Here is a 72,089-nt window from a genome sequence, read left to right as displayed (position 1 = left end):
TTTAAAAGCAATAAATAACTTAAAACATGCATAAGATAAATGTGATCTAGTATGGCCCGACTTCATCTTGAAGCTTTGACTTCAAAGTCCGTCTTGAAAATCTCCGTGGGAGGCACCATTTTCTTCAAATAGGATAAGCTATAACTAATTACAACTATTTGATGGTACGCAGACCATATTTGAATTGAAAAATAACTTTGGGACTTTAGACCAATTACATTCAAATTAATGGTACGCAGACCATATTTTCTATCCTATTTGGGCCATACTAGTCACTTCATAACCTGCAAAACAGTACATATACAATATATACCATTCACCCATTCATTATCATGAATGGCCCACATAGCTGGTTAGTAAAACACATTATGCATCACGTAAACATTTGCAGCAATTAATCAAGGGCACCAATAATCTACCAATTATTCAGTCCTTATTAATTCTAATCAAGTTGTTTTAACCTTAATGATTTGTAGACCTAATCAAGAGTTTATGACTAAAAAGCGCTCCCACTTAAACCAATAAATTCATATGCTTTACTAATTTTAAACATAAAAATGTATTTCTAGTCTAACCGGAAACATACAAATTTAATTAAAATTTAAAGCTCATATAAATTTATAATTGAATTCAAAAAGTTTAATTTAATTTCAGTCGTTATTTAAATTAATTCATGATTTTAATTTTAGTAAAATAATTAGAATAAATAAAATTTATTATAATTACAATATTCAAAATTAAAATCCAAGAAAATAATTTAAATTATTAATTTTAAAATTAATTAAAATTACGTGAACTGAAATTTTCAAATTAAACATTCAAAACGATCTAATCGTAACGCAAACACCCTACGCATTGCACGCCCATGGGCCGCACGCACACAGCCATTGCTGGCCATGTGTGCGCAGCCCATGCGCTCGTCGCATAGCTGCTGCATCTTCCATCGCAAGCCATCTCACGCTGTGGTGCTCGCTGCGCGCGCGCCATCGCTCGCAGTGCGCGCTCGCCAGCGCTCGCTGCGCGCGCTCCATAGCTCGCTGTGCGCGCGAGCCATTGCTCGCTGTGCGCGCGACATCGCTCGCTGTGCGCGCGACATCGCTCGCTGTGCGCGCGACATCGCTCGCTGTGCGCGCGAGCAACGCTGGGCGCAGCGCTCGTGGCACGCGAGCTTGCGCTCGCTGCGCGCGAGGCTGCGCGCTCTTGCGCGAGGCAGTGCGCGTTGTGGCGCAGCTCGCTTGCTGCCCACACGCGACTGCCTTGGCTTGCCTTTCGCCCATGCCCATTTGTTCATAGCTCGTGGCCCACGACACAAGGCAGGGCTGCTGCCTTGTGCTCGTGCACCATGCCTTGCTCATTGCATTGGTGCCGCACGGGCGACGAGCTCCCTTGCTCGTCGTCGCATGCCCGCACTATACAACACCCCTTAAGGGTAACACGAAGCGTCCATTGCTTTGTGCGTGCAAAAATTTAAAATTTATATTTAAAATTAATGACAAATTAATAAATTAATATTAATTTCATAATTTTAGGGCGAAAAATCGAAAATTTATTATTCAATTAATTTCCGATTGTCTTGGATTCAAGTCTAGGTCACAAAAATTTAAAATTTATCATAAATTTAAAATTTTTATGGTGGTTTTTAATCATAGGTTTCTAATTAAATTATAATTAATTATGAAAATCAAATTAATTCTAAATTATTCTAATTTTCAACAAATTAATCATAATTACAAATTAGATTGCATAATTAACAAGGCTAGGCATTCAAACTTGTTAAACATATACAGTAGGTCAATCAAAAATTCAAGATTTATCAACAAGAATCGCAAATATTTAATTTAACATCTTAAATTTACGAAATTTTGCATTCGAAAAACTAAAACCTTCGAAAAGTCATAGTTAGGCTTCGAATTTGAGAATTCTGGGTTCGGCAGAAAAAAAACTATTTTTGTCAAAATTTTAGAATGCCTTTTACATGCGGAATTGACACAAAAATCACTCGATTTGGATGAGTAACGAAGAAACTGCCGAAAAACTGCGTACGTATAATTAAATAAACGCAATTTGCAATTAATTAACAATTACGAAAATTAATCACCCCTTTTAATTCTTGCAAATTTGTAATATTTAACCATGTTCATGCAAATTAGATTATGAAAATAATAAGGGGCTCGTGATACCACTGTTAGGTTATGATACATATGATATTACATAAATCATGCGGAAACAACCATTAACCCAGGAATACATATTATTTACACATAATCATATAGCATAATTTAGATGCATACTCTTTGTTGCGTGCCCTCCCTAGCTGCGCCCGAACCGAGCAAGAACAAGTCTTTAGGACTCCAAGTGTCGTCCCTCCGTAGATAGTCCACAGCACGTCCGGATCCGCCTTAAGATTGACCAACTAGAATCGCCCTTAAGGTACTAGAATTTTCGGCACTTTTGAGCAAGATGTGTGACTGAATTTTTCTCTCAAAAACTCACTTTGAATACTTGAAAACTCGTTATAAATTGTGAACCCAGGCCACATATTTATAGGGGTATGGAAAGAGAATTGGAATCCTATTAGGATACGAATTAATTAAACTTAGAATCCTACAAGAACTCTAATTAATTAATTTATCAAATAGAATTAGGAATTTAATCATTAACCGAACTCTGCACGTTTTAGGAATCGTGCATGAACACAAACTCACACACACACACACGGCAGCCACGATGGGCCGCCCATGCGCGTGCGGGCGAGCAGCAGCCCACGCAGCGAGGCCCACGCAGCCGCGGCCTTGGCGCGCGCTGGGCCTGCCTTGCGGTAGGCCTGGGCGCTGTCTTGGCTGGGCTTGTGGCGCGCGTTTGGCTTGCTGGGCGATGGCCTGGCTTCGAGCTGGGCCCTCGTCCGGCAGGCCTCGTCCGATGCTTATTCGTACGATACGCTTCCGATTAAATTTCCGATTCCGGAATTCATTTCCGATACGAACAATATTTAACATTTCCAATTCCGGAATTAATTTCCGTTTCGAACAAATATTTAATATTTCCGTTTCCGGAATTATTTTCCGATTCCGATAATATTTCCGATTCTGACAATATTTCCGTTTCCGGCAATATTTCCGATTCTGGCAATATTTCCATTTCCGATAATATTTTCCGATACGTACCATGTTTCCGTTTCCGGCAACATCTACGACTTGGATAATATTTATATTTCCGATACGATCCATATTTCCGTTTCCGGCAATATCATCGTTTCCGGAGTATTCATTTCTTGCCTGTGACGATCTCAGCTCCCACTGAAACCAAGATCCGTCGATTCCGAATATCCATAGATGGAGTATTTAATGCCATTAAATACTTGATCCGTTTACGTACTATTTGTGTGACCCTACGGGTTCAGTCAAGAGTAAGCTGTGGATTAATATCATTAATTCCACTTGAACTGAAGCGGCCTCTAGCTAGGCATTCAGCTCACTTGATCTCACTGAATTATTAACTTGTTAATTAATACTGAACCGCATTTATTAGACTTATCATAGAATGCATACTTGGACCAAGGGCATTATTTCCTTCATTACAACCATGGGCCTCAAACCCATCTTTAAAACAGTTCATGGAATTCAAAGCTATGCTTGATTTCCAGTGCGACAATGTGAGTGTTGCTTCTCACTTGTTGCATAGGTTTAGTTATCATGCTTTGCCAATCTTAACATCCTTTTCATCGAATGTTCTTTGAGATATGATGATAAGATCTTTTCGAGTTTGTTTATTATGTGATCTAGTCTTTCTTACTTCGATGGTGGTTTTACTCATTTTGCAATGAAGAACCATCAAGTCAGCAGACGTTTTTCTTGCTTCAAGAGTGGTTCTACGCATTTTTCAATGAAGAACCATCAAGCCAGCAGATAGGTGATCTACCCAAGTTCAGTGAAGAACTTTAAACAACCATGTTTTATTGCTTCTTAGGCAATAATTACTTTTACTTCAACTGTATAGGTTGCTAGTGATGCTTTGTTTGGATTTACCTATCCAAGCAGTTCATAGATATGTGGAAGACTCTCCAACTATATCTTAGAACATAGAAATTATTATTTTAATTTCCCACGCAACAACTCATGGTCTCCAATCCATGTTGCCATTTCAAAGACCATGCTCTATAGCTCGTCCTTATCAATGGTTAACTCCAAAGGGTTTTGCTTGATCCTTTGCCAGTGTTTATGCGTGTAGCATCAATATTTAGCATATCTTTATTTCCTTGAATCAAGAACTATTCCTATGTACCTTTTCAAGTACCATAAGCATTCTTGATCTCAATCTAGTTGATCTTCACTTAGATCAATAGAGATTGGTATATGTTCGTCATGCCTAAAGTCATACGATACGTTTTTGGCGATCCTCATATTATATCATATATGATAAATTCTTTTGCAGAATAATTCCCAATTGAATTCTATTCATGTAACTTTAGCTTATCTAGTTTCAGTAGATACTAAATTCAGCTAAATTCTTTGACATATAATATAGGTTAAGAATCTCATTTAGACTCTTTGATGTTTAACTTAGTAAATGCTTATACATAGTTCAAACATCCTTTACTTAGATTTATTCACATGGGTCGAATATCTCCAATGGAGACTTTCGTGTTTGATTTAGTAAATGCCATTACTTAATCCAAAACAATATCATAAGATCTTTGTAAATAGATCTTAATACCCAGTATGTACTAAGTTTCGCCTTGGTCCATCATTGATGAATAATTTCAAACCTAAGTCATTAGCATTTGAATGTTATTTCACAATAGAGAGATATGTGTGATACACATAGGACCAAATAAGTTTTACGTACTCCCACTAAACTTCTTATATATCTATAAGAATCATGTATATTTTATGAAACTAAAATACTTATTAGCTTCACTAAAATCCAATTCCCAATTGCTTGCTTAAATCTGTACTTAGATTTCCTAAGCTGGCATTCATTTCAAGCATTATTTGGATCCAAAAATCCTATGACATGCCATGTACATAGTTTTCTTCCAACATTTGATTGAGGAATATGTTTTGTCATCCAATTGCCATATGTACCAATATGCAATCATTGCTTTAATTATAGACTTAAGCATTACGATTTTGCATGAGGTCTCAACACAATCCATGCCATGAATTTGCTTGTAACCTTTAGCAACTAATCTAGCTTTGTGTGTGAACACAATTCCATGTTTGATGGTTTTTATCCTTAAAACAAACTTGCAACCAATAGGTGTGAAACTATTCTTGCAAATCAACAAAATTTCAATTTTTTCATCAAAACATTGAGTATGTTTTATGGCCTTTAACCAATTAAACATATAGTCTATATATGGCCTCTAACCATTTTAGGGAATCTGGGTTTCGTCATAGCTTTCTTACAAGTCACTTCTTTTAGTTTGACTGCAAGTTGTAGGTTTCTTTACTATCTAATAGAAGAATTGCATAGTTTCAGTGACTTTAATTCTATGCCTACTTGGGTATAGAACATCAAACAATAGAATATCAATAGCCACTTGAAAGTCCTTTGAATATTCTGTTCTCCTTGAAGCACTTGTAAAGTTTTCTAAGAGATGTCTATTCTTTAAAGCTACTTCTAAAGTCCTTAAAGAATAAGTTCGGTTTTTCTGAAGCACTTCGAAAAGCCTCCGGAATGTCCGTTTATGTTTGTTGTTCGCCTCGAAGACTTTCGAGGTCTATTTTCTCCCACTTGTCATTTTGGAAACGAATCTCCAAAAGGACATCATTTCGAGCAAACAAACATTATGTTCTCAAAAATTCGTGGTAGAAACAATACCCTTGTGTCTCATTTGAATAAATCACAATGAAACATATATCTAGACTTGGGCCTTAGTTTGTTGAATAACAAACACTAAGCTCCCACTGAGTTTAGCAACTCTTTAGATATATATAATTGAAAAGATATCCTGAAATTACTTTTCAATAGCTTTGACGAATTTGGTTTAGTTTGGTGGTAGTTGAGCATTTTGTTTTAGAAATTATAGGAAAAGTCTTTATGATTCATCATTGATCGAAGCAAGTACTAATTGACTTTGATCATTCCAACGTAGATATGCCATATCTTATGGAGCTAGATTGTGAAATTACAACACACAATCATTGATGATCATATTTGGTCTCAAGTAATCATCAACATGATCTAACCTAGATCTTTATGATTTCTTGCCAAGTGGATTTTATACTTCTGAATCTTTGAACTAGCCAAACAGATTCAACTTATATCACATTTGAGTAAATAAACTCAAATATGTGTGAAATAATAAAGTCATAAAACCTTTCTTTTAGCTTTGAACTCTATCGTCTAGGCGTTCTAACAATAGTTCATATCTTTTGTTACTTTCAACAAGTAAGACTAGCTTGTCTTAAGTTGATCTAGAAATCAACCAACTTTCAAAAGTCCATTAAAATAGAGCTTTTGAATGTTAACTTGTTGATATGGTCTAAGCAACAATGCCAAAGATTAGTGGAACTCAAATCAAGGGGTTGATTTGAACCTAGTAAAGTTCTTTAAAGAGTTGTTTGTTTTAATCAAGCATATTGACTCATTCCGTAAATGACCATTTCATTCAAATAAACAAACAAACAAGCATTGTTTTTGTTCTTCTGAATGTGAGTCTTTCTGTGTTTGAAGCAGAAATTTAGGTATGCTGATTATGGAACAAAATAGCCATTTAGTTCCAGCCTTTGAAAGGACTTAGAACAAACTAGATGACCCTACAACTAATGTAGCATTGCCATGCTTCATTTCCCACTTGTAGGTCATTAGTGTATCCTAGCTTCCATTGTTTGAGTTATTACCGAAGTAAGAACCTCAAGCGGTATATGATACCAAGGAAGTTTGATTGCTAGGTCACTTCTCTTTAAACATAAATTTATAGGTAGAAACGGAATCGTAAATTCCTTTCATTTGTTCCTCGTTTTCCTATTTCTTGTACCCTTTCTTATAGTCTTAAGAATTGAATTCTTTAGTGTTGACTTTTATACTTTGTTAGACATGTCCAATGTCACCAACAAGGTTCTTTACCATTTTAATTTATGTTGAATATTTTGTTTCAACTAGATGAGCTTACCAGAAGCTTCTAAAGTTCTCTAAGCATCGATCTATTCGAATGTCTAGGGACTAGACTCATTCGAGAATTAAATGGACAAAGATATTAGGTTGTTAACCATTGGTAAAGCTGAGCGTATTAAACTCAATGCTTTATGATCTCAAAACTCTATGTATTTTGAATTCACAGGCACCAATTGGTTTGCCATTCGATTTTGATATTCGAAAACAACCATAAAAGTCGCTAAAAGAAACGTACATTTTAAATTGCTCACTTTCTCTCATTTCCGTGAATCGTTCTTGGATTCACTACCAATCGAGGAAATTTACTGTTACCTTTCTAAAAGGATTTACTGCAGTGCAAGATATTTAATTATAAACAATAATTAAAACATACATTGAAGCATGCAAAGTCTAAACATTTATCATGAATAATAACTTGAAAATAAAAGCAATCATGCAATTTAAACAAGTTATTAGCATTTTATTCGAATTTATTGTTCCGGCAGGTGTGAATAAAATGATTCCAAGACCCTAAAATCATTGAAGAACTAAGCACAGTTTGTCGACTTAATCCTAAAACATCTTAGGTAAGCAAAAGCCTTTTGCTAATAGTCTAGAAACTATTCTTGGTTGATAGGTACGTCTAAGAACTTATTAGGTAAACCTATCGATTTTGCCACGACATAAAAGGACTCCTTACTTATATCGTTGAGTTTCACCAAAACTAACATGTACTCACAATTATTTGTGTACCTTGCCCCTTTAGGACCAATAAGTAACACCTCGCTGAGCGAAAACTATTACTAGATTGATGTAAAGGATATCCAAGCAAGTGTATATTTTGGCATGGCACCTTTTAACTCAATTTTTAAGTTTGGAACTTAAGGCTCTTACTATGTTGGTTAGATTTTAAGTGAACTAAAATCCTTAATCATGCAACATAATCAAGCCGCAATCTTATGCATAATTAAGACATATTTAAAGCAATAAATAACTTAAAGCATGCACAAGATAAATGTGATCTAGTATGGCCCGACTTCATCTTGAAGCTTTGACTTCAAAGTCCGTCTCGAAAATCTCCGTGGGAGGCACCATTTTCTTCAAATAGGATAAGCTATAATTAAAACTAATTACAACTATTTGATGGTACGCAGACCATATTTGAATTGAAAAACAACTTTGGTTCTTTAGACCAATTACATTCAAATTAATGGTACGCAGACCATATTTTCTATCCTATTTGGGCCATACTAGTCACTTCATAACCTGCAAAACAGTACATATACAATATATACCATTCACCCATTCATTATCATGAATGGCCCACATAGCTGGTTAGTAAAACACATTATGCATCACGTAAACATTTGCAGCAATTAATCAAGGGCACCAATAATCTACCAATTATTCAGTCCTTATTAATTCTAATCAAGTTGTTTTAACCTTAAGGATTTGTAGACCTAATCAAGAGTTTATGACTAAAAGGGCTCCCACTTAAACCAATAAATTCATATGCTTTACTAATTTTAAACATAAAAATGTATTTCTAGTCTAACCGGAAACATACAAATTTAATTAAAATTTAAAGCTCGTATGAATTTATAATTGAATCCAAAAAGTTTAATTTAATTTCAGTCGTATTTAAATTAATTCATGATTTTAATTTTAGTAAAATAATTAGAATAAATAAAATTTATTATAATTACAATATTCAAAATTAAAATCCAAGAAAATAATTTAAATTATTAATTAAAATTACGTAAACTGAAAATTTCAAATTAAACATTCAAAACGATCTAATCGCAACGCAAACACCCTACGCATTGCACGCCCATGGGCCACACGCACACAGCCATCGCTGGCCATGTGCGCGCAGCCCATGCGCTCGTCGCATAGCTGCTGCATCTTCCCATCGCAAGCCATCGCACAAGTGGTGCTCGCTGCGCGCGCGCCAGCGCTCGACGCACGCGAGCCATCGCTCGCTGTGCGCGCTCGCCAGCGCTTGCTGCGCGCGCTCCAGCGCTTGATGCACGCGAGCCATCGCTCGCTGTGCGCGAGCAATTGCGCGCGATCAACGCTGGGCGCAGCGCTCGTGGCACGCGAGCTTGCGCTCGTGGCACGCGAGCTTGCGCTCGCTGCGCGCGAGGATGCGCGCTCTTGCGCGAGGCAGTGCGCGTTGTGGCGCAGCTCGCTTGCTGCCCACACGCGACTGCCTTGGCTTGCCTTTCGCCCATGCCCATTTGTTCATAGCTCGTGGCCCACGACACAAGGCAGGGCTGCTGCCTTGTGCTCGTGCACCATGCCTTGCTCATTGCATTGGTGCCGCACGGGCGACGAGCTCCCTTGCTCGTCGTCGCATGCCCGCACTATACAACACCCCTTAAGGGTAACACGAAGCGTCCATTGCTTTGTGCGTGCAAGTTATATGAACGAATCGCATAAAAATTTAAAATTTATATTTAAAATTAATGACAAATTAATAAATTAATATTAATTTCATAATTTTAGGGCGAAAAATCGAAAATTTATTATTCAATTAATTTCCGATTGTCTTGGATTCAAGTCTAGGTCACAAAAATTTAAAATTTATCATAAATTTAAAATTTTTATGGTGGTTTTTAATCATAGGTTTCTAATTAAATTATAATTAATTATGAAAATCAAATTAATTCTAAATTATTCTAATTTTCAACAAATTAATCATAATTACAAATTAGATTGCATAATTAACAAGGCTAGGCATTCAAACTTGTTAAACATATACAGTAGGTCAATCAAAAATTCAAGATTTATCAACAAGAATCGCAAATATTTAATTTAACATCTTAAATTTACGAAATTTTGCATTCGAAAAACTAAAACCTTCGAAAAGTCATAGTTAGGCTTCGAATTTGAGAATTCTGGGTTCGGCAGAAAAAAAACTATTTTTGTCAAAATTTTAGAATGCCTTTTACATGCGGAATTGACACAAAAATCACTCGATTTGGATGAGTAACGAAGAAACTGCCGAAAAACTGCGTACGTATAATTAAATAAACGCAAGTTGCAATTAATTAACAATTACGAAAATTAATCACCCCTTTTAATTCTTGCAAATTTGTAATATTTAACCATGTTCATGCAATTTAGATTATGAAAATAATAAGAGGCTCTGATACCACTGTTAGGTTATGATACATATGACAATTCATAAATCATGCGGAAAAACCATTTAGCCAGGAATACATATTATTTACACATAATCATATAGCATAGTTTAGATGCATACTCTTTGTTGCGTGCCTTCCCTAGCTGCGCCCGAACCGAACAAGAACAAGTCTTTAGGACTCCAAGTGTCGTCCCTCCGTAGATAGTCCACAGCACGTCCGGATCCGCCTTAAGATTGACCAACTAGAATCGCCCTTAAGGTACTAAAGATTTTCGGCACTTATAGTCAAGAAATGTGTCTGAATTTTCTCTCAAAAACTCACTTTGAATACTTGAATAATCTATGAAAATATGTGACCCTAGGCACTTATTTATAGAGTTATGGAAAGGGTTTTGGAATCCTATTAGGATACTAATTTATTTAATTATAACCCTACTAGGACTCTAATTAAATAATCATTATCTAATAGTTTTAGGATTTAATCACACTTTGAATCCTGATTGCTTCAGGATTCCCGCACAAGCAATGCACGAGCACCGTACACCCGCGCAAGCCTTGCGGCCCACGCTAGGCGCACATCGCTCGGCCCACTGCTGTGCTCCGCGCGCGCGCCCAAGGCCTTGGCTGGGCCTGGCCTTGCGCTGGGCCTGGTCGAGGCTTGGCGTGCGCTGGTGTGCGTTGGCTCGCTGGGCGACGGCCTGGCTTCGTGCTGGGCCTTCGTCTAGCGGGCCTCGTCCGATGCTAATTCGTACGATACGCTTCCGATTAAATTCCCGATTCCGGAATTCATTTCCGATACGAACAATATTTAATATTTCCGATTCCGGAATTAATTTCCGTTTCGAACAAATATTTAATATTTCCTTTTCCGGAATTATTTTCCGATTCCGATAATATTTCCGATTCTGACAATATTTCCGTTTCCGGCAATATTTCCGATTCTGGCAATATTTCCATTTCCGATAATATTTTCCGATACGTACCATGTTTCCGTTTCCGGCAACATCTACGACTTGGATAATATTTATATTTCCGATACGATCCATATTTCCGTTTCCGGCAATATCATCGTTTCCGGAGTATTCATTTCTTGCCTGTGACGATCTCAGCTCCCACTGAAACCAAGATCCGTCGATTCCGAATATCCATAGTTGGAGTATTTAATGCCATTAAATACTTGATCCGTTTACGTACTATTTGTGTGACCCTACGGGTTCAGTCAAGAGTAAGCTGTGGATTAATATCATTAATTCCACTTGAACTGAAGCGGCCTCTAGCCAGGCATTCAGCTCACTTGATCTCACTGAATTATTAACTTGTTAATTAATACTGAACCGTATTTATTAGACTTAACATAGAATGCATACTTGGACCAAGGGCATTATTTCCTTCACGCATACCATATTTGAATTGAAAAACAAATTTGGTGCATTAGACCATATTTTCGATCCTATTTGGGCCATACTAGTCACTTCATAACCTGCAAAACAGTACATATACAATATATACCATTCACCCATTCATTATCATGAATGACCCACATAGTTGGTTAGTAAAAACACATTGTATGCATCACATAAATATTTGCAGCAATTAATCAAGGGCACCAATAATCTACCAATTATTCAGTCCTTATTAATTCTAATCAAGTTGTTTAACCTAAAAGGATTTGTAGACCTAATCAAGAGTTTATAACTAAAATTGCTCCCACTTAAACCAATAACTTTATATGCTTTACTAATTTTAAACATAAAAATGTATTTCTAGTCTAACCGGAAACATACAAGTTTAATTAAAATTTAAAGCTCATATAAAATTATAATTGAATCCATTTATTTAATTTATTTTTCAGTTGAATTAAATGAATTTAAATTAATTCAAGGTTTAATTTTAGTATAATTATTAGTATAAATAAAAATTAATAATAATTATAATATTCAAAATTAAAATCCGAGAAAACAATTTAAATTATTAATTTTAAAATTAATTAAAATTATTTCCGAACTGAAAACTCAAATTAAAATTCAAAACGATTCAATCGTAACACGACGAGCACTTGGGCTTGCACCCAAGTCCCATCGTGTGAACGACTGGTCGCTGCACAAGGCATACATAGCTCCACACAACACGCAGCCACAGGCCACACGCACACGCAGCCATCGCTGGCCACGCTGCGCGCAGCCTCTATGCTGTGTCGCGTCTGCTGCTGCTTTCCCTCGCGAGGCACTGCTCGCTGCACGCGAGCCATCGCTCGCTGCACGAGCCAGCGCTCGCTCGCGCGAGGCAGTGCGCACTGTGGCGCAGTTCGCTTGCTGCCGACACGCGACTGCTCGCTTTGCCCTGCCCCTCGCCCACGCCCATCGCATAGCACACACGGCCAGCACCTTTGCTTCGCGCGCGCGCCATGCTATGCTGCTCGCTGCATTCGTACCGCACGGGCTACGAGCTCCCTTGCTCGTCGTCGCGTGCCCGCACTATACAACACCCCTTAAGGGTAACACGTAGCGTCCTTTGCTTTGTGCGTGCAACATTTATGAGCGTTTTCATAAAAATTTAAAATTTTTAATTTAAAATTAACGACAAATTAATAAATCATATTAATTTCATTATTTTAGGGCGGAAAATCGAAAATTTATTAATTAATTATTTCCGATTAACATGGATTCAAATCTAGGTCATAAAATTTTAAAATTTAACATAAATTAACAATTTTTATGGTGGATTTTAATCATGGATACCTAACCAAATTATTAATTAATTATGAAAAACAAATCAATTCTAAATTATTCGAATTTCAACAAATTAATCATAATTACAAATTAGGTTGTATAATTAACAAGTCTAGACATTCATAATTGTTAAACATATACTGTAGGTCAATAAAAAACTCAAGATTTATCAACAAGAATCGCAAATATTCAATTTAACATCTTAAATTTACAAACTTTTGCGTTCGAAAAACTTAAACCTCTGAAAAGTCATAGTTAGGCTTCGAATTTGGGAATTCTGGGTTCGGCCGAAAAATTCTAATTTTGTCAAAATTTTAGAATGCCTTTTACATGCGAAATTGACACATAAATCACTCGATTTGGTTGAGTAACGAATATTCTGCCGAAAAACTGCGTACATATAATTAAATAAACGCAATTTGCAATTAATTACGAAAACTAATCACCCCTTTTAATTCCTTGCAAATTTGTAAAATTTAACCATGTCATGCAATTTAGATTATGAAAATAATAAGAGGCTCGTGATACCATTGTTAGGTTATGATACATATGACAAAACATAAATCATGCGAAAAACCTTAATGCCATGAAACATATTATTTATACATAATTATTTAGCATAATTCAGATGCATACACTTTGTAGCGTGCCCTCCCTAGCTGCGCCCGAACCGAACAAGAACAAGTCTTTAGGACTCCAAGTGTCGTCCCTCCGTAGATAGTCCACAGCACGTCCGGATCGTCCTTAAGCTTGACCAACTAGAATCGCCCTTAAGGTTCCTAGGATTTTCGGCTAAATGGGTTGCAAGTGTTTGGCTGATTTTGTTCCAAAATTTTACCTTTTGAATACTTCAATTGTCTTTGTAAATATGTGACCCTAGGCACCTATTTATAGAGTTTATGGAAAGGAATTATAATCCTATTAGAATACAAATCTATTTAATTATAATCCTACTAGGACTCTAATTAAATGAACTTTATCTATTAGGATTAGATTTAATCACATGACGAATCCCGGTAGCCTTAGGATTCCGAGTAACACACACGAGTGGCACAATGCACCGCACGCAGGCCTTACGGCCCACGCACAGCGCAAGGCCCAGCTCGTCGCTGCCTTTGATCCGCGCGCGCCCAAGGCCTTGGCTGGGCCTGGCCTTTGCGCTGGGCCTGGTCGAGGCTTGGCGTGTGTTTGCGCTTTGGCTTGCTGGGCGATGGCCCGGCTTCGTGCTGGGCCTTCGTCTGGCAGGCAGCGTCCGATGCTAATTCGTACCATACGCTTCCGATTAAATTCTCGATTCCGGAATTCATTTCCGATACGAACAATATTTAATATTTCCGATTCCGGAATTAATTTCCGTTTCGAACAAATATTTCATATTTCCGTTTCCGGAATTATTTTCCGATTTAGATAATATTTCCGATTCTGACAATATTTCCGTTTCCGGCAATATTTCTGATTCCGGCAATATTTCCATTTCCAATAATATTTTCCGATACGCACCAAGTTTCCGTTTCCGGCAACATCTACGACTTGGATAATATTTATATTTCCGATACGATCCATATTTCCGTTTCCGGTAATATCATCGTTTCCGGAGTATTCACTTGCTTGCTTTTGACGATCTCAGCTCCCACTGAAACCAAGATCCGTCGATTCCGAATATCCATAGATGGGGTATTTAATGCCATTAAATACTTGATCTGTTTATGTACTATTTGTGACACCCTACGGGTTCAGTCAAGAGTAAGCTGTGGATTAATATCATTAATTCCACTTGAACTGAAGCGGCCTCTAGCTAGGCATTCAGCTCACTTGATCTCACTGAATTATTAACTTGTTTAATTAATACTGAACCGCATTTATTAGACTTATCATTATATGCATACTTGGAACAAGGGCATTATTTCCTTGAGGGCGGTGGTGCGGTGGGATTCAAAGTAGAAAGAAGATGGAGGGTTGTAGAATGATTGAGAGAATGGGTCAACAAAAGTAAAGGTGTTGTTCGGATAATTTATAGGGGAGATAGTAAAGTCCTAGTCCATTTATTATGAATTTTTAGTTGTTATATAAGAAAGGGTAGAATTGCAATAATTGTACCATACTTTATTTAAAGGGTTTTGGGTTGATGAAAGTGTGTTGCACACGCTTCATTATAGTTATTTGCTATTGTTAATGAAATAATTAATTTAGGGAACAATTGGTACTACTCGTTTTGCCACACACGAGTGTTAACGCGACTTAACGAAAAAAGCAAATTTTCTATTCAATCTGGAAAAAACGACTTATGTACATTTGGGATAAAAAATGTTTTACCAAATTATTTATAGTGTTGTGGCCTTGTGGGTAAGGGTTCAAAAGTAATTAATCGTTTACCAAAAAAAGTTATTATAGTCTTGTGGGTACGGTTCAAAATTAAATAATCGGTTACCATAAAATAGTGCTCTATCGATCTGACGTAGTGCTTGAGATGGAGAGTTTGTTATAAAATATTTCGTTATTGTTAGAGAGTGCAAAACAAGTGCATAGGCGTAACCCGTAGAATAGTAGAAATAAACATATTTACAAACTATGATAAATTATCCGCTTCACTTATGTCATTATTGTATATATTATTGTAATAATATTTTTTTTATTGTAATAATATTATTGTCATAAGCTAAATATTTATCATTGTCATAATATATTGTTTATTCCTCCAACATTAAGTACAATATAATATATATAAATAGTATACAAACACACATTAATATTAAATGAGTAAAGTATACATACATTATCATCCAAACACATAGTTCTTAGATCCTTGTAGCTTGTTAACAACTTCTACTTAGAACGTTTAACATGTATCCGGGTCATGCACCCCCTCACATCCAAATCTCTTTATGTTTGTGGATAATATTTGATATGACCACTAGACTAGCACATATACTAGTGATTTATTAACTATACTATAGATTCATTAAATATACTATTGATTTATTAACTATACTATAGATTCATTAAATATACTATTGATTATATTTTTATATAACAAGGATATATTTACTTTTTAAAAAGTATATGACTATTACTCTAAAGTATTTAATTCTATACATACATTATTGGATCATCTTCAATATATATCTGATAGCAATATAAATTACTAAAAGATGGTGATGACAACTATTAAATGTTATATTCTAATTTGTAAAAAACTTGTGAACTTATGATATAAAAGAATTATGAATTAATTTTTGATGAAGTGAATTTGTGTATGTAATTTAAAAAATACTAGCTAGGTATATATTACCTCATTTCCTAAATGATCTTTACGCTTACTATTTGCATGGTAATTAAGGATTTATGGTGTGAAAGGATGGTCGGGCAACAAATGGTAAAAGAGTGGCTATAAATTGTCCAACAATGACAAGGAATGAAAATTAATATTACATTATTGTGAGTGAGTAAGCCCCGTTTAGTTCACCTTATTTAACCCCGTATAATGTGATCTGATATGGTCTGGTCTGTTATGATTTGCTCTATTATGATGTGATCTGATAATGTTATGATCTGGTCTGATCTTATCTGATCTGAACTTATTTTATAAGTTATGATCTGATTAGAACTTATGTTTTATGATCTGGTCTGATTTGTTCTTATCTGATCTGATTAAATCTGAAATAAGGTCCTGAATTAAGGTGAACTAAACAAGGCCTAAGTTATGTTGGGCCAAATTGTAGGGAAAATGGAATAATATATAGTGTAAGGAACTTTAACGAGAGGGCTAATACGGAAAGCGTAAAGAAGTTTGAGGAACATAGGTAGTTGTTATTTTTTTCACGCCGTGCAACCTAAATGTACTCTCATAACATAAGTCATCCCAAAATGGATTTAATTTTTAACTTATAATAAAAAATTTATTTAATCTTAGTACTACTAATAACATCTGACTATAGTAATAGTGTTTGATGACCAATACAAATTTCGTGTTTGCCGGAGGATTCCGATCCTTTGACATTACAAGCTAGTATCTAGTTATAATTTCGTTACTTCAGTACAAATGAGTTTATTTTGTGTCCCCCATAAAAACTGGTTTTGCATGAGGTATATAGGACCAATTACATAATTATTGGTTTTATAACAGGAAGAACAAATTAACAATTTGGGGGAATGAAATTTCCCATGGGAAGGCAAGGATTTGGAGGGTTTTGATCTGATTGATGGTCAATCATTGACCAATTATCTCAATTTCCTTTTTCAACTTACAACAGAAAGATTATAGAACACATAAGAAAGTGACGTAGTACTATTGATACCCCCAAAAAATAGCCATACTTCATTAAGCTCAATCAAGTAGTTACATTATCCCAATAAATGGGCATCCTACTTAATTAGGCTCAATCAAGTTGTTCAATTACAACCCTTATACATGGGCAGACCGCATTAGGCTCAGTCATTAATTTCAATTACAACCCCTAAAGTAGCAAAGATAAAGCTATTAATTTAAGTGTTCATCAAAAAATATTACATCTTCCCAAATTACTTGTTACCACTAATAACCACAACTAGTCCAAAATAATGGGTTCGCACATAATCATCACCATCCATCACTTGCGTACCCATTCAAACATTAGTACCACCTCGATCAAGGGTTTTTTACGCGTCCAAACAATGTACTACCATTCTTTATATTTGCACCCTTGATTGGCATGAATCCCTTTAGCTTATCGTTCTCCCGGTATAATTTAACCCGGCCTGCATCTACCTGCAATATTTTAGCCTAGTCTTGGACTACAGTCGATAGGGGTGTTTGAAAATGAGCTTTCACTGCCCACCCCAACGGCCGGTCAACCATAGCCCGAATGAAGAACCAACAAACATATGTATTAACATTCATATCCTGCACCTGTAAAAGATAATTAAAAAATTTACATGATTATAATGGGAAATATCTCGCATATTTAGGATGTGGTAATTTATTTTAATATAAATAAATCACTTCCACGTAAGTGTATATTTATTAAATAATAACAACACCAAAACTTGTTTAAAAAATTGTACAACAGTCCAATTGCCTTCCTTCACCCAATTTAAAGGGGCAACTTAATTAATTAACAAATCCAATAATTTAACATATTCACCCCAAAGGCTCATTATAATCAACGAACTACTTCAAGATACCGCACAATTAATGAGCTTTATAATCTGAACTCACACATGCAAAGTCTAATTGATTTTTACAACTAAATCGTGCATGTAACATATTCAAGATAATTTGTATACCGACTAATTGTGCATGAAATTTACTCGAGCAAATATTCAACACCACCACTTAATTGAGAACATTTTAAAAATGAATCTAACCATCCAATTATCATTCGCACATTTAAATAAGTATATTGTAACACCCTAATAATTCCTTGCTTTAATAAAATCATTTCCCAACTTAAAATAAAGGAATTACTAAAGGATTACCGCCACCGTGATAACGGTTAAAGCTATTACCAGAATTACGCAGCGGAATTTAATGTCAACTTACTTTTCAAAAACATAAATGATAAATTATCGAGGCCTTCTACAAGTTGGAACCATGACGGCCCAAAAACCAAAGTATAAAAGTTCAAAGAATTCAAACATAATTAAAGTATAATTAAAAAGTCCAAAGTACGAAAGCATGCAACTCTCTCAATCATCCCAAGCCATATGATTTCGATCTACCAACCTGCTATATTATTCTACTCCCCATCGATGCAAGTGAAAATGATAGATCATCATAGGGTCATTAAGGCAAAGGCCATGACCAAAAGACATAAAGCACGTAGTCAGCAAAAGCTGAGTACTTACAAGAATAGAGTGAAACAAAACTACAAGCATGCATCACTCACTAAGTACTAATCAACATGCAAAATCCATTTAATAATTAACAAACAAATCGTGAATACAAGACTCGACTCTTGACTCGACTCTTGACTCACAATTTAATTAGAATAAGCTTCGAACGGGCCAAAAGAATATTCCATAAAGGAAGGGTGATGGGAGCCAACCATACACCAAATAATAAATAATAAAATCGGGCCATACCGAGTGTCGGGCCATACCGACGGAATTCCTGCGCATAATATAAATGAAACAACGTCTTGTATCATTAGTATGAGATCAAGCTTTCTGGAAAGTCTCCCCCCATTGTTCATACTCAAGGTATATACATTCCAAGAGTTTTGAAGCTTGTTCTGGTTGCACTTTACGTTTATTAATACTTTATTAAAGGCGAACTCAAGACTCAACAACATACACACATACAATTAATAAACAACAACCAAAACAATCTTATTTTAATGCCTTAGGACTTGTGATCAACAAGGTAAGACACTTGTGAAATTACTACCAAGTTCCTTCTCACAAAAGTGAGATTCCACATCATGCCCATTAACATGAGGGTTGTGCCCTTGCACGACAAATTCTAATTCATTTCATATAATATTCCCAAATGAACCCTACATGTGCGGTGGCTTACGTGAGCTAACCCTTCACATGTGGTAAAATAAATAGTACAACGAGGTACGAATAATTGGCTCAAAAGTATGCTAGACATCTCGTACAATTGCATAACAATAAATAATCCATCCCTTGCATGTGAAACAACCATACATGCATAAATATTGAACAACATGATTGACAATGAAATTCATACCCACAATAGTCCCAACATGCTTGTTCAATCAACAAATCAATAATTCCAATAATAATAATTCACATGACTGTCCACCAAAATCAAATATGAATTCACCAAGTTCACGTAATATGATTCACATCAATAAATAATCACGTAATGTCCCTTGACAAATAATGTGGTCGCCCTAGACTTGTACATACCTGGAATACCTAAGTACGGGGGCCACTGTGCGAATCACAACTTACTAGAAATCAACTCCTATAAACACAATGGAAGAACTTAATTATTATCCATGTTTACTAAATTTCCAGCAACTTTGTTTAGTTTTAAAACACTTGAATTAATTAGAACTTAATCGTTCATTAATAAAATAATAGTCTCAATCAATCGTTTAAAACCCTAGCATGAAATTAATTTATTTTCATGTATAAAACCATTAAAAGTCGACGTTTTAAGTCTTTACAATGTTCTGAAAAATATAATTGATTATCATAATTAAATTCATCATCTAATTATGATAATCAATCGCCCATAAGGCCTAGATTAAAACTCCAATCATAGTTTGTAATTAAAACCATTAAACTAATAAAAATTGAAGCTTTAATATATACTTCAAATCTGAAAATTATAATATTTCAATTCAAAACATTCTTCAATAATTCAAACATACAAATCCTCAAAATTCGGTGTTCATAACCGATCCCAGCATTTTAATTAATCAAAACCAATAATAATAATATAATTTAAATACGGAATTGAAATAGAATAGGCAAGGAAGAAGAGAATTATACCAATCCGGCCTATAGCACGGAACAACCACGAATTAATTGTGATTGGGCGAAAGAATTGAGTGAACGAACGAGGACACACACACACTTTGTGTGTGCGCGCGCGGGGGCGAAGAAACAAAGGCAGCAGCAGGGGCGCGCACAGCCGCGCGGCACGTGGGCGAGTGCGCGGGCTGGGCGAGGAAGATAGAGGGAGTGTGCGTGCGGATGGGCAAGAGGGACAGCAACAACGCACCACAGCAACAACAGCAACAGCGAGCGACAAAGGGGAAAGGGGCAGCGCTGGCTGCGAGCGAGGGAGAAAGGGAGAGCAAGAGAGTGGCACAAGGCAGTGAGCATCGAGGGCAAGGGGCGTGGGTGCTCGAGGCACAAGGCACGAGCGCACAATTGATGTGCGTGCTCGGCAAGGAGACGGACCAAAGAGAGGAGAAGAGAAATTACTGCACTAGAATTTTAGAACGCTCATAACATTTAATCTACAACTCGAAATTGATCAATTCTTGAGGCAAAGTTCAAGAACTTTACGAGATCTACAACTTTGAATAATAAACCTTTTTCTGAAAACGAACGGAAGTAGGAGAAAAACGGCCAAACATAAATTCGACGAAAGAAAGAAGAATGTAGGGTTAGGGTTTTACTTTTAGGTTTAGTGAATAATAGGGAGCGATTTTGAGGGTGAGCACCTATATTTATAGGCTTAGGAAACTCAAAGATGGGCTAGGCTTTAGGATTCCCTTTCGGACTTCATTAAACATAGGATGGGCTTGTTTAATTTTTTTGGGCTTGAACTTGGAATTGAATTGACTAGATTCATTTAAAATCGTTTTACTTTTGAAACCCAATTAAATTCCCAACATTAAATAATAAATTTGTTTAATATTCTAATTAAATAAAATACATTTAAATAACATTTAAATGCGTTTTAAATTCTAAAAATCATAAAAATACTTTATAAATATAATAAAATATATTTATAAAATACAGAAAAATAGGTATTACATATATAATTAAGTTTAAACAATTAACCAAGAAGAAAAAAAATATCGACTATGAGGCACTTACGAGCCCACGAACTAGGAACGTCTCACCATCCTGGAGGTTTACTTGGCCCGCGGTCTGGTGAATTGGTATGAGCATATCATTTGGTCGAAAAATAGCAATCTGGGTTGGGGAACACCCTAGACGACTAGTGTAGTCACTGTATACGAGACTAAATGGGTCAGACGGATACATCAGGTAAAGGACCCCTTCGTTTTCTGCGTCTTCACTCCTTGCTTTGAATCTTCGGGGTAGCGGCGGGAGCAATGAAGGTGGAAGGGGTGGCAGTTGATAGATTGGTATGCCAGGCAGACAATATGGTGGTAGTGGCGGGAGCAACGAAGGTGGCAGTGGGGGCAGCATAGACGGCGGAAGCGAAGACAAATCACTAATGTTGCCATGATTCAGTGCTGGGAGTGAAGGAGACAATTGTCCGGTGACTTGCATGTTTGGTTGAGGTACCTGTTGCATAAACGGCAGTGACACAAACATTGTGGGTGGTCCGTTAAGATCGAACGCTAATCCTGGGCCCAAGTTTTGGTTAGATATTTTTAGATGTTGGGGCTGGTTGTTGGGCGGGGCTATTACACCAACCGTGGAGGAAATCATGACGGAGTTTCGACCATGATAGGCCATTTTGTTTACATAGGAGTGAAGTTAGAAAGGGGAGCTAACTGGAAGTGGAGTGCAACGTGTGAAAGGAGTTAGGAATTATATAAAGTTGAAGGTCACGTGGGGTGCACGTGGAAACCTATTATAACTCAATTATTTTGCATCCAAATAATTATAATTTATTTTAAGATAGTGTGATTAGTTGCAATGAGTTCCGTTAATGAGTAGGTAGACTATGGTGACTACTTTGTTTAAAGAGACAACACTAAAAAACCTTTAATTGTATACAGATTAATGGCCAAGGAATGGTTGTATTCCTATAATTTGGTGCATTTCACCCGATTCCATTAATTGTTAATTCCTAATTGGATTCATTTCACCTAAATCCCTAATTGAATTTCTCAAACAAGGAAAGGTCTATAGTTTACCGTCCTATTTCCATAATTGATTTCCTCAAACAAGGACAAGTTTATAGTTTACCTATTAATTTTCGTAAGTGAATTTTTCAAACCAGAACATGGTCTAAACTTTACACATTTATTTCCGTAAGTGAATTTCTCAAACAATGACATGTCTATAGTTTAACCAACCAATTTTCGCAAATTGAATTTCTCAAACAAGGACAGGTATATAGTTTAACGACGAATTTCCCTAATCTAATTTCTCATATAATGTAATGTCTATAGTTTACTGAGCTATTTCCCTAAATGAATTTCTCAAAATAGGACAGGTCTATAGTTTACTGACCTATTTCCCTAATTGAATTTCTCAAACAAGGACAAGTCTATAGATAAACGACCGAGTTCTCTAATTGGATTTTTCAAACAAGCACATGTCTATAGTTTACCAACCGATTTCCCTAAATGAATTCCTCACAATCTGACAAGCTTATAGTTGACCGTCCAATTTTCGTAATTGAATTTCTCAAACATGGAAAGGTCTTTAGTTTATCGACCAATTTCCGTAACTGAATTTCTCAAACACGGATAGGTCTTTAGATTACCGACCAATTTCCGTAAGTGAATTTCTCAAACAAGGACAGGTCTATATTACACCGACCAAAATCCCAAATTGAATTTCTCAAACAAGGGCATGTCTATAGTAAACTGAGTTATTTCCCTGAGTGGATATATCATACAAGGTCATGTCTATAGCTAAATGACCTATTTCCTTAAGTAACTCGTTGAAACGGATATAGACGGGTTTATTACATTGATTCAAGTTTACCATATACATTGAACATGAATTCATAAGTGGGTAACACTTCAATAAATAACCCGATTACTTATTTAAAATTCTCAAATAAGGACACTTGTATATATAGTATCCCGACCAATTTGCCTAGTTCATGTTGAACAATGTAAACTAATTAGGCCTGCACCCAATTCGACAACCGACTCGATGACAACCAGAAACGGAGATTAACCCGAATAAAATAAATTAGAAAGCTTAAACCATATTCAGTTTAAAGTAGACAACGAACGTGAATTCCTAATTTGGTACTTATCACTGGATTAAACATAATATAATTTCAGGTCTATGGTAATGTGTGAACATTTAATCTAATTACGGCACAAACTGGTTAAATATGCGTTATGATTAATTTATAAATATGTGTGCTTGGGTAATAACAATTTTTTAAAAAATAAAATCAATATTTTGGGCAATAAATGCTATACGGCTGTCAGGTTTTTCGTGAAGTCTTGCCCCCCTTCCCAAATACAACACTCATTATAATTTGTTACTGTTGATGATTTGATGGCCATTACCAATACACTGTATAGCACTATCTATTTTTTTAAAACTTAATTTTTTTTTACATTTGCAAAGTATAAAATGGAATTGTAACGCTTCTATTGCATTATAATACCAAAAAAGATTAAATAAAACCCGATAATGAGGCAACTAAATGTAAATACTTATAAATTAGTTATAAATCCTAATAAATTTATATGGTATTTTAATCGATGATACGTTAGTGTAGAACAACCCGAAGAGGAAAGCGGTGCGACTATTAAAAGACGGATGATGTATCTGCTAAAATTTTTGAACTGATAAATGGGCCGGTTCTGGAATGGATTTTGTTCTGCCGAAAATGTATAAACATTTTTAACTACTTGGATCCAGCTATAAGCTCGGCCCATTATGTGTGAGTTTTTCTTGTGAGATTACCAACACTTCATGACCCATGCTACTTATTTTTGGGTTAAACATAAATATATATTATTTAGGTTTCTTATATTATAATTCTATCTAAATCACTGAGATAAATCTTCTTGGTTTTTGTGCATTGAGATGTCACGTCAACTGCTATAATGTAGACTATCTTTACAATATCTTTTTTACCAAAATGGGTGTTGCACTCATTGCTCATTGCTTATTCTATAAGTTTTAGTTTTCCTTTTTCATGTTTCTTAGTATTGCTTATGAAATATTTTGTAACACTAGTTATATGTAAGAAATGATTTATGTAATTCTAGTTACGTAGTGTCGTGTTGTTTGAATTAGGCTCCTGTATAATGTTATACTTCCTCCGTTTCTGAAAGTTTTTTACGCTTTGGAATACGTGTCCAAAATATGAAAACCTTGACCGTAAATTCTCACTATTATATACATCAAAATGTTACATGTGAGATCTTGTTAGATTGGTCTCGGTATTTTTTTTCCAAAATATAAATTTTTTTTAATTTTTCCATATACGAAAATTGATATATTATTAGTTAAATATTGCATTGCAGACCGTGCAAATAGTAACTGTAAAGAACTTTCTGAAACAGAGGTAGTAGTAAGGTACTAAGGTGGCTAGGGGTGTCAAATCGGATCAACGAATCAGATTAGAGTCGGAAACATCGGAATCGGGCTGAAATGGTTCGGTATGGATCGGGTTATTTATGGACAGGTTCCTATTGTATCTGATTGTACAACGGTAGCATTGTAATCGGGTTGGGGCAAATCAACCCGATTGGAACATGGCGGATTGTTCACGGGTTTAGCCGGACTATAACGGGTTCGGATTCATATCGGATATGATAAATATCGACTACAACTCATATAACATCGGATTAATCGGGTTACGGACTCACACAGGTCGAATTGAAACGGATATAGCCGGGTTACATCAAATTCAGTTTCATTTCGGTTCGAGAATCTTATTCGATCTGACTGGGTTATACAGTAGCGGGTTGGAATCCAAGTCAATTTCTAATTGTTTTTATAATATCCATTACTTAATACGAGACGAAAACGATAACTATTTATAAAAGTAATCAAAATTATAGATCACAAGTATAAATTATGGTCTCTATAAATTATATAGTATATTACTCAGTTTAAAACTACATATGTTCCTGAAAGTTCTGTACGCCATAAATTTAAATCAAGTACAATTCCTCTACAATAGGGACTTTATAACCCTTACCGTTCCGCCATCCCCAAAATCATCACCCCCTCTATAACCCTTACCGTTCCGCCATCCCCAAAATCATCACCCCCTCTATACGCAGCTCTTGCGGGCCAACTAAACGTCTCGTCAATAAGGGGGCAAATCACAAAACTACATACACGTGTATTGACATTCATTCCAGGTACCTAAGTGTACAATTGAATCTTTAATTTTAAGTAGACATAAATCAACACTAACCCTTATATTTATCAGAACTATGTTGTAAATCCAAATTTTTTGGTTAATACATAGTTTTGACCAAAGTTAGGACAAGTGTAGGAAAATACTATAATGACATGCAAGGATAATTTGACAATTACCCATATTTCCAATTCAAAGAGATTTCACAAAATTAGTTAACAAAATATTAAATTTACAAGTTGTGATTTTCTATACCTATGTAACATAATTCGACCATTTTTATTATTTTCATGTGATCATCATTACAAGTTAACATAATTGTGGCATACATATTAAAAAACAAAATCTAAAATTCATTTCAAATCATATACGGTTGTTGCATGTGTTAAATATCATCATTGTTAGATGATATGAAAATAAATAAATAAAAAACATATAAGATCATCAATATTAGATAACATTAGTCGATCATATATTTATTTAAAAAAAACAAATTCATTTATGAAATCTGCATGAGTGAAAGTTCCCTCATTAATATCAAAATCAACCCAATGTGATCTCCCCTTTAATGAATCATGAATTTCTACTATATTACCCACTAATAAAAAATATGAAAACTTGTTTTAAACGAAATAAGTAGTATATAAACACGTTATTAAGCATTATTACTTAACAAATTGTGAGCCAAAAAATTTATTAAACATATTCACTTAAATCAACCCCAAAAATATGAAGGAAACGAAAAATAAATGAAGAAAAAAAACGCACCAGCCCACGGACTAGGAGAGTCTCCCCATGAAGGAGGTCAACTTGGCCGGCGGTAGCACTAGGTGGGATCACCATTCCACCTGGTCGGAAAATCACAAATTGTTCCGGATTTGTACCCAACCTCCTAGCCTAGTCCCCATAAACCCGACTAAAAGTATCACCTGTGTACATCAGATAGGGGACTCCATCGTCCCCTACTTCCTCACTCCTCAACCTCATCTGAGTCGCAACCGAACTCACTAGCGGAGGAGGAGTCAGATGCAGCAGTAGTGACGGTGGAAGCGGCGGGAGACCAATAGGGAAGACTTGCATGTGAAGATCTCGGTGGTGATCAAAAGGACCCCAAGATGGGAGTGATGGTTGAGTTATTTCCTCAAAGTTGACACCTAAACCAAGCCCCAAGTTCAAGTTCACCAATTGTTGTTGATGGTGCAATTGGGAGGACCCTATTTGATGTTCTTGATGGTTAATTTGGGAGGAAAATTGTGTTGCGTTTGAGGAGTTAAACTCCATTTTTAGGCGGTGGAGGGGCGGTGGTGCGGTGGGATTCAAAGTGGAAAGAAGATGGAGGGTTGTGGAATGATTGAGAAAATGGATCAACAAAAGTAAAGGTGCTTTTCGGATAATTTATAGGGGAGATAGTAAAGTCCTAGTCCATTTATTATGAATTTTTAGTTGTTATAGGGGAGATATTATACGAAAATGGATATATTATTAGTTAAATATTGCATTGGAGACCGTGCAAATATTAACTGTAAAGAACTTTCTGAAACAGAGGTAGTAGTAAGGTACTAAGGTGGCTAGGGGTGTTAAATCGGATCAACGGATCAGATTAGAGTCGGAAAAATCGGAATCAGGCTGAAACGGTTCGGTATGGATCGGGTTATTTATGGACAGGTTCCTATTGTATCTGATTGTACAACGGTAGCATTGTAATCGGGTTGGGGCAAATCAACCTGATTGAAACATGGCGGATTGTTCACGGGTTTAGTCGGACTATAATGGGTTCGGATTCATATCGGGTAGGATAAATATTAACTACAACTCATATAACATCGGATTAATCGGGTTACGGACTCACACATGTCGAATTGAAACGGATATAGCCGGGTTACATCAAATTCAGTTTCATTTCGGTTCGGGAATCTTATTCGATCTGACTGGGTTATACAGTAGCGGGTTGGAATCCAAGTCAATTTCTAATTGTTTTTATAATATCCATTACTTAATACGAGACGAAAACGATAACTATTTTTAAAAGTAATCAAAATTATAGATCACAAGTATAAATTATGGTCTCTATAAATTATATAGTATATTACTCAGTTTAAAACTACATATGTTCCTGAAAGTTCTGTACGCCATAAATTTACATCAATTATAATTTTCCTCTACAATAGGGACTTTATACATATTTACATAGTTAGCCCCTGTTTATATCACCTGATCTGATCTTATATAGTCTAGATAGATAGACCAAGACATGATCTAGATATAGACATATAAGTTCTGATATGGATATGATTTGTACATACCGGTTCCGATCTGGACAAGATTTGTGCAGCTCTGTTTTGTTGGGACATGATCATATATGATCGGGACATGATCTGTAAATACCTGTTTTAATCTGGACATGATTTGTACAGTTCTGTTCTGTTTGGACATGATTAGTTCTGATTTGGACATGATCTGTATAGTTCTGGTATGATCTGGACATGATTTGTATAGTTCTGATCTCATATGACAATGAATTGTACAAATCTGTTCTGTTTGGACATGATAAGTTATGCTCTGGACATGATCTGTATATATCATTTCTGATTTGGTCATCATCTATACATATCATATCTGATCTGGTCATGATCTGTACAGACGAGTTCTTATCTTGGCATGGTCACTAAAAATCAATTCTGAAATTGACATCATCTTTGTAGATCAATTCTAATCTCAACATAAAGTATATAGAGTTGATAGCTAGACTAGTTATAATATGGACATATCGATTTACATAGAATTAAGTAATTTAGAGATACCTTAATCCTTTCAAACTACCGCTACCAGACAGTAAACCACCGTTGTGATTGACAAACTCTATCAGGTTATAGCTGAATTTTTTCATTTCCGTTGTAAACAACCCACTAACTCTTTCAGATAAGGCAACCCTCTTCTTCCTCCCACGACGCGGACGTGTCCTCTGGAAAAGTATGGCGCTTGAAGCAATGATTCCATCCTTCCTCTGTTCACATGGATTGATATGTGTAGATGGAGGGGATGACAACGCACAAACGATAGCTGTGCCTTTATCCCTAACCAAACCATGAGGTTGTGGGGATGGAGGGGGAGATGAAGGAGGAGGTGTAACCTTCGGTGGGGGTGGTGGAGGAGAATGTGGTGGTGTAACCTTTGGTTGTGGTGGAGGGGGAGGACCACGTGTAACCTTTGGTGGGGGTGGAGGCGGAGGCGGAGGAGGAGGAGGAGGCAATATAACCTTCGGTGGGGGTGGCGGAGGAGAAGGAGGAGGAGGTCGTGTAACCTTTGGTGGGGGTGGTGGAGGAGAGGGGGGAGGAGGTGTAACCTTTGGTGGGGTAGCGGAGGAGAAGGAGGAGAAGGTGGTGTAACCTTTGGTGAGGGTGGCGGAGGAGAAGGAGGAGGAGATGGTGTAACCTTTGGTGGGGGTGGTGGAGGAGAGGGGGGGAGGAGGTGTAACCTTTGTTGGGGGTGGCGGAGGAGGAGGAGGTGGTGTAACCTTTGGTGGGGGTGGGGGAGGAGAAGGGGGGCGAGGAGGTGTAACCTTTGGTGGGGGTGGCGGAGGAGAAGGAGGAGGAGGTGGTGTAACTTTTGGTGGGGGTGGTGGAGGAGAAGGGGGGGGGGGAGGAGGTGTAACCTTTGGTGGGGGTGGCGGAGGAGAAGGAGGAGGAGGTGGTGTAACCTTTGGTGGGGGTGGCGGAGGAGAGGGAGGAGGAGGTGGTGTAACCTTTGGTGGGGGTGGTGGAGGAGAAGGGGGGAGGAGGTGTAACCTTTGGTGGGGGTGGTGGAGGAGAGGGAGGAGGGGGTGGTGTAACCTTTGGTGGGGGTGGCGGAGGAGAAGGGGGGGGGGGAGGAGGTGTAACGTCCTTTGGTGGAGGTGGTGGAAGAGAAGGAGGAGGGGGTGGTGTAACCTTTGGTTGAAGCCAAGGAGAAGAATGTGGTGTCGCCCTTCGTGTGGGTGGAGGAGGAGGACGAGGAGGTGTCAACTTTGTTGGGGGTTGATGTCGAGTTCGAGTTGGGGGGGTGAAAGTAGGCTCCTCATTGACAGTTTTCATATCGATTTCCAACCGTTCAAACTCGATACTCTGTTCTTTCGCCCTCTCTTTAGCCAACTTCCTCATCTTCATTGGATTCCTCTCACTATTTCCTTTCTTCCTTGGTTTTAGCCTGAGTTTTTCATTCTCGATTGCCAGAACAAATACCTGTAAATGTCACAAGACAACACTGGTGCTCAATAACAAATATCAACTCAAAATAACACCATATATGAACTTCCAATTCACCTCTTCAGCATGACCATCACTATCCTTGGTTGTCCTCGGGTGTTGTGTGTCCCCATACGCAACAACAACACACTACAACACAATAAATAAACAAATTGTTAATATACATATACAGATTTTTCGTGGAATCTACTGTCACTCATTAAATTATCATTTGGTTTAATCTGCAAGTTTTATATATTTTAAATACTCACTGTTGTAACATTCAAAAATTGGTACACTTACGCGGGTTCTGTTAGAATTACTAAAGTTTTTATACAGTTATTAATAATGCTCCTCGCTATCACATAATATTAACTATTAAAATGGTACATTTTACATGCAAAATTTTTGTCAAACAATGATATTTGATATTTAGATAGTACTGCAATTATTAAATCATAATAGTAATTTAACTATTGGTAAGACAATGGATTTTTTTTATTTAGATAGTACTCTAATTATAAACTTTCCTCTATTAATAATTCTTAACCCTATTAATAAAACATATAAAACTCCTACATTTACGTAGCCTTTAGTAATATTAAAACATATTTTTCATCGCTACATAATCCGTCAAACATACGATAAAAATAGATACGTTACACTAACCCCAAGACAACCGTATAGTCCCCTTTTGTTCTGCATTCTCGGTCAGCTTGCTTTGCTTCTATATGTTAGGTTATGATACATATGAATAAACATAAATCATGCGGAAAAACCATAAAGCCAGGAAACATATTATTTACACATAATCATTTAGCATAATTCAGATGCATACACTTTGTAGTGTGCCCTCCCTAACTGCGCCCGAACCGAACAAGAACAAGTCTTTAGGACTCCAAGTGTCGTCCCTCCGTAGATAGTCCACAACACGTCCGGATCCGCCTTAAGCTTGACCAACTAGAATCGCCCTTAAGGTTACTTAGGATTTTCGGCTATTTTGGGTTGCAAGTGTTTGGCTGATTTTTGCTCAAAAATTACCTTTGAATACTTCAAAATCATCTGTTAAATATGTGACCCTAGGCCCTTATTTATAGAGTTTATGGAAAGGAATTATAATCCTACTAGGATATGGATTTATTAATTAGAATCCTAATAGAACTCTAAATAATAAATTTAATCTTTTAGGATTAGGATTTAATCAATGCACGAATTCCGATGGGATTAGGATTCGTTACGAACACGAGCACACGCACACGCATGCACGCCCGTACGCAGGCCTTGCAGCCCACGCCGAGCGCACAACGCATGCGGCCTCGCAGCCCATGAGCTTCATGCGCGCCTGCCAGTGCTTGGCTGGGCCTGGCCTTACGTTGGGCCTGGTCGAGCACTTGGCGTGTGGCTTGCTGGGCGTTGGCCTAGCCTCATGCTGGGCCTTCGTCTAGCAAGCCTCATCCGATGCTAATTCGTACGATACGCTTTCCGATTAAATTCCCGATTCCGGAATTCATTTCCGATACGAACAATATTTAATATTTCCGATTCCGGAATTAATTTCCGTTTCGAACAAGTATTTAATATTTCCGTTTCCGGTATTATTTTCCGATTCCGATAATATTTCCGATTCTGACAATATTTCCGTTTCCGGCAATATTTCCGATTCCGGCAATATTTCCATTTCCATTAATATTTTCCGATACGTACCATGTTTCCGTTTCCGGCAACATCTACGACTTGGATAATATTTATATTTCCGATACGATCCATATTTTCTTTTCCGGCAATATCATCGTTTCCGGAGTATTCATTTCTTGCCTTTGACGATCTCAGCTCCCACTGGAACCAAGATCCGTCGATTCCGAATATCCATAGATGGAGTATTTAATTCCATTAAATACTTGATCCGTTTACGTACTATTTGTGTGACCCTACGGGTTCAGGCAAGAGTAAGCTGTGGATTAATATAATTAATTCCACTTGAACTGAAGCGGCCTCTAGCTAGGCATTCAGCTCACTTGATCTCACTGAATTATTAACTTGTTAATTAATACTGAACCGCATTTATTAGACTTAATATTATATGCATACTTGGACCAAGGGCATTATTTCCTTCAGTCTCCCACTTGTCCTTAGGGACAAGATTGCATTTCCTAATTCCTTTGTCGCTCGATGCTTGCTCTTGAACATAAGGTAAGAGTTGTCATCCTTATTATGTCCAGAGGTGTTTCTCGGTTTCAGAGTTCAACTGATCAAATAAACAGATAATCATAGCCTATGATTCATCCGAGCACGGCCATGCATTTTACAGTTTCTAGCTCTCCGAGTGGCCTTGTACAACTTTTAAGCATCTCATCCCGGTTTATGGGAGAAAAATCCCAATCTTGCGATCTTGAGATTAGACTTCGTTTGATAGGTGATTACCTGAGCGTTGCCTTTGTAGCCTCCTTTTACGGTGCGACGGTTGGTCAACGTCAAAGTAACCAGTTCTCAAACAAGTAATCTCAAATCACTCAGGTATTGAGGATTTAGTGTCTAATAATTTTAATGAAATTTTCTTATGACAGATTTTCATCTCTTATAGTAAAGTTTCATAGGTCTGTCCGATACTAGTCTTCCCAAAGTAAGTATCTATGCAAATGATTATGACATTGCCATGTCTACATAGTTCAAGAAACAGAACTACTAGTCATCTTGCATTCTAGTCGTCTAACGTTTTCTATGCGTCCATCTTTATAGAAAACTCCGACCAGGGACCATTTTCAACTTTTGACATTCAAGTTCACTTGATAGACATTTCTTAGTCACAGGACTGGTCCTGACAGTCTATCTTCAATATATCGTCAATTTGAAGGGACTCATCATTTAATAAGCCACAAATTAAATGGAAAATGAATTCTATTCATTTATTGTGAATGATTAACCAATAATTTTTTACAAAGTATTAAACTCTAAAACTTTAAAACATTAAACAAGGACATCAAAGCCATTCTCCAATATGCTTGATTCCCATAGCTGCAGTGTGCGAGTTGTGCTTCGCCTGCGGCAGAGGTTTAGTCAATGGATCTGATATGTTGTCATCAGTTCCAATCTTGCTTATCTCGACTTCTTTTCTTTCAACGAACTCTCGTAGAAGGTGAAATCTACGAAGTACATGCTTGACTCTTTGGTGGTGTCTAGGCTCCTTTGCCTGTGCAATAGCTCCGTTATTATCACAATATAGGGCTATCGGTCCTTTAATGGAGGGGACTACACCAAGTTCTCCTATGAAATTCCTTAGCCATATAGCTTCCTTTGCTGCTTCATGTGCAGCAATGTACTCCGCTTCAGTTGTAGGATCCGCAATGGTGCTTTGCTTAGCACTTTTCCAGCTTACTGCTCCTCCGTTGAGGCAGAAGACAAACCCAGGAAACTTGCGTCCGTATAGCCTTTAACAATTAATTCATCATCTCCACCATAGACCAGGAAGTCATCTTTGTGCCTTTTCAGGTACTTCAAAATATTCTTGGCAGCAGTCCAATGTGCCTCTCCTGGGTCTGACTGGTATCTTCTCGTAGCACTGAGTGCGTACGCAACATCCGGGCGTGTACATATCATAGCATACATTATTGAACCAATCAATGATGCATATGGAATCCCAATCATTCGTCTACGCTCATCAAGTGTTTTTGGGCACTGAGTCTTGCTTAGAGTCATTCCATGAGACATGGGTAGGTAGCCTCGCTTGGAGTCTGCCATCTTGAACCTATCAAGTACCTTATTGATATAAGTGCTTTGACTAAGTCCAATCATCCTTTTAGATCTATCTCTGTAAATCTTGATGCCCAATATGTATTGTGCTTCTCCTAGATTCTTCATCGAAAAACATTTCCCAAGCCAAATCTTGACAGAGTTCAACATAGGAATGTCATTTTCGATAAGTAATATGTCGTCGACATATAATACTAGAAAAGCAATTTTGCTCCTACTGACCTTCTTGTATACACAAGTTTCATCTGCGTTCTTGATGAAACCAAAGTCACTAACTGCTTCATCAAAACATATATTCCAGCTCCTGGATGCCAGCTTCAATCCGTAGATTGATTTCTTTAGCTTGCATACCTTTTTAGCATTCTTTGGATCCTCAAAACCCTCAGGCTGTGTCATAAACACAGTTTCTGTTAAAATGTCGTTTAAGAAAGCGGTTTTGACATCCATCTGCCATATTTCGTAATCGTAATATGCAGCGATTGCTAACATTATCCGAATAGACTTTAGCATTGCAACTGGTGAAAAGGTTTCATCGTAATCCACACCGTGGACTTGCCTGTAACCTTTTGCAACCAATCTAGCTTTGAAAACTTCAAGTTTCCCATCCTTGTCCTTTTTCAGTTTGAAAACCCATTTGCTTCCAATGGCTTGGTAGCCATCTGGCAAATCGACCAAATCCCAAACTTGGTTTTCAGACATGGAGTCTAATTCAGATTGCATGGCTTCTTGCCATTGCTTGGAGCTAGGGCTCGTCATAGCTTGTTTGTAAGTCGCAGGTTCATCACTTTCAAGTAATAGAACATCATAGCTCTCGTTCGTCAAAATACCTAAGTACCTTTCCGGTTGAGATCTATATCTCTGCGATCTACGCGGGGTTACATCTCTAGATTGTCCATGATTCTCACCAGAAACTTCTAAAGATCTCTGAGTTTCATCCTGAATGTCATCTTGAGCATTCTCTAGAGTTTGTTGTTCGACTCGAATTTCTTCGAGGTCTACTTTTCTCCCACTTGTCATTTTGGAAACGTGATTCTTTTCCAAAAAGATACCATCTCCAGCAACAAACACCTTGTTCTCAGATGTATTGTAGAAGTAATACCCCTTTGTTTCCTTTGGATAGCCCACAAGGATACATTTGTCAGATTTTGGATGAAGTTTGTCTGAAATTAATCGTTTGACGTATACTTCACATCCCCAAATATTAAGAAAAGACACTATTGGAGGCTTTCCAAACCATAACTCATATGGAGTCTTTTCAACAGCTTTAGACGGAGCTCTATTTATAGTGAGTGCGGCTGTATTTAGTGCATGTCTCCAAAATTCTATTGGAAGTTCGGCCTGACCCATCATTGATCTAACCATGTCTAGCAAGGTTTTGTTCCTCCGTTCCGACACACCGTTCCATTGTGGTGTTCCAGGAGGAGTCAATTCTGATAGAATTCCACATTCTTTCAGATGGTCATCAAATTCATAGCTCAGATATTCACCGCCTCTATCAGACCGTAGTGCCTTAATCTTCTTGCCTAATTGATTCTCTACTTCACTCTGAAATTCCTTGAATTTGTCAAAGGATTCAGACTTATGCTTCATTAGGTAGACATAACCATATCTACTGAAGTCATCAGTGAAAGTGATAAAGTAGCTGAAACCACCCCTAGCATTTGTACTCATTGGTCCACATACATTTGTATGGATTAAACCCAATAGTTCAGTTGCTCTTTCTCCAACTTTAGAGAAAGGTTGCTTTGTCATTTTTCCAAGTAAACATGATTCGCACTTACCATAATCCTCTAAGTCAAATGGTTCTAGAATTCCTTCCTTTTGAAGTCTTTCCATGCGTTTCAAGTTACTATGGCCTAATCGACAATGCCACAGATAGGTGAGATCTGAAACATCCTTTTTGGCCTTTTTGGTATTTATGTTATAAACTTGTTTGTCATGATCTAATAAATAAAGTCCATTGACTAATCTAGCAGATCCATAAAACATCTCCTTAAAATAAAACGAACAACTATTGTCTTTTATTAAAAAGGAAAATCCCTTAGCATCTAAGCAAGAAACAGAAATGATGTTTTTAGTAAGACTTGGAACATGGAAACACTCTTCCAGTTCCAAAACTAGCCCAGAGGGCAACGACAAATAATAAGTTCCTACAGCTAATGCAGCAATCCGTGCTCCATTTCCCACTCGTAGGTCGACTTCACCCTAGCTTAACTTTCTACTTCTTCTTAGTCCCTGTGAATTGGAACATAAGTGTGAGCCACAACCTGTATCTAATACCCAAGAAGTTGAATTAGCAAGTATACAGTCTATAACGAAAATACCTGAAGATGGAACGACTGTTCCGTTCTTCTGATCTTCCTTTAGCTTCAAGCAATCTCTCTTCCAATGCCCCTTCTTCTTGTAGTAGAAGCATTCGGATTCAGAAGTGGGTTGACTGACCTTCCTCTTTTCAGACTTGGCGCCAGTTTGCTTAGTTGGGCTAGCCTTGTTGCCACCTTTCTTAGCATTCCTCTTCTTTCCAGATTTCTTGAATTTGCCCCCACGCACCATAAGCACATCTTGCTTATCACTTTTGAGCGTCTTTTCAGCGGTCTTCAGCATACCGTGAAGCTCAGTGAGCGTTTTGTCCAGACTATTCATACTGTAGTTCAGCTTGAACTGATCATACCCGTTATGAAGAGAATGGAGGATGGTGTCTACAGCCATTTCCTAAGAGAACTGCTGATCCAGCCGACTCATATTCTCAATGAGTCCAATCATTTTGAGAACATGTGGACTTACGGGCTCGCCTTTCTTAAGCCTGGTCTCAAGAATTTGCCTATGAGTCTCGAATCTTTCGACCCCAGCCAGACCTTGGAACATGTTCTTTAACTCACTGATGATCGTGAAAGCATCTGAGTTGATGAATGTTTTTTGTAGATCTGCACTCATGGTTGCAAACATTAGACATTTCACATCCTTGTTGGCATCAATCCAACGATTGAGGGCTGCCTGAGTGACCCCTTCGCCTGCGGCTTCGGGCATCGCCTCTTCTAGGACATACTCCTTTTCTTCCTGCATAAGAACTATTTACAAGTTCCTTTGCCAGTCAAGGAAGTTTTTCCCGCTCAACTTCTCCTTTTCGAGAATTGATCGAATGTTGAATGAATTGTTGTTTTTTTTATAATTAAAACTACAATTGAAAAAGAATAAACAAATAAATAATCATTCACAGTTTCTCTTAATAAACTTAAATTCTAGCATACATGCATAATTCAATGTTTATTAAGCATTTTATTCAAGTTATGTGTTCCGGCAGGTGTGAATAAAATGATTCCAAGATCCTAAAATCCATTGAAGAATTAAGCACATTTTGTATTTAGACTCAATTCTAAAATCTTTTAGGTAAGCAAAAGCCTTTTGCTAATAGTCTAGAAACTACTCTTGGTTGATAGGTACGTCTAAGAACTTATTAGGTAAACCTATCGATTTTGCCACGACATAAAAGGACTCCTTACTTATATCGTTGAGTTTCACCAAAACTAACATGTACTCACAATTATTTGTGTACCTTACCCCTTTAGTATCGATAAGTAACACCTCGCTATGGCGGAAAACTATTACTAAGATCGATGTAAAGGATATCCAAGTAAGTGTTATTTTGGCATGGCACCTTTTAACTCAATTTTAAGTTTGGAACTTAAGGCTCTTACTATGTTGGTTAGATTTTAAGTGAACTAAAATCCTTAATCATGCAACATAATCAAGCTTCGATCTCATGCATATTTAAGACATATTTAAAAGCAATAAATAACTTAAAGCATGCATAAGATAAATGTGATCTAGTATGGCCCGACTTCATCTTCAAGCTTCAACTTCAAGTTCGTCTTGAAAATGGATTGGAAACTTCGTCTTAAATTTCACCGTGGGAGGCGCCATTTTCTTCAAATAGGATAAACTATAATTAAACTAATTACAACTATTTGATGGTACGCAGACCATATTTGAATTGAAAAACAAATTTGGTGCTTTAGACCAATTACATTCAAATTAATGGTACGCATACCATATTTTCTATCCTATTTGGGCCATACTGTCACTTCATAACCTGCAAAACAGGACATATAATATATATACCATTCATCCATTCATTATCATGAATGGCCCACATAATTGGTTAGTTAAAACACATTGTATGCATCACATAAATATTTGCAGCAATTAATTAAGGGCACCAATAATCTACCAATTATTCAATCCTTATTAAATCTAATCAAGTTGTTTAACCTTAAAGGATTTGTAGACCTAATCAAGAGTTTATGACTAAAATTGCTCCTACTTAAACCAATAAATTCATATGCTTTACTAATTTTAAACATAAAAATGTATTTCTAGTCTAACCGGAAACATACAAATTTAATTAAAATTTAAAGCTCATATAAATTTATAATTGAATCCACTTATTTAATTTATTTTCAGTCGAATTTAAATTAATTCAAGGTTTTTAATTTTAGTAAAATAATTAGAATAAATTAAAATTTATAATAATTATAATATTCAAAATTAAAATCCGAGAGAACAATTTAAATTATTAATTTTAAAATGAATTAAAATTACTCTAACTGAAAAATCTCAAATTTATTTAAAACGATTTAATCGTAACACGACGAGCACTTGGGCTTGCGCCCAAGCCCCATCGTGTGCACGATTGGTCGCTGCACAAGGTACGCACATCACCACGCAACGCACAACCATAGGCCACACGCACACGCAACCATCGATGGCCACGATGCGCGCAGCCTCTGTGCTGTTTCGTGTCTGCTGCTGCTCACCCTCGCAAGGCACCGCTCGCTTGCACGCGAGCCATCGCTCGCTGCGCGAGCTTTGTTTGCATGCGCGAGGCAGTGTGTGCTGTGGCGCAGCTCGCTTGCTACCCACACGCGACTGCTCGCTTGCCTTGCCCTCGCCCACGCCCATCGCATAGCACACACGACCAACACCTTTGCTTCGCGCGCGCGCCATGCTATGCTGCTCGCTGCATTCGTACCGCACGGGCGACGAGCTCCCTTGCTCGTCGTCGCGTGCCCGTACTATACAACACCCCTTAAGGGTAATACGTGGCTTCCATTGCTTTGTGCGTGCAACATTTATGAGCGTTTTCATTAAAATTTTTAATTTTTAATTTAAAATTAATGACAAATTAATAAATCATATTAATTTCATTATTTTAGGGCTAAAAATCGAAAATTTATTAATCAATTACTTTCCGATTAACATGGATTCATATCTAGGTCATAAAAATTTAAAATTCAACATAAATTAACAATTTTTATGGTGGATTTTAATCATGGATACCTAATTAAATTATTAATTAATTATGAAAAACAAATCAATTCTAAATTATTCGAATTTCAACAAATTAATCATAATTACAAATTAGGTTGTATAATTAACAAGTCTAGGCATTCATAATTGTTAAACATATACTGTAGGTCATCAAAAACTCAAGATTTATCAACAAGAATCGCAAATACTTAATTTAACATCTTAAATTTACAAACTTTTGCGTTCGAAAAACTAAAACCTCCGAAAAGTCATAGTTAGGCTTCGAATTTGGGAATTCTGGGTTCGGCCGAAAATTGGTATTTTTGTCAAAATTTTAGAATGCTTTTTACATGCGGAATTGACACAAAAATCACTCGATTTGGATGAGTAACGAAGAAACTGCCGAAAAACTGCGTACATATAATTAAATAAACGCAATTTGCAATTAATTATGAAAATTAATCACCCCTTTAATTCTTTGCAAATTTGTAAAATTTAACCATGTTCATACAATTTAGATTATGAAAATAATAAGAGGCTCTGATACCACTGTTAGGTTATGATACATATGAATAAACATAAATCATGCGGAAAAACCATAAAGCCAGGAAACATATTATTTACACATAATCATTTAGCATAATTCGGATGCATACACTTTGTAGCGTGCCCTCCCTAGCTGCGCCCGAACCGAACAAGAACAAGTATTTAGGACTCCAAGTGTCGTCCCTCCGTAGATAGTCCACAGCACGTCCGGATCCGCCTTAAGCTTGACCAACTAGAATCGCCCTTAAGGTTACTTAGGATTTTCGGCTATTTTGGGTTGCAAGTGTTTGGCTGATTTTTGCTCAAAAATTACCTTTGAATATTTCAAAATCATCTGTTAAATATGTGACCCTAGGCCCTTATTTATAGAGTTTATGGAAAGGAATTATAATCCTACTAGGATATGGATTTATTAATTAGAATCCTAATAGAACTCTAAATAATAAATTTAATCTTTTAGGATTAGGATGTAATCAATGCACGAATTCCGATAGGATTAGGATTCGTTACGAACACGAGCACACGCACACGCATGCACGCCCGTACGCAGGCCTTGCGGCCCACGCCGAGCGCACAGCGCATGCGGCCTCGCAGCCCATGAGCTTCGTGCGCGCCTGCCAGTGCTTGGCTTGGCCTGGCCTTGCGCTGGGCCTGGTCGAGCACTTGGCGTGTGGCTTGTTGGGCGTTGGCCTAGCCTCGTGCTGGGCCTTCGTCTAGCAAGCTTCGTCCGATGCTACTTCGTACGATACGCTTTCCGATTAAATTCCCGATTCCGGAATTCATTTCCGATACGAACAATATTTAATATTTCCGATTCCGGAATTAATTTCTGTTTCGAACAAATATTTAATATTTCCGTTTCCGGAATTATTTTCCGATTCCGATAATATTTCCGATTCAGACAATATTTCCGTTTCCGACAATATTTCCGATTCCAGCAATATTTCCATTTCCATTAATATTTTCCGATACGTACCATGTTTTCGTTTCCGGCAACATCTACGATTTGGATAATATTTATATTTCCGATATGATCCATATTTCCGTTTCCGGCAATATCATCGTTTCCGGAGTATTCATTTCTTGCCTTTGACGATCTCAGCTCCCACTGGAACCAAGATCCGTCGATTCCGAATATCCATAGATGGAGTATTTAATGCCATTAAATACTTGATCCGTTTACGTACTATTTGTGTGACCCTACGGGTTCAGTCAAGAGTAAGATGTGGATTAATATAATTAATTCCACTTGAACTGAAGCGGCCTCTAGCTAGGCATTCAGCTCACTTGATCTCACTGAATTATTAACTTGTTAATTAATACTGAACCGCATTTATTAGACTTAATATTATATGCATACTTGAACCAAGGGCATTATTTCCTTCACTATAATCTCCATCATGTCCCATGCCTTCAGCCTAGGGAAAAAGCCCCACTGCACGGGAATCCTATCGAGACGATCAAGATACAAAATCTGGAATCAAACAAAATGTTACAATCTCCCAAAAGGTAATTAACAACTAAATTATACTATTTTTAATACCACATCTCACCACTAGGTAAAGGGTGCAACCACCTACTCCTTTGGTCCACCCATATGTGTAGAAGTCCCTACAAAAGACTTTGGCCCTATCAATGAAGAAATCGTATACTAGCTTGCACCAATCATATTGTCGTGCCTGCATTCCAAGTGTGCAAGCATATAGCATACTCCCACTCAATATTCCACATTGTGTTGGACATAGAACCATCCCAAGTGCAGCTATCAAGAACACTGCCATAAACTCCTGCTCGTCATTTTTCCCCCAATCACCCTCCAGTCTCTCAAGAAATCTTGGACTTACCGGAATTGCATCTGTACATATCACAGCCGACCGCTTGTTAGGGTTCACGCTCTCCCATTTCCGCCCATATACCCCTAGTATATATTGTCCCAAGGATTTCATTTGTTCGTCGGCATCAACTTCGGTTTTGGGAATGACCTTCTTTCCATTTGGAAGACCAAATATCCACCTTACCTGGTTTTTGTTCAAGGGAACATCTACTCCATTCGACGCTCTAAAAATCTGGTTCACTGGGTCCACATGAGTCATCAACCAGTATACAAAGTTGCGAGGTAAGTGTTTCCCGCACAAGTGATACAGGCCTCCAAATCCAAGTTCACTCACCCACTGCCTCCTTCTATTATCAAACCTGTGTATTATTCTTCCAAATGCTTTAACTTTGCAATGGATGGTTGCCGTCTATAACAAATAACATTTCTATTATTTTAATATCTATACGTCCGATGTAGTATGTGTTTGCAAATATATAAACTCATTTCAATCGTGAAAATTCGCTACAATAACAACATATATCAACAATTAATATATAATTTACTATACAAAAGACAAGAAATTATTCACTTACCGGATTGCATGTGGAATTCGCGAACTTGGACCGCGAGTAATTGAATTGGATCTTCAGGTTCTAGACAGAGAAAAAAATGGAGAAATGGAAGAGAAAGGAGAAATTTTTTGGAATTTATGTTTTGGCACCTAACCTTTATTTTGGGATTAACCGCCCATTTCACTTGGGTACTGTTGAAAACTGTTACAAACAGTTGACGGACGTTTCCCCAAGCAACGTTAACGTTTGTTAACGCCAACTTCACGACAATCGACGTTGAATGACACAAGTGCCCTTATTTCACCATCTATCTCCATCTATGCCACCAGATTAACGTTTCTTAGTTAATCGGCTGAATTGTTTAGGAATTACTCCTGCTAAACTGGCCTATTGGGTTACTAAGTCTTCATCTTCCTTCACAAGCTTCATCAAAGTGATTAGTGGCAACCCATTTTCATTAGCATTTCTACAATTTCTATTCAACGGGGAACAAAATCAGAATAAAAGAAAAAAAAAGTCGAAGAAAAGACCCGTATTCCTTTGGCAATCAATGGAAGCTGGACAATCATCTAGTTCAAATTCCTCCGATGAAGTTTGGGCTAAACTTGGTATCTGAATTTCTTCTTTTAAGTTTTGTATTTCACATATTTATGCGTTTATTTTATGAAATTGTTTTTCTGAGCATCTTTGGAAGAAAACCCTCCAAATCCTGTTATAGGTTCAATTTTGCATATCTTTGAGAATTTTGAAATAGGTTTTCTTTGTTTCTGAAATCATGCATTCATTGAATCATTAGGAAATTTCTTATTTATAATTCATTTGTACATTTTTGTGTAATTGATTTTTTATTTTGTTGGATTATTCGTTTGTAAACAGTGTTGGTCTTTAGTTACGGTGGAGATGCTTTTCTTTGTTTACAAGATTGCATTTTTCTTTTCGAAGTTAATTTCTGATTACTGTAAGCATTACAGCCTATTCGCAATTCGAACTTTCACAATTGTGCCAATTTATGCTTCCAAGTGTTAGTGTGCTACTATGTATAAATAGTGTCATGGGATCACAATTTAGTGTTAAATCATCTAATTTTCGTTGGATAAGCTTCAGTCTTTCAGCTACACCTATCTGAAAATTCATTATGTAATCAACCCACATGGGTATTCTCTATTAATCAGGAATTAGCTGTTCCTGCTTGAGTGGCCGGTATGTCTGTCTCTCGATACATTGGATTTTTGCCAAAGCTGGGTTCTTCTTCCTATAAATGATGCCAAAACTGACCTAGCTGCATGTTTGTATGGAGGAGTGGAGGACAGGCAATTAATGGGAAGTAGCGTCTCAATGCAATAACAAAGGTCCAATATTAAAGGGGCTCCTTTGTTTTTCAGATCTTGTTTTTTTTGTGTGGTTTATTGGGTCTGAAAGGCTGAAACAGGGAGTTTCTTCAAATGTCATTGTTGATTGTTACTTCCAATAAACACCTTTAGTGTCATTGTACATTGTAGTTGACATTCAATATAGGACATTGTATGCTTAATAGATGAGTATATGACATAATGTTTAACGGTTAGCTTGGAAGACTGATTCCAGTGCGGCATCATCATGTTTTCGATTTCAAACTCACTTTCCGCTGATGCCATTATCTTATCACGTGTTCCATTCATTTGGATCTTTGTTTGGTATTTGGGAGTACTGTTTTTAGGTTTTGTTTTCAACAGGAATTAGTGCTCGTTCCATTTTTAATACCTGAATTATAATTAGTCCTTTGTACATTTTTGTAGTGCCATCAGATTCAAGCTATGCAAGCATTGAGATAAGCTCAGATGATACAATTGTATGCTCACAGATCTCATCTACCCCTGATAAGCTTGAATGGTGCCAGATAATTAGGAACTCTGACCGTTGTTCAGCCACTATCAGAAACAAGAGGTACACATCTTGTCCTCTTTCCTTTTAGGCCTATGAATCTTGTGTGTGGTGCTTTGATAGGACAGAAAAAAGGGGAGGGGGAGGGGGGGAGAAGAAGGGGACTGAGGACATGCTATTTACCTCTTGGGCACCTGGAGCTGGAGGTTCCTGCAAAATTATCGTGTTTCTCAGTTTTCTTGACATCACATGATAAGATACTGTAAATTTGTAATGCGTAAAATGAAAATTTAAGTTATTTTGTAACTTCTATAAATATTTGATCACTTGAATGACCATAATTCAGTTAAGCTATTCTATGCATTATGCCTAGATGTTTTATTTCTTAGATGTACTTTGTTTGAGCTTTTGACCAGGCATAGAATTTTAGATCTAAGATGTAATTTCTTGAATGAATGTAAAAAGTGTGGCTATAAATTCAGTCGGCATGTCCTTGTGTTTTGACCCCATTATGTGATATCTATGAATAGTTAAAGAATTTAAGGCTGCAGAGGACAAGGGCCATTTGGTGAAACAAACGACGTAGTAGTATGGAATGGCATGATAACCTCATATGCTATTTTGATATGTTTGACAGTCATGGAATGAGTTTTTCTGCCAGTTGGTAACTCCTTGGAGTGGAACCAATCTTATATCGGAGAATCAACAAGAATTCCAAATCAAGCACACAGATAAAACTACTTCAAATTGAATTAAAGACATTTTTTTTTCAGAAAATAAATGTAGAAAATTAATTGCCTAAGCACAAACCAAGGGAAAGCAACAATAAAAATCAACAACGACAACATCACTGGTCAAAAACTAACTTTTCAAACATTAAGAGGTCCGGTGATAGAACCTCCAATTGCCAGCAAAAGATACCCTGGTTGCTGCCCAGGAAGGCAATGAAAGACCGGAAGGTATTTATGTACAGAGAGAGAAAGGTAAATAGAGATTCGTTGATCGTGGCTGGGCTAAGCGCGTGAATGTGAAGAGGCTCGCTACAGCTTCTCAGATCATGGTGGGTAGATTTGATGCCTGTGAGAGCTTTGTCACATCGAATATAATAATTTGATTGGCAGGAAAACCACAAGCTTAAACTTTTAAGGGTCATAATGAGTAACTCATAAAGTATGAAATAAGTTATGGTCAAGTTATGTACGTAGTAGTGGTGATTTCAATATCTTACATCAATAGTGTAAGCTTAGGGATTTTATAGGCCTGATCGTCCTGGGACAAACAAACCAAGTTCTTCATGTAGGGTTGTCGGGTTAGTTGTTTTCTAGTTGTGAAACAACTATTGTCTGTTAGTTTTCAGCTACAAATCAATATCTTCACTCTCTTTCTTTCCCATCTGCACTTGTGAAAAAACAATCCATGACCATGAAAGATTGTCAACCTCTTTCATCTCCTTCACTAATCTGTCATCCTACACCAAGTGTCTTAACTCTAGAGACACCTTGAGTCCTTTGTTATTATTTTCCATTTTATAGAAGTTTGCGGTTCTTGGAGGCTAGCTTAGGAGGTTTGCTATAATCCTTCGGAGAATCAAGATTGATCGATGTCAATTTTACTTGGCATTTTTTCTTCCGCTGTTACGATTTACGATGCGATACAACAAAGATATGGCTTTGGAATCTATACCCATACCCGGACTTTGTTTTCAGACCCTTCACGTCGTTATGATACTTATTAACCGCTATTAAAGAGGAGAGAAGTTATTTACAGGCTAAATCGCACTCCTATCAAAGATAAACCTAACATTCACAAACTAAAAATATAGCAAGGGAAGTAGGGATCGATTCCACAGGGAATCACTGTTCTTTCTACTAATAATTGACAGGTCTAGACTATTGGTAACACGAAAAATGGTTGGATTGAGTATTATAACTACGACAATAATTAAATAACAATAATATCAATATAAAAAAGTCTAGGGCATAGGTTCACCAATGAATAATAATCCGGGATGAGGCATAACAATCAACAAGAAAATGCAACGGTTAACCAGACTAACATGCTCTCTCTAGTCGATATCAATCATAGAATTAGAATTAACAGGCTCTCGCAATTTATTAAAACTAATTCTACCTATTGAAACTAGCCTTAGCATCAAGTTGCATCTCTCGATTATTAACTTAAATACTGCGCAACTATAGCAATTAAACCTGTCCGAATCTAATTGCATAGTAATTAAATCAATCAATATGAAATTAATCAACAACACCAACAATCAACAATAATAAATCATCCCTTCATATTAATTCATGGATCCCCAAAAACCCTAGAAAATTAGATTACCCACTCATAATAATAAAAGCACTTAAAATCAATGAAAACATAGAAAACATAATTAATCAACAAAATAAATCGAAATAGAATAGAAGAATACCAATTCGAAGAAATAAAGGTTGAGTCTTTAATTGAAATAACTAGCGTAATCGACAAGAGTTTAGAGCGAAATTAGGTACCAAAAACTACGGAACTTTTTAATACTAGAAAACTAATACGGATTAAAAGATGTCCGACTAAAATAAAACTAAGTTTAATATATAGTTTCCCCCTCAAAGCGTATGAAGAAAAACGATTAAAGAAGGGAAAAGCACCGAAAATCGGGGCTGCTTCTGATTCCCGCGTCTTCAAAACCGGTGTGGCAGGTTTCTATAAACCGGTCGGATGCGATTGCAACTAACAAATCCCCTTGTGCTCAAAACTGGTCCGGCGGCGAAAACCGGTGCCACCGGTTTTGAGCACACTTTGCCGTATTTCATGGGCCTTGAATCTTGAGGCCCAAGCCTAATTCCTTTGGGTCTAGTTTGCCGTTTGTGGCTCCTTGAAGGTGGCTAGATCATCCCGTACATGCTCGGGATCTGCGTAGTCGTCCAGGGATAATAGGAACAGGTCTCAAAAGACCAATTACCACCAAAAAGAGGTCCTGCAACTAAACATACTACACAACACATATTAGCATTAAAATTGGCTCAGAATAGCTCAAATGAGAACAAAAGTGCATACGGGACGGAGGTAAAAACTCTATAAAATATGAATATATCAAATTCCCCCAAGCTAGACATTTGCTTGTCCCTAAGCAAATGCATCATCGATGAATAAATAAATGAAGACTTCACCCCAAATACGTTTCAAACCAAGATACGATTCAAGGCAAATCCAACAAAATATGCATCAATGTCAATCAATCAAATCTATCTGGCTACCCATCTTCCCTAGCAATTGTCAAGCAGAGAAAACCACAAGTGCATATGGAATCCATGACTAGCGCTCACACACTCTTCAATCATTGATGTGGCGGGTAATAGATGTACCCGATCGCTCTCCTTCCAGCATTTTATGTGAACAATGCCCTCCCAAACTCGTAACACTCGTGTGTTTATAAAAAGACATGCACTCAACTTAATAGTCGACTCGGAATATGTCACGTCATTCCTTGCATTGATAAACAACTAATTTCACATTAATACAACTCTATGCACAAAGGTCGGAAGGTCTTCAAAACTTGTAATGTAAGGCTTAGGTAAAGGGTATGGTAAATTTGGGAAAATGTGAGAGTAAATCTTTAGCTTCGGGGAGCCAAGATCCTAATATATCTCGTGGTAAAATACTAAAATATGAATAGTGACCATAAACTCTCCCACTCAACACTATTAATATTCATCGCACAAAACTTTTCCACCCTTTTTCATCCGTACAACCGTTCACTCATAAAAAATATAAAATTTTAACACTTTGAATGAAACCACGCTTTGAATTTTTCTTCCTTGAAAGTAATAAGTTTTTTTTTTTCTTTTTCAAATTCTTTCTTTTCCTTTGAGGAACCTTCACTAGAACATTTGCTCTTTTTTTTTTTCTTGTTTTGAACTTCAAATCTCGAGCATTAATTTCCCTTTTTTTTCCAACTCACCATATAAGAAATTAAGAACATCAAATTTTTCCACCCAAATTTTGGAATGAAGCACACAACAACTCCCTCACCTCACTCACTAATACCTCACTCACACCCAAGCTTGGGACTAGTAACCAGTGTGGCTTAAATAGGCTTGCAATGTGGCTAATTACCGAATAAAAGGCACTGACAACAACATGGGTAGCAAGAAGAGAACAAATGTATCTAAAATCATCTGAAGGCCACAAGAACAAATACCTTCGTTCTCCTCAATGTGCATGTATATGAGTCATAAAAACACTACTAAAAGTTATAAACCAATACTCAAAGTCAATGACATACCAGGAAACTAACACACAGAGATTCCTAACCAAATCAACTAGTCAAGTACCAAGTTCACAAACAATTGGACAAAGTTGACTCATGCTAGAGCATCAAAACAATCGAATATCAAATCATAGTTAACATGTCCACAATATTTATCATCAATAGCCAAGAATCAAAACAATTTCCAAAAAGAAAATTTCAAGCTAGGGACACAGGGAAGCATGATTTAATATTCATCGGAACGTATTTTTGATTTTTTTTAAAGCAATAAAGCTAACCTAGAAAGCAATAAATCACACCAAAACTAGACTAAGCATACCAAAAAGCAAGAAATATAATGAAAGTAGGGAAGAAGAGAAATCATACCATATATACATGAGGAGTGAACACCCCCCAAGCTATATCAGACAATGTTCTCATTGGCTCAAAGGGATATGGAGTCATCTCAAATATCATCATCATCATCGTTATCATCATCACCTCAGCCACCACTCGTCCCCGCTCCACTACCTCCGACACCATAACTCCCTTGCCTACCTACATGGGTAGTGGGCATATAAGTGCCATGGGTGCCGGGAACTGCATAACCACCCGACGAATACTGAAACCATGAAGGGTGCTCGCTAGACTCACCAACAACGCCCTGACTGGCGTAATAATCGTATATGGGGAACATGGCTCTTTGTTGATCACTCTCAAAGCGATCCGACTCTCGAATCGATCGAAACGAAAGGTGAGAGCCTCTTGGTGGAGTGCTAATTGTCGGAACCGAGCATAGATAGTCTTAGGGTCTAGGGGACCGGGTTCACCAGGGTTGCCTGCAGCCGTGCTGATCACAGAAATAAGCTTGCTCTAGTATTGGTTGGGAAGCATTTTCAGGAAGTTGCTCACCAGGGATGTCATATAAATAGCTTGCTTGATCATTACTAGGCATTGTCAAAAGCCCTCTTTCATTAACCATCCATAAGATCTCACTTGGCCTCAAATTATTATGAACTGGCTTGATCCACCCTTGCTGGTCTAAATATGCAAGTGTGATAGCATTGCCGCCTTCAACATGACCATAGGCCGGTGGAACGAAGCCTGCAAGACCCATGGCAAAATGAGTGATCATGCCCCCAATCATGGGGGTGTGGGATCCTGACTTCCCAGCGGTCTGTAAGTGGAGGGCCATGTGGTGTGCAACATTAATCTTGAAAGGATTGGTACCAAGGTAGACCCAGTTACCCTTAATCATCATCAGTTCGGCACTACGGACATTGCCGGGCTCAAATCTCCAAAAGATGGACAACCCTAAAAACTGTTGCCCAACCCTAAGTAGGGGGTGTTGGAAGGAAGTGACATGCAAATGTTGCATGTCATTCTTCACCTCCCCTGTCAAAGTTCTCCACAATTCCAAAGCATTATAACATGTGGGGGGTTCTCTAGGATAGTCTTTTCTCATACCAAACACGTGTAAATTGGGCTAAAGTAATATTGAAAGACTGATTAAGCAATTGAAATAGCACATGTGTGATTTCCCAAGTACGACTTTTCACGAAATAAAGCTGCTCAAGCATTCAAGAGTTAAACTAGCATACGTTTTTCTACCACCAATCTCATACATCCTACCTTTACCGGCATGTTGAAATAGTTTCTTCATCTCTTTATCAATGTCTATTTTATTAAGACTTTCCTTATGCAACCAACGAGTGGGATGAAGTGGTTTACCCTTTGAGACATTGGAAATGGCGTTTTTGATCCAAAGATTCAAATTCCACATTCGGGTAGGTGGGATCCCGTTCAATTGGTTCTGGTGGTGGTGAAGGTGCTCTGCTCGTAGGCATGGAATGCATTGCACTGCTCAATGGAGCTTCCACTCCTGTGCATAATGACTCAAAGACATCCCACAACTATCACAGACATTCACAGCTTGGGCATTCATTGCAGCTACACTTACAAGTTGGGCCGTTTGAGATGATGTAGCGTGCAAAGTATCGAACTTGTGGTGTAAGGCAGTCATTTGTGTAGTAAGTTGTTCAATGGAATTGAGCTCGTGCTTATCACCTGTGTTGGGTAGGCCTCTAGGATTTCCATACTGGCCATTGAATGTCCATCTCCTCAATCACCTTCATAGCTCTAGACACAGGAAGTTGCACACTTGCATAATCCTCCCATTTGCAGCAGAATCCAGACTGAGCCTAGAATCGTTACCCAGACCATTGTAGACCATTGACCATTGTAGAACTGTTGGATCAAGAACCACGGTTGTAGATCATGGTGCGGGAACTCCCTCTGCAAATCCTTGAATCTTTCCCAAACTTCAAACAGACTCTCATCTGCTTTGCTGTGTGATAGAAATAATCTGGCCCCATAGACGGGCTGTCTTCTCAGGTGGGAAGTATTTCACATAGAAAGCAAGAGCCAAAGATTCCCAATCAATAATTAATTTTCATAGCTGCTCGATTGAGCCCATTAATCTATAGCTTTGCCTTTCCACTCAGAGAAAATGGGAAAAGCATCTCCATTGTCCGCAGTCACATTCTTTTGCTTGATAGTAGAGCAATACTGTATGAAAGATTGAATATGAAGATTAAGGTCTTCACCTTTCTCCCCACCAAACTGGTGCCTCTCAATTATATTTATCAAAACAGGCTCAATTTTGAAGTTGTGAGCTTCAATAGTAGGCATGATTGCCTTAGGTAGCACAGAAAGACTTGGCTTGGAGTAGTCCGTAAGCCTCGACTTTGGTTGGTCATCCATCTCTGAATATGTAGTAAAAAGATTGCCGAATAAATGATCAGATTCAGAGTTATTGTAGTCCTCCAACTGTTTGATAAAATTGCTTCGTCTACGGAAAGTCGCAACGGAAAATAAACTCGATTCTGAACCTGGGTTTAGCCCACAAAACAACCATAAATAACTCAAAAGAATAACCCTTGAATAAATAATAAACCTTAATTCACAATCATAGATACATCCATTTACAGTACTAATCTCACAAATGATATGACCTTAAATCATAAAGTACAATTTATTAATCCAATCTATGCACAAACTTGACTTTTCTTAATCCAGCTTGAGGCTCTACAAACCTGCTTAACAAATAAAAGGCATAGAAAAACAAAACATCCAAAATGAGTAGAAAACTCGTAACCTTTACTTCAGCCCGTCAAAACGTTAACTTGGTAATTGTTCGGAAATTAACGTTGGTTATCTTTGAAAACGTTTAGCTAGCATTGATCATTTCCTTCACAAACCAGTGGCAAGAACAGGCTTTGGACGCAAACGTAATTTAATTATCACAGAACACAATTTATCACTTATATTTGACCGAAATGGTCTTGGCTTTAATTTTAAACACAACTTGTCATACATATTCGACCGTTCCGGTCTTAGTTTAATTTTTTTGGAATCTTTCCACCGCCTGTACCTTGCCCACTTTTCCATTTCCGTTCATAATCCAATGCCAGCAAAATAAATACGAAACACATTTTTAATTTACAATATCATTTCAAAATCTATTTCAATACACAAATTATTTTCAAACAATTCCAGAAACAATTTCACAATATCAATCAAATTAAACAACAACCAATATAAATGCAATTCATAATATTCATACCCATGGATATATGATCATATATAAAAAGAGAATAAATTTCACACACGGGCACAAACATATTTTGCTGAACATAAAAGTTACCTTAAATGCTGATCATTTCCTTATTAACTCAAAAATAACAATCATAATCTATTTCATCCATAACCCTTGATCACCATTCTCTAACTTGAACTCCGTGAATAATTCTCCAATAATTTACTTATTCAGACAACAATAAGCTAGAACTAATCAGGTTCAGGATCAAACGGAGTACAATGGTTGGATTGAGTATTATAATTGACAGGTGTAGACTATTGATAACAGGAAAAACGGTTGGATTGAGTATTATAACTACGACAATAATTAAATAACGATAATATCAATATAAAAAATTCTAGGGCATAGGTTCACTAATGAATAATACCCCGGGATGAGACATAACAATTAACAAGAAAATGTAACGGTTAACCAAGCTAACATGCTCTCTCGAGTCGATATCAATCATAGAATTAGAATTAACAGGTTCTCGTAATTTGTTAAAACTAATTCTAGCTATTGAAAGTGATTGAGCACGATATGAGCTTTCTTGGGATTGAGGAAAATATGGCGTTGGATAGGACAGAGCGGAGGGAGAGAATATATATTGATGACTTCATGTGACTTATACAACTTTCATGTTTATGCTTCTCTCTATTTTTTAATTTATTTTTATTCTTATTTTTATTTTTTATTTTATATTTAAAATTCTTGTGAATTTTTTATTTTTACATGCTACTTTGAAATGTACTTATTTTACTTATTCATTTATTTTAAACTTTACTTATTTTTTATTATCTCTTACAATATTTCTTCTATAATATATATACACTTTTCTCTATTAATTCCACTTCTCTTCCTTGCTTTTTTCTTTTTACTTCCTGCTCCTTTCTGGTTTGATTGATGACAATGACGATCTCCTATGACGATTCATGTTAGCCGACCCCACATCATTTTGGAACTAAGGCTTTGTTGTTGTAATTCTAGCTATTGAAACTAGCCTTAGCATTAAGTTGCATCTCTCAGTTAATTAACTTAATGCTTAATGCTGCTCAACTATAACAATTAAACCTGTGCAAACCTAATTGCATAGTAATGAAATCAATCAATAGGAAATTAATCAACAACGCCAACAATCAACAATAATAAATCATCCCTTCATATTAATCAATGGATCCCAAAAAACCCTAGAAAATTAGATTACTCACTCATAATAATAAAAACACCTAAAATCAATGAAAACATAGAAACATAATTAATCAACAAAGTAAATCGAAATAGAATAGAAGAATACCAATTTGAAGAAATAAAGGTTTGAGTCTTTCATTGAAATAATGAGCGTAATCGACAAGAATTTAGAGCGAAATTAGGTACCAAAATCTACGAAACTTTTAATGCTAGAAATCTAATACGGAATAAAAGATGTCCGACTAAAATCAAACTAAGTTTAATATATAGCTTCCCCCTCAAAGCGTACGAAGAAAAACGATTGAAAAAGGGAAAAGCACCTAAAACCGGTCGGTTTCCGAAAACCGGCCAGTTTTCGGCACAAGGGGCTGCTCCTGATCCTGGGGCTGCTCCTGATCCTGTATCTTCAAAACCGGTGTGGCAGGTTTCTATAAACCGGTCTGATGCGATTGCAACTAACAAATCCCCTTGTGCTCAAATCCACGGGCCTTGAATCTTGAGGCCCAAGCCTAACTCCTTTGGGTCTAATTTGTCGTTTGTGGCTCTTTGAAGTTGGCTAGATCATCCCGTTCATGCTCGGGATCACTGTATTCGTCCAGTAATAATAGGAACAGGTCTCAAAAGACCAATTACCACAAAAAGGTGGTCCTGCAACTAAACATACTACAGAACACATATTAGCACTAAAATTGGCTCCGAAGAGCTCAAATGAGAACAAAAGTGCATACGGGACGGGGGTAAAAACTCTATAAAATATGATTATATCCGTTATGGGGGTCAAAAGCAAGAAAAGAGACTTCTTTGGGACTGCAATTTACCTACATGGAGTAGATGTACCATAAAAGCCACAATGAACATAATATTACCTGTCTTTTCTTAACCCATCAAATTTAAGGTATTCATTCTTTGTTAGTTTGTATTTATATGTATGAATCTATAAGTCTTGATTGAAAGTTGATATGACCTAGAGCCACATTGTCTGCCTGGGCTTTTAGCCCCGTTTTCCTAATAAACACAGTGACTTGGGCTTTCGACTTTCATTGGGCTGAAGCCTGCTCGTTCCATGGCATGGTACGTTGGCCAGCTCACCATGCTGCAATGCATTGCCGACCTTATGTGTATATCTGTTGCTTGTTCATGTTTTTTTTACTGTATGATTGTTTTTCAGTCCAGATTGATTGTAGTTCCTGTACTTTTTTTGATAACCTTATATTTAACGTATGTTAGTGTCTATCTTATTCATATAGTTGCTCTTTCATTTTATGACCTGTCGGTATCCTTTTCCAGATTTATACTTGTTCCCTTACTTTTCTGGTGATGTATATTTACTGCAGTTCAAATTTGATACTCGTTGATGGGGCTATACTAGAGAGTGAAGATGTAGTTGGTATCAAGTGTGGCTGTGAAATTGTGCCAGCTTCCACTAAAAAAGGTTAGTTAGTCTTTTTAGCAGGTTTGCAATGTTTGAAGGACTGGATTGTTTCACAATCGATGCATCAATTTTCCATGTGAATAAAGGTGGAGCCAAATTTTGGGAGGATAAGATGTGCTCACATTGGTTGTTTTTGCAGTTGAATATGAACTGGCTTGTCTGTTTCTTTCTCAGAACCATATGAATTTGTACCTAGGATTAAATTCAGAACCGAATCAATTAAATCAGAAACAAACCTGCCCACCATAAATACTTCCTTTCAGCTTACTTTCTTGTTTTGTGTGTTTTTAAATTTATTTCTTCTCTTACTGCATCAGGCTCTCCTATATGTGGAGTTTTCAGAGATCTAGCAAGATGATATAACATGCTATCAATTGGTAACATTCTGGGTTTTACGGTGTTAACTTATTTACTTGTTTTGGTTCACAGAGTACCTTAGCTTTAAGTTTGAGGTGATGCCTGTTCAAGAACAACGCTTAGAGAATAAGTTGAAGGTTTGCTTAATTGAGTTATTTTCTACTTTTAAATAGTTTGAATTTTGAATTTTTTAACCTTATTGTGGCTACAAATGTGGTTCGTTTTACCAGATTTTTCTAGACTCGGAGCACACAAAATGCAGCATTTGTTTGAATGTTTGGCATGATGTTGTGACAGTTGCTCCTTGCCTTCATAATTTCTGGTTCGTCAAATCTAGTTTCGTTGAATAATTATTTCTGACCCTTATGGCTTCATCCCCAGCTACAAAGGAATTTGTTGTTTTGCTAGGACTAATCAGTTTCTACTGCATATGTCCTTGATGTTATCAGCAACGGGTGCTTCTCAGAGTGGTTAAAGCGGTGTCAAAAGAAACATTCAAATGTTTTGTGCCCCCATTGTAGAGCAGTTGTGCAGTTTGTTGGAAGAAATCATTTTCTCCATGGTATTGAGGAGGTGATACTGCTTGCCTCCTTTTTGTAATAACCCAATTTGAGTAATCTATTTTGCTTATAGTTGTCAACTTGTCATCTTCTCACTCATGCAATACTGAATAGTTATAGATGTTATGCTTAGCAAATCGACAGATTTCATTTAAGCTAGACTGGTTGTGCTTTTCAGTTGGTACCATCTTGCAATTGTAATCGTTAGTATCAGATAACGGTTTATTGTCTAAGTTTACATATTAACATGTTTGTTAACTGATCTGTACTTTTCACTGTCTTAATGACTCTTAATCTGTTCTGAGTAGGTATTGAAATACATCATTTGTGTAATTAACTATAATGGTAGTTGTCGTATAAAATAATATGTTAGTTTTTGGACCAACATTGTCTGTCTCAGGAAGGAAGTACCAGTAAGCATGGATATTTATATGATTTAGAAATCAGAACTAGCCGCTTCTGGTGAGCTAAAGTGACGTGCTTTCTGTTTCTGTAGGACATTTTGCAGGCAGATGTTTCACTGCGACGTTCTGCAGAAGAACTTGCTATATTAGATTCTTATGCAACCATCAAATCTAGTCTTGTAAGTGATTTATTCAGCATCTACGTTTAAGATATCCTTAATTACCAATTTACCATAATCAATGCTCTCTAGAACTCTTTATTACCTAGCGAAAGTATGGTTTGTTGTTAGTTATTCGTGAAAATAATACACTTACACGATGTTGTGGGTTGACTTTACAGCGTACACTTCTTGTTAAGATCTCTAAGAAAACAGAGTAGAACATTCAGATGTAATAACATGATTGACATAAAGAGGTTTCATCTGTTCTTCTTCCTTTACATACTCATTACATTAACTCCGAAAAGAAGAAAAATGGTAATGGTGTTTCTCCCTTCCCCATGTACTCGTCTGCTCATTTTTGTCAATATGCCTCTCCCCTGCTGCCTTTCCTCTTCAATCTGTTCCGGTTATCAAGTTGTAATGATGATATTTCAGAATACGTATATTATCTGTTTTTGACTTTTTGTAAAAGTATTAATTAAAAAGTGACCGGGGGGTAGGGTTGGGGTAAAAGGTAAAGAGTCTCTTCATTTACTCTACTTAAAACAATTGTATCGTGTCTTCTTCTTAGGTCATTACAAATGGGAAAAAGAATCGTCAAAAGAGGGCGCGTTCACCAATTCATGAAGAGCGTGAAGAGATGGAACTACCATGCCCTCAATGTGGTAGTATGAAATGCTCTTATCTAAAAGTTAATGTGTATTTTGTGTACTCCCTTCTTTCTTTTATGTTTGTCCCATTTGCCTTTTCACAGTTTTCAATGCACATCCGTGAGAAACAATATCTTCATTTACGAACTAATAAAAATTAGAAAAGTTAAAAAAATTTTAAACTACACATCTTTGTGCAACAATTATTTTCATTTTTCAATTATCCCCCACTTTCGTTTTCTTCAATTGTTACTTGTTATTTCCATTTTTCAAAGTTAAAATGGCTACTGTAAAACTGTAGCTATGTGTTATTGATATATATATATATATATGCGCCGTATACCTGAATTTGTAATTGGATTACTTAGCACATAATTTGCGTAAAAAGTAGATAAATAACCCACTATGTTGATGTATTATTGTAAAATAAATGATTGATTTGCGTTGTAATCCGGTAATTAGTGTTTTATCACAATTTTCTTTATCCCTAGGTCCCCTTTCTTAATGCATACAACTTCACTACAGGAACTCAATTTGGGGGTTTTCGCTGCCCTGAGAGTATTGCCCATTTGCAATGCCATGCATGTGGTGGAATGATGCCATCAAGATCTGACATTAGCATCCCGCAACATTGTACTTTCTCGTTTCTCTCACTTTATTACTTTTTTTTTTTGAAGTGAAGATAATGTAGATTGCAAAGTCATCTATTGGTGATAATCTCATTTTCCAAATGTTAGGTTATTGTGATCATTAGTTTTCTTGAGAGCCTTGAAATCTTGGACATCTCATAATACTATGGCCTCGCCTTGAAGGTTGGAAGCCTGAATCCCATAAATCTTTAGGCGGGTAAATTTTAATGGATTTTCTACGGAGTGTTAATTTTAGGTGTAATCTTTCCTTTTCTATAGTTTGGAAACAATCTTGGGGTAAAAGAATAATTGCTTTCTCTCTTCCTCAACCTAGTTGCAAGACCAAAAATTCGCCATCATCAACGGGAGCCACCGTGTTGGCGGTAAAATTGATACCACCATGAGCATCGCCTCACTAGAAAGATCAAAAGCCCTAAATTTTGATTGAAGTGCCTCCTCAATTGATGACTCCAATTCGCCTCATGAAGAGCGGATTGTGTGGGTCTTCTCACGTCTGTCAGTGGCAAGGGATGCTTTACCGGCGGCTGCGGCCTACTAAGAGAAGAGGGAGTTTTCAGAGGAGAGGGTTATTTTTATAGCGGGGATAATTAGTCCAAGGGGGAGATGGGTTGCAAATAACCCCCATTTTAGGTGAATAGGTTACCCCACTAACTAATTACCCAAATCCAAACTAATAAAAAAGTCAGAATTTTAACTTCATTATATTTTCCCTTGCCATTACAACCATTCAAGAGTTATTTTTATACTACCTTCATTCCTTAATAGTGATTTCACTTATCGTGGTTTTGTAGCTATAGAGACAAGGAGGATGATAGTGTGTACAAAAAGTAGGGCATGTGTAAGAAAAAGTAGGAGAGAAGTGTACTAAGTAGTAGGATAAGAGAGTGTTGTGAGTGACTAAGTGGGGTTTGTATAAGAACAAATTTGTGAAACTTGAAAAATGAAAAAGTCTAGTCCACAAAAAGGAAAGGAAAGGAAAGTAGCGTGACTAATATTTAGGAACGGAGGTAGTAGTAGCATAGGTTGGTATTATGTTTCAGAATCTAGGTTGATTTTTTTTTATAGTTGTACTGTACTTGACCATACACTATAACCTCAAGACAAAGCGTTCTTAAATTTCCTACACAACTTACTAGGAAGTGGGAACATACGACATTTCCTTTTCTCTTGGTTAGTTGGTATTGGATTCCAGAGTCATAATTCTTTTTAAATTCAAGCCACCTTATGTTTTACAAATAGTTCGTTAAGAGTGAGGATGTATTTGTGACTCTTGCTATCCGTGAAGATCTTAAAGTTCTCCCTTAGAGATGGTATCACCTTATTTTGAGGTAAAACACTACTGCAGGCCGCTCCAGGTCCCGAATTGGATAGTCCGTTCCACTCTGCATGAGCACACAACCTAATCACTTTTTCGATGCATCTGTACTTCTCAAAGCCTTATGAAGTCGTATATTCCCGATGGTAGTGTTAGAGCAGGTTTTGTTTATCATTTTGTTATTATTACTTATGAAGATAAACAAAACATTATGTTCTTTATAGTATTTATTAATAAAATATTGCACTTTTTAATGGAAATAGCACAAAGTAGTTTTGAGTTTGGTGTTCTATAGATGGTACTACTTTTGGAACAAGCTTTGATTCTGCCCATTGAGGGGCACTGCATTCATTCAGGGAAGATGTAAAATATAGAGATCATAAGGCTTTATGATCGGAGAAAGGGAAGGGGTTGGAGACGGCAGACTTGCCGGTCAAGCAAACCGTTAAGGCTGAGCTTTGGGTCGAAGCACTAAAAGAAAAGGACCGGGCAACGCAGCGGCGTAGGAACCACAAGATTGAGCGGCCAAAAGGGAATATCCTCCTTCCAAAAGCAGCAAAGGGTAAAGAGAATGTCATCAAGGAAGGGACTCCGGGAGAAAGGAAAGCAAAAGCCTTAGTTTTCCCAACCGTTTATTTTACCAAAAAGAAAAGGAAACCCATACAACTACAACCCACTGTCCCTTCAAGCTATAACCACCATCACTGCCCATCCCCATTGTTAGGAAATTAACGCAACCTATGTCAAACAACGAGAACACAAGTTTGGGGGTTGGAGTCAAAATCAGATAGTTTATTACTTGCCAAAAGAAATCGTAAGAGATTGTTGCCAATAAACTCTTGTGGGATTAATGGGAATTTGCAATATGGAAATCTCAACACTTTCCATTCGCAAGACTCTTTATTTAGTTGGTTTCCTTTTTTATTATTTGTTCTACATTGTATTCGCAGAGTTTGTTCCTAATCTTTCGTGACATGTTTGGCTATAACACCCATTGCCGCCGCTGTTGCCCCTCCCCCACCCCCACCGCCGCGGCTTATGCCCCAGCCCTACTTGTCGTGGCCACTGCCCCCTCTCTCTCTCTCTCTCTTCACTTCTCTCTTCATTTCTTTTAGATCTAGTTTTTTTGTTGGATTATCTTGATTGGGGTTTGGGGATAAGTGGTGTGGTTTTTCCAAGTGGTTCAAGTTTATTTTGAGTGGGTGAGGTTGTTTTCGAAGTAGGTGGCTAGTTTTTGAGGGAGCTAAAGGGTTTGTTGACTTTGTTCATGCGGTGATTGGGGTGCTTTTCAGGGTTAGGTAGCCAAGGTAGGTGCTTTTTGGTGGTGGGTGGGTGGTTTGTGGAAATTGTGGTGGGAGGGTTATTTCGTTGTGGTTGGGTTTTTAGGATGGGCTGTCGGTAGACCTGTCAAAAATCGACCCGACCCGAAAATCGACCCGAACCCCACCCGAACCCGACCCGAAAATAATGGGTCCTGAACAAGATTTTGTGACCCTTACCTGATTTTATCCGAACCCAAGCGACCCGAAAAGTAATGGGTCAAAACCCGACCGAACCCGTTTTGGACCCGACCGATTGAAAATCATTGTATTTATACTAAAAATTGAGATTATGAGAAAACGTAAGCATAATAAACACGTTGTTTTTACTATTGTTGTGTGTAATATAATTTTAATTTGAATTATACGCCATTTTATGATTGAATTTGATTAAATATAAACTTGTGTAGGAAAATTTGTTAATTTTTGCTCATATTTTGTATATTTATCACCTAAATTAATGAAAATATAATGCGCGTTTTAGAATCTCTCAACCCGTTGGGTCGACCCGAACCCGAAAGTTATGGGTCTTGAACAAGCATTTGTAAACCCGAACCCGAAAGTAACCGACTCGATTCAACCCGAACCCGAAAATAATTTTTTACAACCCGACCCGACCGACCGACCCGTTTGACAGGTCTAGCTGCCGGTGTTTGGCGAAGGTGTCGTGTAATTAGATGGTCAACGTGGTAGTTTAGGTTAGTTGGGTGAGAGGAGTTTGGGGTAATGATGATTCCGTTGGGTTGGTGGAGAATCACGGTAGAGAAAAGTGGGTGAATAATAGGGGTAAAGGGAATGACTACATTTGCTCTGACAATTAACATAAAAGAGAATTAGGGTAGTTGATTGTCTTTCCCTTTTTTAAACCCCCAAAGCAAATGCCCTGAAATCTTCCTTTCCTGTTTAATGTATTTAAGTTCAAGTTTTTACTAACAATTTTTGTTTTGAAAGTTTGATCCCAAACTCTCGTTCCTCAATCTTTTGTAGGCGTAGGTTGCGATAAAACATTTTGTGGTGCTTATTGGCACGCGCAGGGAGTTGCTAGGACAGATCAACACCCCACCTGCGAACTTGAAACGTTTAGACCTGTATGTTTTAAATTGGCTTTGCACTTTCCATTCCCTACATGTTATTAATGTTTCGCGTTCTGGAATCTTCTAAGATTGTGCTTTAAATTTATAAGGATGTGTGTTTGGTTTGATAATGTATCCTAATGTGCTGTTATAAGGAACTGGATCTTCGTTAAAATAGTCTCCGGTGTGAGTTATTTTTTGTTGCTGTGACTTTCAATAGGAGTCTCACATTACTCTTATCTAAATGGATGAAAATGGGTTTACTTCTCTTTTATTTTTATTTTTTTTTCCTTTTCGGAAGGCAGGCAGGTGTGGTGGTTCAAATTGTTCCATCCAATATTCCAAATATGTTCCACAAAAGTTGCATGGTAATGTTGCCGACTAAAATGTGAATACTTCTGTAGCCCTACCTTAGTTTTAAAAAGCGCGCCTTGGGTGCGCGCCTAGGCTCAAGGCTGGCGCCTAGCCATGACAGGCTCAGGCACCCTCCAAAAGGTGCGCGCCTTTGCGCCTTTTTTCCAGGCTCAAGGCGCAACACCTTAAGCGCCTATAAGGCTCCAATTATTGACAAGTAATATTTTTTTTTAAAAGGCCAAAACCACGTGAATTTAATGGTTCCCTAGCAATTAGAATTTACTATATTGAAAAGAGGAGAGAGAAAACCCTAAAATTTTCCATATTTTCCTTGTCTCATTCAGCGATAGGTCATGCAAACAACTCCTCTTTCTATTTTAAATTGCTTTATGTAAGGTGTGGCGCACTTCTTTTGAGAATCTAAATGCATAGCGAGTGACTAAAAAGTTACTTAAACCTTCCCTAGTCCCCTTTTTGTTTGGTTATTTTTTTCTAAAAAAGGCTTTAGATTTTATTTTTATTACTATTTTACCCATTGTGATAACAAGTATTTCTGTTTTGATTTTTTTTAAGAAAATAAGTACCACAAAAAATTAAAAAATTGTGCGCCTTGAGTACGAAAGGCGCGCGTCTTTGCCCTGCACCTTGCGCCTAGGCTCCAGGGACTTTTGCGCCTTTGTGCGCGCCTTTAAAACTAAGAGCCGTACTCTGCAACCACCGCCAGCTAGCTTCCTTAATTGTATTGCACCATAAAAATTCTTTCTCATTTTCCTCTCCAACCCTACAACTTGGATCTGTGTCTAGGCGAAGCAATGAGCTTATTGATCAAGAAAGCAAATAGTGGCTTCACCCAAAATTTATGCGTCACCTGAGACTCTGAGATTGAAGAAATGCATTCGAGCAGGTTAATCCTACCCAGTTCTAGCAGCCATACAGAATTTTTCACTATTAGAAGAGCCTTAACCTTTCAAGTGATTTGGAAGCCGGTTTAAAGGGGGACAGGGGGTTATTATAGTGGCAAGGTTAAATCACGCAGTTGGCTTCTATGAATCCTTGATGCTATCACCCGTCTGCAAAGCAATCTAGGAAAGCTCTTGTACCTTGGGAGCAGTTATGTCTTCCTAAGATTGCAGGGGAGGGTGGAACTTGATTGACTTGCCATGTGGAATAAGGCTTCCATTTATACGCTATTCTGGTCAGTCGCTAAGAAGCAAGATAAATTATGGATAAGGTAGATGCATTCTTATTACCTCAGAAACAAGGACTTACGGACTATGTCTATCCCATCTGGTATGTCTTGGGCATGAAAAAAATACTTCAGTGCAGAGATATACGTCAGTTTCAGGGAGGGTTTCGACCCTTTTTGACAGGGAGCAAATTTTCTTTTAAGAAGCTCTATAAGACTATAACAGTATGCAGGGTCCTAGAACAGTGGTTCCATGGAAAAGGCGTATGTGTATTAATATGATGGCTAGTCCGAGCCTGTTTGTCACTTGGCTATTTACTAAGGACAGAATGCAGAAATGGAGTATTCAACCTGATGGGTTTTGTGTTCTTTGTGGTATAGAAGCTGAAAACATCAGTCACCTTTTCTTTAAATGTTCCTATTCTACCTAGGGATGTCAATGAACTGATACGCTCGTGAACAGCCTGTGAACAAGCTCGGTCAAAGCTCAGTCAATGTTCGTTCATTGATAGATAAACGAGCCTGAACAAATATTTTAAGCTCTTTTAATAAATGATACTAGCTCGAACAACCTAGTGTTCGGCTCGTTTAGGCTCGCGAACAACTCGTTCATGTTCGTTTCCAAGTTCGTTCGTGTTCGTTTATAAGCTCGTTTTAAGGCTTGTTCAAGCTCGTTTATATTAAATTTCTATAAAAAATATGACTAATTTTTATTTATAGTAAATATAAATTGCAATTATTTTGTTAGATTTGATTTTTAGGAGATTATAATTTATAAAATAGTATTATTTAGTATACTGTGCTAACTTTTTATTTCGGTTTGGTTATGTTTTTATGTTTTATAATTTTTTAAAATAATATTTCATTTATGATCGTTTAAGTTCGATCTTGCTTGTTTATTAAGGCTTGTTTGTTAAAAGCTCGTTTTTTAAGGCTCGTTTGTTAATAGCTCGGCTCGGCTCGAGCTTGAACTTAAACAAGCTACTCGTGAGCTAAGCTCGAACAACGAAAAACTTAAATGAGCGAAGCTCGAACAGGGAAAATGAAAGCTCGGTTAAGCTCGGCTCGAGCTCGAGCTCGGAAATCTCTTATCAAGCATTCAAGCCTAGCTCGAACAGCCAAATACTCGGCTCAGCTCGGCTCGTTGACATCCCTAATTCTACCGAGTTTGGGAAGATGTGCTGCTGGTTTTGTTCATCAATACTCAAAAGAGAATATTTACCTCTTGTAACTAAAGTTATGCAGGCTGCTAAAGCTTGCAGGAGGAAGCAATGTTGACAGAAACTCAATGGAATGCATTTTGCAGAATCTTTCTATGCTATATGGACGCAGAGGGATAAAAAGATTTTTGAAGGACGGTGTGAAACAATAGACGCAGTAACAAGATCAATGTCGTTCAAGGTTGCGTATAGATGTAAAGATGAAATGAGAGAATTCTTGTAGAGTGGTTGTAGTGAGGTTTTTGGAGTATAAGTTGCTGCTTGTGATAGCTTTATGTGCACACAGTAGAAGCACACAGTAGAAGATCATAGGGGTTCGTTGGATCTGCAGAATTTGTTTGCTAGTCTTCATTAGGATGCAGCTGTCCTTGAATCTCATTTGCCATGCTGGTGGAGTTTTATCAGGGCTTTTCTTTTGTGATGTACAACAGGATTTCATTCTTTCTCCCAGTTAATTATAACAATATATTCCTGGTCATCCTCGGAGTTTTGCTGTTGCTTCTTGTGTTTTTGAAATTTCTCATTACCTAATTAAATCTAGTGGTGCACTTTGTTTTCTTTCAGATCTCGGAGCGCAGAGTGTCCATTATCCCTTCTGTAGCGCATGAAAGGAATCAATTTGAACAAGATGTGTGTATTTCATGAAGTTGGTGGTTTTATATTCTTCTTGCATCCTTTATCCTTTTACCTTACAGTCATTTTACAGATCACAAATAGGTGCATAAGACAGATGGGTACAACACTACAAGAAGTCATTTCCGACTGGGTTACAAAGTTGGACAACCGAGAAATTGGTAATTCTACCAAAACAAAAAAAATACTGTTCTCTATACATAATAGGTGATATGAATCATATAATACTTTCCTGCATCAGTTCTCCGTGAACTTTCTATTCCATTTCTTCCAGTCTTCTGTATGGGCATCTACACATAACATGTACCCAGTTTTTTTGCTTAGCTGTAAATATTATATCCTCCACCGAGTCAACCATTTTAAAGTTTACCTTTTGATGTAATTCGAACTGTCTTAAACATCATTTCATGCAGAAGACCAAGTAAAGAGCTTATTCACCAATTTCACTAGAGATGTAATTGTATCAAATTAGGTTGAATAACTTGAGGATAAATTTTGGAACCATAGCCGCTACCTAAAAGATGCATCTCCTCCCCCTTAATTCCCTCATCCAAACACTAAGTTTCTTCTACAAACACTTAAAAAGGGGTCTTGAAAATACTTCTTCAATCATCACGGAGTATTAATGAAGTTAGTAGACGGTCTCCAGTACTTTAGAGAAAGTTAGTATTAAGATTCCTCCATATGGTCCTGTGATGCAGTGGAATATTATTTCTTTTATGATAAAACTGTTTGTAGAAGATGGTCAAAATGGCTCTTAATACCTCTTGGCTTCCTTTCCGTGAAGTAGAAGATGGTCGTCCCGTTGTCGTCCCGTTATCGGTTTTGGGTCAATTGGAAACAACCTCTCTGCAATTGCAGGGGTAAGGTTGCGTGTCCGACCCCCCCTTACCCTGCTTCTTGCGGGAGCCTCTTTGAGGCAATGGGGTAATGATAATGATAATGAATAATAAAACTGTTTGTAGCAAATGATGGAGTGAAAGAACCTCTCTCAATGAAATGTGCCATATTTCAAAATACATCTACTCCCGTCAAGACTGCATTTTGTTACCTCAGTTCTTGGTTGGGCTAGCTCAATATATTTTTCTAACATCTTTCAAGGGACCATGAAGAACTTGATATAATGGTTTCTTAGACTATGGTAAGGTTAGATACTATAAAACTCACCTAAACCCAGCAAGCGGTTGGATCATCTCTGGTTATTTTTATTGATGCATCGGGTATGATAATGATTAAAATAGACGATACTCTTTCCAATATGGTGTGGCGTGCCTTCTCCAAGACAGTACATGCACACTTATATCTGCTTGAAGAACATACTCACAGGAATTCTTACTTGCTTCCCAGAGTCTATTAAATATTTGATTATGTTGTGGGAAAAAAATTCTAGATATTTTCTTTTCTCCTCAATAATGTGAATAATATGCATGCATCCCTGGATCCTCTGTTTTTGAAATGTTTTTGTGTTCCCACAGATCGTTCAAGTTTGCATTTAAGGCATCCTGAGATAATTACTGCTGGTACTCATGTCTGCAAGTAAGTTTTTCTTATGATCTTTTCTTATGTTTTTATTTTTGACGAGATATCTTTCCTTATGTTAAGGTTAGAATATGTGCTGTTTGACTAAGAAAACTTGCTTTTATATTGGAAGAAAGAATATCTGTTTCCTGAGGGGGAGGCTGCAACGGCTTAGAATACTTTAACTCATTTGGTTGGTTTATTTTATATTTTTTGGGGTTTTCTCCTCTCCCTTTTTCCTTATCGATTCTAAGAAATGTCACTTCAGAAATCTCTGGTGGGTGTTTCTATTTTTATTGAAAGAAGTGTCTTCTGTTCACGAAAAGATTATGCTGCACTGAGGTTTACCAAATTCTAAAAGATGAGCTATCTAGAACTAGAAAGGGTATTGATTTTCCTCAAGCTCATTGAGAGGGCACAGGGTAGTGTGTCCCGATTGGGATTCTATTTGGGTAAAGATTGATTTGTTCAAAGCTGGTCGAATTCGAGCCAAGTTATCTTTGGCCTTCGGGTCTATTGTTTTTCATGAAAAATCTATTACATTATACTAAAACAGACAATAGGAGTGATACGTCTCACTTGCTGGTGCAAAATTTTCCCGTCAAAATTTTTTCCCTAAAATTTCTTTAGGCAAATTTGCCAAAAACAACCTTTTATAACCTATTTTTTGCGAGAAACAACCTTTTAAAAAAAAATTACGAAAAAGGACCTTAAACCAAAAAAACTTGCGAGAGACAACCTTTTTGTCTTTTCCGGCATTGACTTCGCCGGTTTTGCTTACCTCACCCTTTTTCCCTTAAAACCAAAAGACAAATTTGCCAAAAACAACCTTTTATAAACCATTTTTTGTGGGAAACAACGTTTTAAAATAAAAAATGCGAAAAAGGACCTTAACTAAAGAAAACTTGCGAGAGACGACCTTTTTGTCTTTTCCGGCGTTGACTACTCATTTCTGGCATTAACTTCGCCGGTTTAACCTAACCTTTTTTCCCTTAAAACCAAAATCCAGCAAAAGAAAACCCAAAAAACACCCCAAACTTCATTCTCTCTCTGTTCTTCCCCAGCTACAAAATTCGCTGAAAATGCTGCTTCCAAGGTAGATTTTATCTCAATTCAATCATTCTCTACAGTCTTCATCTACAATTTGGTAAGTTTGGTTAATTAATTTTGTGTAATTGCAATGTAGGAAAGTTAGGGTTTTATCCTAATTGTTTGAATTGAATCGAATTTATGGATGAAAACTGTATTGAATCAATTCCAAATTGTTTGAATTGAATCAAACTAGAACCCAAATCATGTTCTATAGCACATTTTACTCCTCAGTATCCGTTGTCCATGAACATCGAATTAAGCCTTAACTAGTGAGTGCATAAAATTAAGGTTTTTTAATCGACTAAAAACATCAAGGATATTGTTAATTTGATTGGAAAAGGGTGGTGAAATTAGGTGTTTTTTCTTGTATGTGGAGGTTATACGTAAACTGCCAAGCAATGTATTTTTGTGTTGCGAGAGGCAGTTAGCTTGAGATTATCTCTACCATATGCATGAAGTTTATAAAGGTAAGGGTTTCGAAGTAAGGAGATATCTAAGTATACTATTAATCAAATGTAATATTTTTTTAGGTTTTAATCAACTACTTTTATATGAGAGAATATGGAGGGAAATGGGTGTAAATAAGGAAAAAACGAAAACATGTGACCTGCACATGGGAAGTCAAGGCCGGAAATTAGTAGGCAATGCTAGAAACCAAAATGGTTGTCTCTCTCAAGTTTTTTTTTAGTTTAAGGTCATTTTTCGCAAAAAAAAAAGTTTATGGTTTTTTCTCGCAAAAAATGGGTTATAAAAGGTTGTTTTTGGCAAATTTGCCTTTTGGTTTTAAGTGAAAAAGGGCGAGGTTAGTAAAATCGGCGAAGTCAATGCCGGAAATGAGTAGTCAACGCCTGAAAAGACAAAAAGGTTGTCTCTCGTATGTTTTTTTAGTTTAAGGCTCTTTTTCGCAATTTTTTTTTTAAAATGTTGTTTCTCGCAAAAAAGGGGTTACAAAAGGTTGTTTTTGGCAAATTTGCCTTTTTATTTATTGTTTTATTTACTGTTTATCTATGGAAAAAAAATATATTTATTTACTGTTCTTTTCTCATCTAAATTTGTCAGCTTGACCTGTTATATAACCCATCATTCTATGCTTTTAACTTAGGGCCTCTAGCAATTCATAGTTGTTTTCCTTTTCCCTAAAACTGTTGCCATTTTTTCTCTATTCTATGCAGTGATTGTTACAACACGGTGGTTTCATTTCTTCTATACTGGTACCGGATTTCATTGCCTGTCCATGTAAGCCTTCTGTCAAAAACTGTGTCTCAAATCTCAATACATGTCTTTCATTATCCCTGTTCACTTGTTTTCTACTCATCAGATAGTTTACTGCCCTGGAATCAACACCAAATCATGCAGAAAGATTCATGTCTCTTGTCTGTATTTAATGATATCAAAATGAATATTCCTGCTATAATATTGTTCGGATAACATTGAAGTCGTTAATTGTATCACGTCACCTTTTGTAACTAAAAAATTAACTCAGCAAAACCAACATATATCAACTTCCCTTACATGTTTCTTTTTTGTAACTTTGTCATTCCAAAGTTTTGTTTGAGTGATGACTGAGAAATGTTTCGTTGCAAATGTTTTGGATGATAGCTTCTGCCACTTGAGGCGTCAAACCGGGAAGACTGCTGGTATGGCCATGCTTGTCGAACGCAGCATCACAGTGTAGATCATGCTCGCAAGCGTAATCATGTTTGCAGACCTACACGAGGTTCTCAAAGATGAAAAATGCAGACGGGTCAATACGGGTCAATACTTGACTTGTTTTATTTTCATAGTCCCCTTTAGACTTGTTTTATTTGATTGTCTGTAGTTGTAGCATCAGTTGATATTAATAGGTTACTTATTGATCTTTATTTCTTTTATTTTATTCTGATAATCATTTTAGTAATTAATAAGTTTACCAGCAGAAATTCAGTAAGTAGTAGTGGCTTTCATTTTCAATTACGTTGGGCTCAAGTCGGGAATATACGACATAAGCTTTCAGTAAATGTAGAATCTCAATTTCAACTTTATCCAGAAAATCGACATGTTGAACAACATCTTCAGAGGCTTGTTAAACAAAGAGAGCGATTACTATCCTTTGGTCAAAATTTGTGGGGAAAGTATGCTCGTAAGCAATGACTAACACAAGGTGATCGCGGATCCCATTTCTTCCATAAAAAAATGAAAACTAGAAAGCGGCATGTCCAAATTTTTAGGTTACAAAATGACTTAGACCAATGGGTGGACCCCAGAGGATATAACAAATTTATTCTTTCAAGAATTCTCTAATAGATTCAAATCAGCTCACTCTAATCCAATAGATATTGTTATTCCTTGGATACAACCTAGCATCTCTCATGAAGATAACAAGAATTTAACTCAACCTTTTTTAGATGAGGAAATAAAACAAGCGTTCTTTGACATGTCCCCCTATAAAGCACCTGGTTCGGATGGTTTTGGGCCAAAAAATTTCCAACATTATTGGCCAATCATTGGACAAGATATATGTAAAGCTATTCGGGGATTCTTTCATAATGGTATTTTATTACGTCAACTAAATCATACGATTATTACTTTGATCCCAAAGGTGAAAACCCCAAGTAAAGCACATCAGTATAGACCGATTAGTTTATGTACTACTCTTTACAAAGCGATAGCCAAGATACTAGTCAATAGAATCAAACCACTGTTAAAGAAGATAGTAGGGGCATATCAAAATGCTTTTTCACCAGAACGAGCAATCCAAGATAATATATTTATTGTACAAGAAATTCTAAATATGTTTAACAAGTCTAAAAATAAGACAGGTTGGCTAGCACTCAAATTGGACATGGAAAAAGCTTATGATAGAGTAGAATGGGACTTTCTTTGGGCTACTTTACGAGCATTTGGTTTTAATGAAACTTTGATTAATTGGATTAAAGCTTGTGTCACTACAGTTTCTTATTACCCCGCAGTAAACAACAACTCAACGAATCTAATTACGCCAACGAGAGGATTACGACAAGGGGACCTTCTTTCCCCTGTACTTTTTGTTATTTGCATGGAAGTATTGGCCAGAAAACTATTACTACATGCTCAAGACAAAAATAGTGGTATTGGTATCAAAGTAACACCTAAAGCTCCAATTATTCCATGTTTACTTTTTGCCGACGATAGTTTATTATTTTGTAAGGCTAAGTCTTCAACTTGTGCTAACCTTAACGATATTTTAAATGAATTTTCAAATATGTCAGGACAAATGGTTAATTTTCACAAGTCTTCGTTTGTATTTTCAAAATTTGTGGCCAACACTAGAAAACAACAATTAGCCAGCTATTTTAACATGACTCCAAAATCGTTCCTTGGGCGTTATTTAGGAGTATTTTTTAACTCTAAGACCTTCACTAAACAGAACTTTCAGCATCTAATCACAACAGCAGAGCAAAAAATGAATAGCTGGTCTTCAAACTTGATATCCAAAGCCGGAAAAGCAGTTTTGATTCAAAGTCATTTAGAGGCTCTTCCTTCCTTTGCATTGACAACGACTCTGTTAGGTTATGATACATATGACAATTCATAAATCATGCGGAAAAACCATTTAGCCAGGAATACATATTATTTACACATAATCATATAGCATAATTTAGATGCATACTCTTTGTTGCGTGCCTTCCCTAGCTGCGCCCGAACCGAACAAGAACAAGTCTTTAGGACTCCAAGTGTCGTCCCTCCGTAGATAGTCCACAGCACGTCCGGATCCGCCTTAAGATTGACCAACTAGAATCGCCCTTAAGGTACTAAAGATTTTCGGCACTCTTAGATAAGAAATGTGTCTGAATTTTCTCTCAAAAACTCACTTTGAATACTTGAATAATCTCATAAAATATGTGACCCTAGGCACGTATTTATAGAGTTATGGAAAGGGTTTTGGAATCCTATTAGGATACTAATTTATTTAATTATAACCCTACTAGGACTCTAATTAAATAATCATTATCTAATAGTTTTAGGATTTAATCACACTTCGAATCCTGATTGCTTCAGGATTCCCGCACAAGCAATGCACGAGCACCGTACACCCGCGCAAGCCTTGCGGCCCACGCTAGGCGCACAGCGCTCGACCCATTGCTGCGCTCCGCGCGCGCGCGCCCAAGGCCTTGGCTGGGCCTGGCATTGCGCTGGGCCTGGTCGAGGCTTGGCGTGCGCTGGTGTGCGTTGGCTCGCTGGGCGACGGCCTGGCTTCGTGCTGAGCCTTCGTCTAGCGGGCCTCGTCCGATGCTAATTCGTACGATACGCTTCCGATTAAATTCCCGATTCCGGAATTCATTTCCGATACGAACAATATTTAATATTTCCGATTCCGAAATCAATTTCTGTTTCGAACAAATATTTAATATTTCCGTTTCCGGAATTATTTTCCGATTCCGATAATATTTCCGATTCTGACAATATTTCCGTTTCCGGCAATATTTCCGATTCTGGCAATATTTCCATTTCCGATAATATTTTCCGATACGTACCATGTTTCCGTTTCCGGCAACATCTACGACTTGGATAATATTTATATTTCCGATACGATCCATATTTCCGTTTCCGGCAATATCATCGTTACCGGAGTATTCATTTCTTGCCTGTGACGATCTCAGCTCCCACTGAAACCAAGATCCGTCGATTCCGAATATCCATAGATGGAGTATCTAATGCTATTAAATACTTGATCCGTTTACGTACTATTTGTGTGACCCTACGGGTTCAGTCAAGAGTAAGCTGTGGATTAATATCATTAATTCCACTTGAACTGAAGCGGCCTCTAGCTAGGCATTCAGCTCACTTGATCTCACTGAATTATTAACTTGTTAATTAATACTGAACCGCATTTATTAGACTTAACATAGAATGCATACTTGGACCAAGGGCATTATTTCCTTCAGTCTCCCACTTGTCCTTAGGGACAAGTGTGCATTTCCTAATTCCTTTGTCGCTCGATGCTTGCTCTTGAACATAAGGTAAGAGTTGTCATCCTTATTATGTCCAGAGGTGTTCCTCGGTTTCAGAGTTCAACTGATCAAATAAACAGATAATCATAGCCTATGATTCATCCGAGCACGGCCATGCATTTCACAGTTTCTAGCTCTCCGAGTGGCCTTGTACAACTTTTAAGCATCTCATCCCGATTTATGGGAGGACAATCCCAATCTTGCGATCTTGAGATTAGACTTCGTTTGATAGGTGATTACCCGAGCGTTGCCTTTATAGCCTCCTTTTACGGTGCGACGGTTGGTCAACGTCAAAGCAACCAGTTCTCAAACAAGTAATCTCAAATCACTCAGGTATTGAGGATTTAGTGTCTAATAATTTTAATGAAATTTACTTATGACAGATTTTCATATCTTACAGTAAAG

The 72,089-nt window shown here is 37.2% G+C and overlaps 1 protein-coding gene across 2 annotated transcripts; it reads left to right on the top strand.

Moving 5' to 3' along the window:
- Window positions 1–42,206: 42,206 nt before the first annotated feature.
- Window positions 42,207–68,641, top strand: LOC110776729 (uncharacterized). Of its 2 annotated transcripts, XM_021981284.2 has the most exons (15): window positions 42,208–42,464; window positions 43,632–43,779; window positions 54,125–54,222; window positions 54,652–54,716; window positions 54,810–54,901; window positions 55,029–55,152; window positions 55,636–55,722; window positions 56,276–56,369; window positions 56,880–56,987; window positions 60,626–60,726; window positions 64,036–64,101; window positions 64,178–64,265; window positions 65,580–65,640; window positions 67,887–67,950; window positions 68,314–68,641. In XM_021981284.2, the coding sequence occupies exons 1-15, from the start codon at window positions 42,407–42,409 to the stop codon at window positions 68,443–68,445; spliced, it is 1,386 nt and encodes a 461-aa protein (XP_021836976.1). In that variant the 5' UTR covers window positions 42,208–42,406; the 3' UTR covers window positions 68,446–68,641. The 2 variants fall into 2 exon arrangements, with proteins under 2 accessions (XP_021836977.1, XP_021836976.1); XM_021981285.2 differs by lacking the exon at window positions 56,880–56,987 and having other exon boundaries at window positions 42,207–42,464.
- Window positions 68,642–72,089: the final 3,448 nt, after the last annotated feature.

The sequence above is a fragment of the Spinacia oleracea genome, chromosome 4, assembly GCF_020520425.1.
Source record: "Spinacia oleracea cultivar Varoflay chromosome 4, BTI_SOV_V1, whole genome shotgun sequence".
Classification (NCBI taxonomy): Eukaryota; Viridiplantae; Streptophyta; class Magnoliopsida; order Caryophyllales; family Amaranthaceae; genus Spinacia; species Spinacia oleracea.
Note: the sequence above shows the minus strand (reverse complement) of the source record. Positions and strands in the feature narration are given on the sequence as shown.

Coding starts and splice junctions, on each gene's coding strand:
- LOC110776729 (XM_021981284.2), top strand. CDS start 42,407: ATGGAAGCTGGACAATCATCTAGTTCAAATTCCTCCGATGAAGTTTGG. Junction 54,902..55,028: donor CCTTGCCTTCATAATTTCTG/GTTCGTCAAATC, acceptor TGATGTTATCAG/CAACGGGTGCTTCTCAGAGT. Junction 55,153..55,635: donor TTCTCCATGGTATTGAGGAG/GTGATACTGCTT, acceptor CTGTTTCTGTAG/GACATTTTGCAGGCAGATGT.